Source organism: Dromiciops gliroides, chromosome 5, assembly GCF_019393635.1.
Source record: "Dromiciops gliroides isolate mDroGli1 chromosome 5, mDroGli1.pri, whole genome shotgun sequence".
Taxonomy (NCBI): Eukaryota; Metazoa; Chordata; class Mammalia; order Microbiotheria; family Microbiotheriidae; genus Dromiciops; species Dromiciops gliroides.
In genome coordinates, this window is record NC_057865.1 from 199,891,862 (window position 1) to 199,963,950 (window position 72,089).

Here is a 72,089-nt window from a genome sequence, read left to right on the forward strand (position 1 = left end):
GGAGTATTTATTGCTTGATTTAAATCCTTGTTATTTACTTCATGTCTTGGTTCAATTAAATATCATAAGCTTTATTATGATGTCACATATTTCATTTGTTTTGGTAGGTGGAAATGGTGGCTATGACTATCTCATGAATCCTGGGAACTTGGAAGTAGCCATCTGGGGCCATGGTAAGGGCCCAAGGTGCGCCACACAGTCAAGACAAAATGGGGGCATGCGCCCAGGCACCTACATAAGAACAACATGCCGGAAGACATGCACGTGCATGAATTCATGGTACCCAGACAGGTACCATGGTGTAGTGGAAAGAACACTAGCCTTGGAATCAGAAAGCCTGGATTGAAGTTCTGATCTTGCCACAGACTCTATGACCTTAGATAAATCACTTCTACTCTTTGGGTTTCATCTGTAAAATGAAGAGATTGGCACTACTAAGCCTGAACCCACAGGGGTCAGAGACAAAAAGAAAGGTCCCATAGAAACCAAATAATTAATAGCATTATTTTTTTTTTCTTGTAGGTAGGAAAAAAACTGGAAAAAAGGTGTGTGCCTATTAATTGGGGGATGGATGATCTTTGACATAAGAATGTAATAGAAGATTATTATGATGTAAGAAACAAAAATCTGTGAGAATTTTAAAGAAACACAGGAAAGCTTATAAGAACTGATATTGAAGTAAGCAAGCAAAACCAGAATAGACACAATGACTACAGTGATGTAATAAAAAACAACACCAAAATGCAGTTTAACTCAAATTAATTGACATAACCTAGAAAACAGAATACACACACTTCCCTCCTCTCAGTAGAAAGGTGGGGGGTCCAAAGGGAAAGAGTGTTGCATATGCACCTATCAGTCAGTTTTACTTAACTTTTTTTCTTTGTCAACAGAGGGTTCAGTGGGATTTGGAGGGGAGAGGTATTGGGAAATGACTGGTGTAAAAATCAGAAGGCATCAAGGGAACACTTTTTTTTAAATGATAGGATTTTACCAGATTTTACTAAGGTGTCTTTTGTCTCTATTATTTATAATTCTCTACCTATGGAAAGAAGTGGTCCTGAGGAAGCACTAATTCTGTACCATGGGTTTTAGGAATAAGGATTGAACATCAGAGGGTTCCTCTAGGGTTGGGACTGTGGTCAAGAAAACAAAAGAAGAACAAGACCTGTCACATGTATCTTTGCAGTAAGGCTTAAATCCAGCTCTGTCCAGAAGGATTCAAACCTTTTCCATAGACACATAAGCAATGTACCAAGTTTAACCATCCCCTCCTAGCGCTGGAACTCAAATAGGGTTTTAGCTGCAGCAGTGCCACCCCCTTGTGGTTATATCTGATGGTGACAACTGGTCATTGAAACATGGAAGTGGACCTGGGGAAGATAAAGACCACTGATGGCCGAGATTGGATACTGCTATTGGCTCCCAAGATGTTAAGATGGTTTTTAGGTGAGTTTTCCCCCCGCCATGTTTCTACCTGTAGCATCATTCTCACAGCCCTTCTTTCCTAAGGCAGAGAGAGATCACTTGGGAATGGGAGTGGGGAGGGAGGGAGAAGGTGCAAGAAAGATTGGGAACCTGAGGATGACAGTCGTAAACCTGCTCTGTAAAAATGTCACTTCCTGTGAGGTCTGAGGGAAACAGATTAGGAAAGGGTTTGGAGAGGGTAATGCCTGCAGATACAGCTGACTCTCAGTGGTCCGAGGACAGATGCTCCAGTGTGTGGATTATGGAGAATATGAGATTCTCTTGCCCTCTTCCTATTTCCTGTGGTACTTTCTCCCCCCTTTCAGGTCTCTACTCAACAGCCCTCCTAAAAAGCTTAGGAGGAATAGGGAAGAGAATAATTTTTAATCCCTGAGATCAGCTCCTGCTAACTGTTTAGTTGAATAGAGGATTTTAAAACCATTGATCAACAAAAGGTGTGTAGATTTCAATTCTACTCATCCACCAGCAACAAGTCATAACCAAAGATGAGCTGAATGGCAGAGGGTGACAAGAAAGAAGAAGAGGGAGGGGGTGAGACAGGAAATTATCTCTCTAACCCTACCTTTCATTACTATCATACCTATATCTGTTACTCCTTTGTCCTAAAATCTGACCTGGTCACAACTATCTTCATCTACTTAAAATGTCCCTCCTATACTCTCTTAATCTAATTCCTACCCCCATCCAAGGCCCAGGTCAAAAAAAAAAAAAAAACCTAAAGCGAGGGCAGCTAGGTGGCACAGTGGATAAAGCACCGGCCCTGAATTCAGGAGTACCTGAGTTCAAATCCGACCTCAGACGCTTGACACTTACTATCTGTGTGACCTTGGGCAAGTCACTTTTGCCTTGCAAAAAAAAAACAACCTAAAGAAGCTGCCCTCACAGAGTCTATATTCTACCAAATAGAGCATTAGGTATTACATATACATAGATAAGTATAACAAAAGGTAAAGAGTGAAAATGATGAAGGAGATATCAAGCAAAGAATATGCTTTAAAGAATGGTTGAAGAAAAGAACATCAAAGTCTCAAGGGTGGGGAATGGGGTTGCTCTTGGTAGCAGTCTTCAAGGGAAGGTTGGAGAACCACTTATTAGGAATGTTGTAGAGAGCTGGACCAGCTGTTTGCTGAGGTTTCATCTGATTCTGAGATTCTGCCTACATAGGACATAGGAGGCATTTGGTGAATGTTGGTGGCAAGTGTAATGAGATGCCAAAGAAAGCCAGCTGCCTTTCTTTTTTACTTTCCCTGTATAAGGATCAATCCTTCACTTCCCCAGTAATTCTTCTCCCAGTACCTCCCCTTTTATTTCAAAGGAATAAAGAGACTTAAGGAAAGAGCAGAGAGGAAAGGAAATAGTTTGCTCTGGTCCAAAAATAAGGTGATGGAATACTCCAACTTGTATCCTTCCTTCCATCTACCTAATCCAATCATGAGAACTGTGAAACCTCATAAACTCTGTATATCTCTCATAAAGGGTCCATGAAGGAAAACTGCAGGAGATGTGGATGAAAAGAGTTAGAGAAGGAAAAGTTGGAGTGACTGAGTCAGGAGTCTCCAGGGTGTTTGCCTCCTCTGCCATGCTGACTTCATGCTACAGTATCTATTATATATCCCCAAATAGATTAAAAATTCCTCAAGGATACAGTCCATATCTTCCATCTGGTCATTTTTGTGTCCCCAGAATTGTTTTAGTTCTTAAGAAAAAAAAAGGAGAATCAAACAAAGAGAAGGACTCTGAAATTTGGGGATAGATGCAACAATGTTAATGCATAAAGGAGAGATAACAGAACTACTCAACTCTTGTTTCATGGCATAGGTCATGGGGACTGTGAGACCTCATAAACCCTGCATAGCTCCCTCCTATTCCTACAAGTTCCATGAAGTGGGGGTGTGGAGGAGGGAACAAAGAGACAGCATCAAGAAGCAAGGAAATCAGGGAAACAGGATGGAGGGACAATGAAATAGAGACAAAGCTGAGCTTTTGCAGGAGGACCAGTGCAAAGAATGTGGATTTAATGGAATGAAGGGAGAGGAACCTTCTAAAAAATGGAAGAAAAAAAAAAGAAACCTCTCTGTCCACTCCACCCTACCCCCCCCCCCAAAAAAAATGTTCCCCTCCCTTAAGTAGTTGAAGTCTTAATTTGCACTCAGTTCTTTCCTCTCCCACCAGGCATGAGCTTGGGAGTAAGAGGCCTCCCGCCCAGAAGGAATAGTGCAGGACATCCCCAAGGTTTTTTCATCTGTGATTCTGGGGGGGAGGTGGGATTGGGTCTGATTAGAAATCTACTTCCTCCAAAAAGGGTACAGCAATTTGGCCTGCTCCCCTCTGCAGCCATATCTGGGACAAGGCAGGGAGCTGAATAGACAGGACTTTGGAAGATCAGCAGTGCATTCCAGGTGACAGTCTGAGTTGGTCTCTAGCAGTGGGACTCAAGTTCTGTGAGCCTAAGAAGTGCTGCCCGAGTAGTGGAGGGGGTGGGGGGGTGCCGTACTCAGCCGCTGGGGCAGGTCCTCTTCTGGGCATATGAGCTGACGGACTCTCTGGAAGACAAAAGGTAGAGGCTATGAGAGGGTGCAGAAGGAGGGGTGAGACACCCTGCCTCTTCCCTACATCAGGCTCAATCTTCTAATCTCACCAACTCTTCTCCCAGAGTCATCTCCAGGTCTAAGCACACCCTCTGGTTTCACCCCTTGCCATGCCCAACAAGTCTTCTGCCATGTTCCTTAAACCCATCCTCATAATCACAGCCTTAATTCTTAGCTTGTGCAATGCAGACTCCTTAGAGGTTTTGTTGAAAATTGAATCTTGGGAATTATCAGTGTGTCATGGCAGCCCCCAGTAAACAAATGTGAATTTATGTTGCATTTGGAAGGGGCATTGACATGCTGAAGCACACAAAGAGGAAGATGAGGGACAGAACTAGAAAATGAATCATGTGCATTATTTAGGAAGAAGAGACTAGGGAGGGCCACCGTGTGATGTATAATCACCATCTTCAAATTTCTATGTGACTCTTTTCCAGAGCAAGTAGATTTTTTTTTGCCTGTCCCCAGAACTAGAACTGATGGTTGGAAGTTATGGGAAGGTAGATTTCAGGTCAATATTAACCATTAGAGATATCCAAAACTGAAATAGGCTGCCTTAGGGGGCAATAACTTTCTCTTCACTGAAAGTAATCAAGAATGAGCTCTATAACCTGTCAAGGATGTTGAAGAAAAAAGATTCATATTTCTGATATGTATTGGACTTGACAGACTCTAATGTCCCTTCCCAATTATTAGTATATGATCCCTTAACACCAGCATCTACCAATCTCACTGGCTCTGTTGTCACATACTAACTTATGGCAGGCAAGCTATCGACTAAGACAGTCAACATGACTCTTTCCATCCTGCCTTCTTCCCTTCTACTCTACCCCCAACCTTTCATGCTTCCTCAAAGTCCTAATCTAAGCTCCTTAGAGTGCACTCTGCCCACCTCCCCCAGCCTTGCCCCTACCTACCTCCCTCAGGGAGCCTTTGAGAGTTGTCAGTTTGTAAGCACTCCAGGCAGGGATGCAGACCATGGAGGACAGTGCCAGGAGCCAGCCCAAAGCATCTCCCCACCACGGGTACGTGTACTTCTTGTTGTAGGTCAGTGGGGTGTACTTGGCCAGAGAGAAAAGGAAGGTGGCCTAAGTGTAAGGAATGGGAAAGGAAAGAAGTCAGTGGAGGCAGAGCCCCTGGACACTCAGACATCACACACAACACACACACACACACACACACACACACACACACATATACACACAAAACCATTCTATAAAGCTTGTATAGAGTGGAGGCTACTCCCCTTACCTGTCAATTCTTTCCCTGCTAATCATCATCTCTCCCCACCCCACCTCTTTCTAGACTCTTGTTTAAAAATTTACCTCCTCCTTGAAATATTTTCTGATTAATTCTTCCTTAACTCAAATTACACTATTATTCCATAGTCCACTTAACTCAAGGTATCCATTGTTTATGCTACATTTACTTGCACTCATTTAAGTACTAATGTTATATGAGTCATGAATCAGTTTATGAGTTTCTCAAGGTATTGTTGGTATCTCCTCTTTCTCTGTATCTTGCAACAGTTCAGGGGGGTGCTAAACATGTACTATTGGCAGATTGAAGCAATGTGGCCAAAAAAAAAAATTAAATTAACCTCCCAACCCTAGGTCCTTATTCTAGTTCTGTCACTAGACAATGTGGCCTCCAACAATCTTTGTGACTTTTCTTATCTTCGGCTCCTTCCTCTTACATATGACAAGAACTCTTCTCAGAGCCAAAATGGAGGGAGAATTAGGATCTAAGCTTTGAGATCATCAGAAAAGTTGTTATGGGGAAGGAATGATACTCCCTCCAGAAACTCTTTCTCCTTCTTGTGCTATCGCCCCTTCAGCATGACTAGCTTCCTCTGATGTTTTCTTACTGTGCATACAGCTGGTGTGAGGAATATCCAGCAATATTTAATAACAGGCCATGGCCGATAGCCAATCATGTCTTCAATGTTATCGTAGAATCTCTCAGCTCCTACAAGAAAGTGGGAGGGACAAGAGAGGAAAGAGGGAGAAATTGTTCACTTTATGCCTTTGCACTCAGAGGTATGAGGGGAGGAACTTTAGGACAGCAGGCTGGGAACCATGCACAGGCCCCCAAAATGGGAGATGCCTAAGTTATTATGGCAAAGAGTAATGGGTCCAATCCACGGCAGGACCAACATAATTTAGATTCATAGCATAACTTTTTGACTTCCAAGGCAGTTTAAATGGGGTAGTTGAGGGAGTCTAGTTAGTTTCCATTCCTCAGAGGATTTTGAGGACAGGACAGAGATCTGTATATTTAGGATAGTTTAGGTATAGTCCTCACTAGGGGCTGGAGGTAGGATGAAATGCTTTCTGGAATGGCTCTTCCGACCATGAGGAATCCAGAACATCAAAGACCTTGCTGGAAGGATCCTGGGCAAAGGTACTAATCAGCATATCTCTTGATGTCTGAGTTCCTCCTCTAATGGAGAACCCTGGGTACTGAAGGGGTCCTTGGGTCACTCACCATATACCCAGGCCACACAGAGTGTCTCAAAGATGGCTACAAATAACAGACACATGCCACTGGCCGCATAGTAGTCAAACAGCTGAAACACATACATTCCACCCTGGAAAAGAAAGAAAGAGAGGAGAGGGATTTCTAGGGGACCTGTCCACCTCCACACCCATGGGATATCCCCCAATTTAGGCATAAAAACAGAGACCCTCCTCCCTTTCAGTTGGACTCAGATTAGGAGAGGTCACTGCTACCATCATATAGCCATTTAGCCAGGGTCGGATTACAGCTGAAAGTGCCGGGATAGTCTAAGGGGCAGCTGGTTCTTTTCTTTCTGAGGGGCAGAAAGAAAGAGCATTATCAAAGGATCAGAGATTTAGAGCTGGAATGCACCTTAGAGGCTCTCAGATAAGGGGTGCCAATACTTCTCTATTTCCTACTTCCTTAAGCCATCACATAGAATCAAAGTCCCTCCTTCCCTTGAAGCTTGATTTGGGTAAAGAAGGTGTGACTTTGCTAATGGCCCCAGCTCTAGGTCCAGAAGCCATCTATCTCCAGGACCAGTGAGGTGAGCTCTCTCTAGCCAGATTTCTTGCCAGATCTGACATTCAACCCTCCTTCTTCCAGCATCACCCAAGCCATCCCCTTCCACCACATTTCTCAGACTACCATCATGGCCTGTAGTAGAGGTTTTACCTTGTGTTTCTCCAAGAGAAAGAAAAGGAAGAAATGGTGCTGTAAGCTCCCTGGAAAGACCTGATGCTTCAGGAATTTGCCCTGTCTGTTTAGGGAGAGTTGCCCTACCCTGGATCTGACCTAGTACATCCCACCTCCAGCTCCACTGGACTCTCACCTCGGTGAGCATGATCAGCCCGATGAGGTAGGAGAGGACAGAAATCACTAGGATAAGGGTTTCCCGTCGATTCTTCTTTCGAAGTTTGTTGGGGTACATGTCCACCAAGGCTGTGACCAGGCTCTCCACACACACAAACTAGATGGTAAAACAAAAAATTAGAAAGAAGGACCACTCCTAAGATGTTTCATCAGCTCACTCTCTCTCTCTCTCCAGGGTTAACCAACTCCTTTCCCTACTCCTCAAGCAAGACTCCCAGAGTCCTCTTCACATCAACTGACCTTGTGCCTCATTAAGTCCTGGCCTCATGTCCAAACATCCCAGTGCTACTAGGGAGAGAAACTGCACTCCTGTAATTGCTCCATTCTCCAATTAGAGTTTCTGCAGAAAATGCTCTCCTCCCATGCCTCTCCATTTTTCCCCTTTACTTCCCCCCACCCAAGCACCCATCCACCCACATGCATGTACACACATGTGCAAGCACCCATGTGCATGTACACACACACATACACACACACACACACACACACACACACACACAACCCCTGTCAGTCTTTAGGTGGGGGGTAATGAACTATACCTGGCTATCCAGCCCAAGTAGCACAACCATGAGGAAGAAACAACATGCCCAAAGAGGAGAGAAGGGTAGCATCACCACAGCCCTGGGGTACGCGATGAATGCCAATCCAGGGCCTACAGAAGAAACAAAACCAAAGAGTCTAGTCCCAGAAAGAGGGTCAGGAGGAGAGAAAGGACAGGAGTTGCTCAACTCCAAAAAATTTCCCACTTAAAATCAGCAGATCTAGATACAGGCCAAACCTGATCCCCACCAAATCTATACCATCCCAAAGAAGGAATCAGAGAAGGAGTCTGATTTGGAATCACAAGCTCTGGGTTTGAATTCTGTATGTTCCACAGGTGTGACCCTTGGCAATTCACAGCTTCTCTTGGCCTCAGCTTTCTCATCTGTCAAATGAAGAGACTGGACTTTATGGTCTCTGCAAAGCCCTCCAACTCTGATTCTGAGATGCTGAGATCCTAGTCCTCTGTCTTCCAAGGCACCACCTCCTGCATTCCCCAGCTTCTGCCCCTACAACTGAAGTACTAAATAGAGGATAGAGAATCATAGAGCTAAAAGGGGATTTTTAGTGATTATCTTTTTTTTTTTTTTTTGCGGGGCAATTGGGATTAAGTGACTTGCCCAGAGTCACACAGCTAGTAAGTGTTAAGTGTCTGAGGTCGGATTTGAACTCAGGTTCTCCTGAATCCAGGGCCGGTGCTCTACCCACTGCGCCACCTAGCTGCCCCGGTGATTATCTTTTTAATCTAACCCCTCTCATTTGACAGGTAAGGAAAACTGAGACCCAGAGAGATAAAGTAACTAGTTATGACAACACAATAGCTGTCAATGGCAGGACTAGAACCCAGCTCCTCTGACTCCCAGGGCACTGCTCTTTCCATCACACTACGTGGCCTTTTCTTAGAAGGCAGTCGGGGCAGCTAGGTGGCGAAGTGGATAGAACACCAGCCCTGGATTCAGGAGTACCTGAGTTCAAATCCGGCCTCAGACACTTAACCCTTACTAGCTGTGTGACCCTGGGCAAGTCACTTAACCCCAATTGCCTCACCAAAAAAAAAAAAGTAAAAAAAAGAAGGCAGTCCATGTGTATGTCAGATAGTACTGGCATCACTAACACCACAGGTAAGCCCCACCTACACATCATCTCTATGCGCATGGTTATCTATTGTCCAACCCTACACTCTCTCCTGACCACACATCTCCACCACTATTAGACATCCCAAACTGGATGTCTCATGGCAGATCCAAAACTGAACTCATCATCTTTTCTCCCAAATCCTCCCCGCTTTGGAACTATTACTGCCAAGGGCAACACCATCCTCCCAGTCACCCAGGCTTGCAGCTTAGTGATCCTTCTGGACTCTTCAATCTCACCTCCCATACCCATTCAATGGTCAAGTCCTATCATTTCTACCTTTGCAACCTTTCTTGTATATTCCTCCTTCTCTCCTCTGACACGGCCACCACCCTGGAACAGGCCCTCAGCATCTCATGCCTGGACTATTGCAATAGCCTGCTGGTCAGTCTCCCTCCCTCAAATCTCTATCCACTTCAGTTCACCCTCCTTTCCACTATCAAATTGAGCTTCCTAAAGCACAGGTCCAATCATATCATCCCCTCTTACTCCAAGGGCTCCCTATCACCTCCAGGATCAAATATAAAATCCTGTTCGACTATAAAAATGCTCCACCATAAGGTGGCCCCTTCCTACCTTTCTAGTGATATTCTATCTTGCACCCAACATTCCATATCTCAAATCCAGGCATTTTCACTGGCTTTCCCCCATGCCTGGAATTCTCTTCCTCCTTCTAGCTTCTCTGGCTTCAATCAAGCCTTCTGCCTTTCCCAGTCTTCCTTCATGTTAGTGCCTCTCCTCTGAGAAGATCTCCAATTTAGCCTTGCTATGTGCTGTTTGTCCATAGTTGTTTGTATTTTGTGCCCTCTATTAGTTTGGAACATCCTGGAGAGCATAGACTATTGTTTTGGGTTGTTTTTGTTTTTGCTTTTTTGGGGGTCTTTATTCCCAGCACTTAACATAGTCCCTGACACATAGTAGGCACTTAATAGAGGCTCTTTGACTGAACAACCTCAGAATAATATTCCTCAATTTCCCTCCACTTAAAGATGACTGGTTTCTCCAATCTGGCAGTGTCGGTGGCCCTTGTTGAGACTCCCACATCAAAGTCCCAGATGGCAAAAGTCTTCCTGATTAGAGACAAGTAAGCTGCTGGTGTCAGGGTGAACCTCACTTCAATGCTCAGGCATTCCCTCTGCCACAACCAGGACCGTGCCACTCACCTGACTCGGCCACCTCAGAGATGGGCACCCCCTGCTCCTGAGACATGAAGCCCAGAATGGAGAAGATAGCAAAACCGGCCACAAAGCTGGTGCCACTGTTCAGGAAGCAGAGGGAGATGCAGTCCCTGGGGGAAGGGAAGAGACAAGTAGTAACAAGCACAGCTGAAAAAGTCAATTGCATTCGAACATCAAGAGAACTGTAATCACACTGAAGACAGGAACTTGTCAACTGACTCGGTTTGTTTGGAGGAGGGGAAGCTATCTGCTGGGAGTCCTTTCAATACCCAAGTGCCACCTCCCCCAGGAAGCCTTCCCTGACCTTCATAGCTGGAAGCAATCTGTCTTTTGCAAAGCTTTGCTTAGATTACATTTTAAATCATAGTCATTTGAACACAGATTGTGCATTGCATGGCAAAAGAATTCATCACTTAGTGGCCAACTGGCTGTTGATGAGCTAGCACAGGAGTTCTGAACTTTTATTGTGTTCTAGAATTGGCAAAGCCTATGAATCCTTTCTCCAAATAATGTTTCTAGATGCATAAAATAAAATACATAGAATTACAAAGTGAACCAATTGTGTTGAAATATGGTTATCAAATCATTCTTTTCAAAAATGTTCACAGACTCCAAATTAAAAACATCACACTGGAAGATGAGACATCAGATAGAATGAAGTATAGGTGAGTTTCCATCTTCACTAGTTAAGAGTTTGTCCATAATCATGGTTTTTTAGATCCATCAAAATAAGAAAATAGATCATAGAGTTTAGACCCGGAAGGGACCTCAGAGGTCATCTAATCTGAACCCCTCATTTGACAGGTGAGAAAAATGGGTCTCAGAGAGGGGAAATGACTTCCTCAGGGTCATACAGGTGATAACAAGTGAGCCAGATTGGAAACTCGGCCTTTTGACTCAAAATCCAAGGCTCTTCCCATCATATCACTTTGTATCTATAGAATTTCCCCATTAGGTTGTAATTTCCTAGAGAGTAGGGGTCATATCTTTTATTGACCTCTGCATCCTCTGGTACCTAGCACAGCACCTTGCTCATATTTCATTTTTAATAAATGTTAGTTAAATTGAACTGGGACTTCAGAAAAAGGCCTAGTTCTAATCTACCCAGGGCCTCAGACATGGATGAACACACTAAGATACCTTCTAGATATTCCTTCTTCATTTCCCACCTCCCTGGGCTGTACTTACTGACCTAGTATCATCTGTGAGTTAGTCCAGTCCATGGGTACCTAGATCTCTTGCCTGATCACTGTGACCACCCCCAGGTCCCTTCCATGAACTCAATATTACATGTCCTACCTCCACATAAACACACAAGCCTTTTCTTGGACCCAGAATGAATTCCTTCTTAACTCTGCTTCTCAGAATCCTGTTTACCCTCAAGGCTGAATTTAGGTGTCACCTCTAAGAACCCTTCCCTCATCTGAAGCGTGGTCGGTGCTCTCTCTTTCCTCAGTTTTCCTTGGGTTCCACATAATCCCCTCAATAAAATACAAGCTCCCTGGTGGTGAGGACTGTTTTGTATCTTAAGGGACTGTTACGGTATCTTACATAAGCTCAACCACAGATTTAGAACTAGAAGGGATGTCAGAGGTCATCTGGTTCAGCAGTCTCATTTTAAGGATAAAGAAACCAGTGGATTAAGTGATTTGCCCAAAATTGCAAAATTATTAAAGATACAGATTTTTAATAGTAGGTACTTCATAAATATCTTAAATTTCAATTCTACCAGCTTTGTCTTTTGATCCCCAGTGCCTAGCATAGTGTCTAGTATAACAGATGCTTAATAAGTGCTTTTTAAATTGATTAGCTAAAAATTACAGTTATTCCCCCATACTAATGTTCCCTGCTAGCAAATGCACGTTGGATGATATATGACTTGCCCAAGGTCATGGAGGTAGTATAAGAAGAAGAATCAAGACCTGATCTTTTGGTCTTTTGACTCCAAATCCAGCAAGTTTTCCACCTCGTGGATTATCCAAAACAAAACCCACTTCAATTTAAGTTTAGAACAGATGATGTGATTTTTAGACAAAGCTTAATTTATTTTACTTCAACTAATATTAAAAACCTATTTGCATTAACAACTAGGTAATGTGGTACAAGATGGTGCAGAGGTATGAGTGTGCTAGTATTTAATAACTAGCTGTCCAAAAGTATACACACAAGGCACTTTAAATTTAATCTATATTACTAACATTTTTCTATTACTTTCTTTAAGTCTAGATAATCGATAAAACAATAAATCAAGCCCCAATTTGTAGCATTAGCCAACTTCAAAGGAATAAATGTTCACTCTGAAAATTTAATAATTAGCTTCATGAGCCATTAGAAGCCCACCCCTATAGTGAATACTGGGAGTGGACAGAGAACTGTCCCAGTATTAAATATCTTCTGTAGATGATCTAAAAAGCTGGTGACTTAGACTTGGTTGCCATTAGCAACTCTGTAGGGCAGCTAGGTGGCACCCATCCTGGAGTTAGGAAGACCTGAGGTCAAATGTGACCTCAGACACTTACTAGTTGTGTGATCCTGGGCAAGTCACTTAACCCTGTTTACCTCAGTTTCTTCATCATTAAAATGAGATGGAAAAGGAAATGGAAACCCACTCCAGTATCTCAACCAAGAACATCCCAAATGGGGTCATGAAGAGTTGGACATGACCAAAACAAGTGAACAACAGAAACAACTCTGCCTCTCAAACTTGCTGCCTACTTCAAGTCTTTGTTCAAGAGCCCCATGCCCCACTGACCCCTGTAAGCTAGGCTGCTCTTCTAGTGCTGTGGGTTTCCAGATCTCAACGCCTACTTCACCCTGAAGAGGCCTTACTTGACTTCACCACATAGCTAGAATAAGTAGAAAGAAGACTGGGGAAATGTTAGTAAGTTGGTAGAGTCTTCTAAATTTTCCTTAGCATAGCAATCCTGTCATATTCAAAAGCCACTTATTAAGTTCCTACTGTGTACAATGTAGTGGCTACAGAGTGGCTTCAGAATCAGAAAGACTTGATTACGATGTCTACTTCCGACATACACTGGCCATTTGACCCTAGACAAATCACTTAATCTCTCAATGCCCCAAGCAACCCTCAATTATAAACTGCTGAACAGCTGCTGATCTGTAGTAGGCAAAGGGATTTCCTCAACAAGGACTTTCCCTAAACCATGAAATCACAGGTCCAGAGCCAAAATGTGTCAGTACTAAAAATGTATAAAATATCAAATTGGCATAAACTGAAAACTGAATTCAGATTTTAGATAACCAGCTATCATTCAACTCGCTAGGTCTTTGACCTCTGCTCTAAAATCTTCTCATTCTTTTGCTACGTAGATGAATGAGTTCAGTAAAACTGTTTCAAAATAGCTCACTGAATTTTGGGATGACAGGCATAATTCATTTTGTCTGTGTTGACTAGGAGATCATCATGCAAAAATTAGAAGGGTCTGTTGGGTTTTTTTCTTTAAATTAACTTTCAAAAAAACAAAAAAAAAAGAAAAAAGAAATTATCTTTCATTATCAGTTATACTTAGGTAAATGGCACTGTGAAAGGCACAAAAATGAGCTATACCTATTCCCTACCCTCAGGAAGCTTACAATCTAATAGTGGAAATAAATCAACACTAACTCTAACACAAGTTAGACTATAATAAGAGGAGAAGTCAAATAGAAATGGTAAAGAGATGAAGGGAGAGAGGGAATCTCATTTCATTCATGGTAGGGGCATGAGGAGAAACAGGGGTAGTAGAAAGACAAAATATTTCTAGAGACTCACTTCCCAAGTTACCTGTAACAGTTGTTGTGGTATTTGTTGTAGCTGCCCAAGGCTGTCAGGCACCCCAGACAGATGGCATAAGAGAAGAAAATCTGGGTGCCAGCATCCATCCACACCTGTAATGAAAAAGGTCAGCAAAGCTAAGCAACACCTATTAGGTAAGAAATTTGACTCTAGAACTGCACACAGAGATATCGCTGAGTTTTAATGAATGTAAACAAAGTACTAGTAGAATGAGAAACTGGCAGGTGAGGAATGGAAAGCCCAATCTGCACATGATGGGTCCTCAACTCCTGTTTTCCAGAGACAATGTATTGGACAGTGCCCAAAGAAAGTGCAATTGGTAGGGGACAATGATCTGAATTCCCTGGAGGCTCAGGAAGGGGGAAAGTGAAGACTCAGGTATACTCTAAAATAAGGATTAATCTGTTCTAGAACAATTCCCAAGAATTAGGCCATAGTCCTGAGTGTTGCTGAGGGTTTCCTGATTTCTCCTAATCTAGGCTCTTATGGAAGGAATAAGGGGAAAGCTCCAGGCAGAAAGAGGTGTCATCATGTAATCCTAAGAGTTGGATGTGCCTCCCTCCTTTCTTTGCAGAGGGGACTATGCAGACCATAACTATGGAATACGGCATATACTGTCAGACTCAATTAATCTATTGTCTTTGCTGAACTTTTAAAAAAAAATCTTAGTGACAAAGAATGGCTTACTTGGTAGGGCAGAGGGGAGGACTGAGAGGCACATTTGGAAATAGAAGTAATATAAAAACAAAAATATCAACAGGTTTTTTTTTAATTTAAAGAATATTAGAACTGGAGGGAATTGAGATCATTGTACCAGTCCCTCCCAACTACTGGTTCCTGGGAAAACGTACCTTACCCCCATCCACATTTTGTTTGATCAGTACTACCTGGGGAGGGTTTGAGGCAGAAACTCTGGGGATATTGCTCCTAAAAATAACCTTACATTTATGTAGCATTTAAAGTTGATAATTATGTACTTTATCCACAACAAGTGTTTATACAAGTGTTATTAGCCCCTTCTTACAGATGAGGAAACCAAACATCATCAATTATCATCATTACCACAGACAGTTATATAGTGTTTTAAACTTTGTAATTTTTTTATACCTATTGCGTCATTTGAGCCTCACAACAACCCTGTGAGGTAGGTGCTATTATCCCCATTTCACAGATGAGAAAACAGGCTGGGGCAGCTAGGTGGCACAGTGGATAAAGCGCAGGCCCTGGATTCAGGAGGATCTGAGTTCAAATTCAACCTCAGACACTAGACACTAGCTGTGTGACCCTGGGCAAGTCACTTAACCCTCATTGTCCCGCAAAAAAAAAAAAAAGAAAGAAAAAAAGAAAAAGAAAAGAAAGAAAGGAAGGAAGGAAGGAAGAGAGGAGGAAGGAAGGAAGGGAGGAGGAAGGAAGGAAGGAAGGAAGGAAAGAAGGAAAGAAGGAAGGAAGGAAGGAAGGAAAGAAGGAAGGAAGGAAGGAAGGAAGGAAGGAAGGAAGGAAGGAAGGAAGGAAGGAAGGAAGGAAGGAAGGAAGGAAGGAAGGAAGGAAGGAAGGAAGGAAGGAAGGAAGGAAGGAAGGAAGGAAACTGGGGCTGAGAAAAGTTAAGATGATTTACCCAGTCACATCACTGGAAAGTGACAGAATCAGGGATTCAAGCCCAAATATCAGACTCTAAGTACCATGTTCTATCACACCACCCTTCCTCTGCAGCATCACCAATGTATTAATACCACCTGCCACCCACCCACCCTCCACTCCATATTCGCATCTGAAAATAAGGGGAAATAATCCTCAACACAGAGAGAGTCAAGGAAATGGACAAGACTTTGAATGTAAAGGGCTGCACTCTTTGAATGTAAAGGGGAGGGTGAGTGGGGGAAAGAGGCTGCTGGGGGGTACAAGGAAGGAGGACAGGAATAGCCCTCTAGATAAACATTGGGTATTATTGTTACTGTTATTATCTCAGCTGGCTGGCACAGCCTGTGCATGTTATGATTCAGCTTTAACAGCTAGAAAAACATCCCCAAGAGTGTGTAGGTCCTGAAAAACAGGACTAAGCAATCCTACAGCCTTGCAGGAGATTGAGGTCCTGTTGCTCCACGGACCCTCCCCTAGGCATTTCCTGACTTCAGAGGATTCCAGTTCTTAACCTGAATGTTTCCTTACACCATGATGGCCCAGGGCTATTACCCTATTACAAAAAAATACCCAAATTGTCAACTCAAATGACTGAAACAAACCATTTGACCATAGAACATATTCAACTCATCCCAGATCCTGCCCCATAACCCAATCTTGACATCCACCAGGCCCTGGATCACAGTAAAATTCCCCAAGTAGCTCTACTCCTTTCCATTCTCCAGTGATTAATTCCCACTCTTTCTCTCTTTTCCCACATCAAAGCTGCCCAGTCTTTGCTTTTTCCCATGTCTGTTCCACTATGTAATGATAACCAGCACCCACAGGTTTGCTACTCTCTTCTCTCCCCAACACCCAACAAAATGTCCCTTAACCCCTCCTGAGTTGACTTTTAAAAAAAACTTCTTCGGTTCTACCCAGCCTTTATGTTGGTACCATTGTAACACCTGATAGTAGGTACTCCTGGGTATCCTACTTTATTCTCATCCCTGTGGAAATGGGCCACAACAGAGCCAGAAAAGATGGTGAGATGATCATGGCTCTAGTCTATTGTGCCTTCTGCTCACCCTGAAGGTCCTTCATTGGTTCATGCGGGGTTCTCAGGGCCAGAAGTTGCTGCTAGGGAAGAGAAAGATCAAAGACTGGAGTTACAGACGGGCAAGGAGTCAGGACTGAAAAGGAGCTAGAACCAACATAGGTATGATTTCTGCATAGATAGGGGGTCGGAGGCCAAAGGAAGGAAAAGGAACACTGAATAAGGAACAGGAACTCAAGGAAAGATTTCAAAGTGGCATGGGGTAAGAAAAGGGATCATTGGATTGATTTTGAATGGCAAAGGAGAAAAAAGTGGGAATGAATGGAAAAGAAATATTGAAGCTCTCAAATAAACTTGAAACTCCCCCCAAACTGAGTCTGATGCTAAAGGCTTGAAAAGTAGAGCAGGGAAAGTTTAAGGATAAGTAGTAGCCTTAGATATGCCAGAGAATTTGAATGCTCCTTCATAATGCTCTGACATACTTTTCCAAAAATCTTTCCATCAGATCTAAGGGTTCTCCCCAGGAGGACCCTCTTGGCTCAGTAAAATAAGCCTGACCGTGGGTCTCTGGCATTGATATCACAACCTTAGGCAGAGCTTCCACTGACTCAAGACATTGCCATTCCCTCCCCAGGCCTGAACGTTCAGCATGAGGGTTTCCTTGGAGATACCAGGGAGATTCCTGATTACCTTCTGAAATTGTCTGAACATTGCCCATCTAGAAGCAGCCACCAGAAGAGAAAAGAACCAAGAAAAATCATGCTGTTTCATTTCTCCACATGTGTGAGGGGCTAAGATGAGACAAATTGTTAGGGAACAAGAGACCCAGGAGGAGAGCCAGAGAGAGTTCCGAGTTCAAGGCTCAGGTCCAACCCCTGTGACAAGGGGCCCCCTCACTGTGTCCTTGGCAAGCTGTCAGCTCTCTGCACAGCTGCCCAATGGCATGCCTGCTAGAACACAGAAGAACAGTGGTCAGAATGGGGGATTAGGAAACCATGGAGCAAACTGTACTGGCCTTCCCTCCCCACCCCCAAATACACACAGGCTCCCCACTTCTACCAGAGGATACTGGTTTCTGAAGCAAAACCTTGAGCAGAGGCAAAGATCATCCAGTGGAACTTTAAGGGACAGCCTTTGAGTGTAGGGGACAGAAGTGGGTAGGAATATCTAACAGTAACAACGGCATTATTAGTACTATTATTGCTGATATTTACAAGGTACTCTGTACATTATTTCATTTGAGCTTCACAGTGCCTCAGTGAAGTGGCTAGCATAAGTATTACTATCTACATTTTACAAATGATGAAACAGTCTCAGAAAACTTAAGGAACTTTAAAGTAGTTGAGCCAGGATTGCGATCCAGGTCCTCTGACTCCAATATGCAGTGATCTGTTAAATCAGAGGCAGAGAGATGGCTCAGTGGATAGAGCACTGGACTTGGAGTCAGAAAGGCCTGAGTTCAAATGTGGCCTCAGAGACTTACTAGCTGTGTGGCTCTGGGCAAGTCACTTAACCTCTTTTTACCTTAATCTACTGGAGAAGAAAATGGCAAACCACTCCAGTATCGTTGCCAAGAAAACCCCATGGACAGTATTGGTGTGCGGTAGCCTACAGGGTCACCAAGAATTGGACATGACTGAATGACTGAACCACAAAATTGGATTGAGGAAAAGTAGATTCTGGAAGGATAGAAATCCTTTCAGAGAGGCATGTGGTTCTAAGGTGAAGCAACCTGTAGTTTTGTGAGCAAGGAAATCCTGTTCCTTTTCCTTGATCAAGTCAATCTCATTCCCTAGACTATGTAGGACATAATTCGCAAATAGTACAAAAATTCACCTTTTTGTCAACAATAAGCTTTACTCTTTTTCCATCAAACCGGACACTAGAACTGCTTGCAAAGAGCGAAAAGGGTTGATCTGAAGAAACCAAGCGTTATGGGAAAGGTACTACGAAGGGAGTCTGGACATCTGGGTGACTTTGAGTAAGTCACTTTACTCTCCAAATGTTCTATTCCCTCATCTCTGAAATGAGGGGCCTGTACTAGGTCATCTCTAAGGTCCTTTCTAGCTCTCTGATTCTATATCATTCTAGGAGTTTCTGGGGGCAACTAGGTGGCGCAGTGGATAAAGCACCGGCCCTGGATTCAGGAGTTCCTGAGTTCAAATCCGGCCTCAGACACTTGACACTTACTAGCTGTATGACCCTGGGCAAGTCACTTAACCCCCATTGCCCCGCAAAAAAAAATAATAATAATAATAATTCTAGGAGTTTCTCCAACTCCATCCTTTTATATTTTGCCAAAAACAACAGTGGACTAAACAAGAAGACGATAGCAGGAGTGAGCTGGAGAAGTAGAACATTGAAATAATCAAGGCACCAAATAATTAACCCCAGAAAAAAAGAAAAATTTAGTTGTAGCTGGGACTCTAATGATAATTTATCTGCATAAAAAAAGCTGAGTGTAAATGTAATAATTTCCCCAACTCCCTAAGACAGAATGAGTTTAGGAAGACAGCTCAGACCCTAGAGTCAGGAATCGATTTAGCTTTGAATGCCATCAATGTAGCCAAGAACCAAGAGATGATGACATGTAGTCATGACCCCACACTTCACTTGGGCTAGTCATTTCCCTTCCGTTTTCCCCAAATATAAAAAGTGGGAGAAGGCTCTTTGAGATATTCATTTCAAAAGTATGTTATAAGGATAGCATGAGATAGTGGATGTACCCCAGGATCTGTGGGCCTTACCATTTGCCCTGCTGCTACACCCTTAGGACTCTTGGACTTTTCCACCTACCCTGCAGCTCAAGTTTCTTTTATGTTTTCTCCCCTAATTAAAATCTAAGCTCCTTGAGAACGGGCATTATCTAAGTTTTTCTGCTTGTATCCCTAGTACTTAACTACAGTACTTGGCACCTGATAAGTGCTTTTTTTCATTTATTCATTTGTTAGAAAGCAAAAATGCTAATAAAAGGCAAAGTAACACTACTATTCCTCCACTAATATGAAAATAGTAATAACTAACATTTATATGTTATATATAACATACATTATGTATTTCTCTATATAAATATATTTATATAAGTATATTTATACAACTTTTTAACAATTATGATTTTCAAAGAACTTTATGTATTTTATCTCGTTTAAGCTTCATCCAATGAGATAAGCATTAATATGCCCATTTTATGGGATGAGGAAACAGAGGCTTGAAGAGGCTAAGTGAATTGCCTATGGTCCCACAGCAAAAGGCAGGATTTGAACCCAGCTCTTCCTATCCCCAAGTCCAACACTCTATCACTATACCATGCCATCTCTGGTGCTTCAGCATGGGATGGATGCGACTTTGGGTGCTCTCTTGAAGTCTTGGCCATGTGGGTCTAGCTCTGGCCAATTTTACTAACTGCAAAGGGCAAGTCCAATGACACAATGACATCAGGGATATGCCTCCCATTTGCCTTCCTCTTTGCCCTCCCCAGACTGCAGTCTACCTCAACCCCATTTGGCCAGACAGGGGAGAAGAATGACATAATTATGCATTACTACTTGAGCTGGGAGTAACCAAACCCTACCAAATGCTCAGTCACGGCATTCTAAAACCCACTTGGTCCCATCACCTGCTCTGCTGGTATGTCCTCCGGATAACCAGGCACCATCGTCTGACCTATGTATATAGCTGAGGACCCTCAACTGCTGACCATTAGGACTTCTGGGCCTTTCTATCTGCCTTACAGATGAACTCTTCTCTATGTGTTATCTCCCTCAGTTAAAGAAGGAGCGCCTTTTAAAAAAAAGAACCATCTTTTAAAAAATATTTATATCCCCAGCATTTAGCACAGTGCTTGGCACATATTAACCATTTAAATGTTTTTTCATCCTTTCAAATTATAGAATCATAAGATTTGTAGCTGAAAGGGACTTGGACCTCATCTAGTCCATTCCCCTACTTTTAGAGATGAGGAAAATAAATCTTAGAATTGAAATCATTTGCTGAAATGATTTCAAGTCATACAGGGCAGAGCCAGGATTTGAACCTGGGTCTTCTGACTCCAAATGCAGAATATCACATACATTGCCAGAGGGATGGTCATGATGCAATAGATACTCGGGGCCATCACCAGGCATGAAAACCATCCATTAAGGCACAGAAGGTTTCTAATTTGCCTCAGTGGGGAAGATAGGCTGAGAAGATCACAGATGCTTGAAGCATTATCATTAGTATTCCCTCTGCTCTCCTCTGAGAAGAAAAGGGGACAGAGGAGATGTCATTCTTTCTGCCTATGTGGGTTACCTGATCTCAGCTCCCTGGTTGAATGTTTGAAAGTGAAGATAAGAGACTACAAGTGCCAAGCTGCCAGTTGGAAATGTCACACTCCCAGAGAGGTGCCAACTAGATTCAATTATGGCTCTGGTACAGGCACCCTACAAGGAGTTACTCTTTCTGCCTATTACAAAGACTTGGCTCTGAACTGGGGTCAAACAGCGAGCATGGATTCAGCACTGAGCGGGGCCACAGACTGGGTGCTAGACTGGGAAAGCTCACACGAAATCTCTTCGGAAGAGGTGGCCCCTATGTACTCATACCCTTGATCCCACCCCTCCCAAATCCCCTGAGAACTTACCCCTTTGATCTCTCTTTCTATCATCTGAAACTGTTCTCTCCAAGGCTATCAACATTCTCCTGCTCAATGCAGTGGCCTCTTTTCAGTCCTCATTGCTCTTCAGCTTTTGTCACTGTTGACTACTCCATCTCTCCTAAGCATCCCTCCCTGGATTTTCATGACATTGCTCTCTCCTGATTTTCTTTCTTCTCAATCTCCTTTCCTAGATCATCTTTATTACTCTTTGTGAGAGCTTACCCCAAAACTCTGTCCTAGGCCCTTTTCTTTTCTGCCTACACTCTTGAGGTGATCTCATCAGATCATCTGTCTCCAGACTTCTAATCCCACATCACCAACTGCTCACTGACCACCTGACTGTCCCATGGGCATCTCAAACTGAATGGATCTCATCATCAAACGGTATATATCATCTCACCAAAAACCACCGCTTTTCCTAACTTTCCTGTTTCTCTCAAGGACACCCCAGTCCTTCCAGTCAACCAAGTTTGAAACCTTCCAGTCGTCTTTGACTCTTCACTCTTCTTATTAAGATCTGGTGATTCTACTCCTCTAACATTTCTCATATTTACACCTTTCTCTACAGTCACAAAGCCAGAACCATAGCTAGCAAGTTAATGAGGAGGACGATGGGGAGAAGGGTGTTAGCATTATTGTAGCATTTTAAGGTTTGCAAAGCACTTTACAAAACATTTCATTTTATCCTCACACTAACTCTGGGCTATCTAGATAGTCTCAGTCTGGTGCTATTAGGCAAGCAGAGCTTAAGTAATTTGCCCAGGTTCACACAACTAATAAATGTCTGAGATAATATTTGAACTCAGGCCTTCTTGTCTCCAGGTTCATCTAGGTCTATCAACTACATCCCCTCACTGCATCTAATTCAGGTTCTCATCAACTCTCCCCTGGACTATCCCTCCTAATTGGTCTCCCTGACTCAAGTCTCTCCCCTTTCCAACCCATCCTCCACAATGGCCCATTGCTATTCCTATAGCACAGGTCTGACTAGATGACTTCCCTGTTCAAAATCTCTGTCTCTGGGATAAAACATCATCTCCTCGATCTGGCATTTAAAGACCCTTGCAATCTGACCCCAACCTATCTTTCTAGTCTTACACATTACTATCCTTCATGCATTGTACATTCTAGTCAAATCGGACTAATTGATGTTCTCCTGAACATGACATTCTATCTCCCACCTTTATGCCTTTGCATACGTGGTCTTCTCATGTCTAGAATGCTCTCCTTCCTCACGTCTGCCCAGAAGAATTCCTGGCTTCCTTCAAAGTAGCTCAAGTGCTACCTCCTGTAAGAGGCCTTTCCTGAATGCCCCCCAACTCTCCAGTTTTCTTATGCCCTCCACCACTACTTGTTTGACATCTCTGCCTCGATATCCCATCAGCATCTCTATCTCAACATTTCCAAATTGCAACTCATTTTAAGCTTTAAACTTGTCCCTCCTGCAATTTTTTCTGTTTCTGTTGAGGACACCACTTTCCTTCCAGTCACCTATGTTCGCAATGTTTGAGTCATCCTTGACCATTGGATCCAATCAGGTACCAAGAATGATCCATTCTACCACCCCAGCATTTCTTTTTTTTTTCTTTTTTTTCTTTTTTTTGCAGGGCAATGAGGGTTAAGTGACTTGCCCAGGATCACATAGCTAGTAAGTGTCAAGTGTCTGAGGCTGGATTTGAACTCAGGTCCTCCTGAATCCAGGGCCGGTGCTTTATCCACTGTGCCACCTAGCTGCCCCCACCCCAGCATTTCTTGTCCACTTCTCCCTACCCACATTACACCCCTCTAGTTCAAGCTCTTATGACTTCTCACTCACACTACAGTAATAGTCTATTAGTATCCCTACTATCATGATCTTTTACTCTCTAATCCATCTTCCACACAGTTGCCAAAGCAATCTTCCTAAAGCTCAGGTTTTGATAATGTCATTCTCTTGCTCAAAAATTTTCAGTGGCTCCCTATTGCTTTCAGAATGAAATACTGATTTCTTATGAGGATTTCCTGACACTTTAGGCTTCCACAATCTCCCTCCTACCTTTCTAGACTTATTGAATATTTCTCCCTTTCACCAAATGGGCCTGCTAGCCGTTCCCCAAATTGATCATTCCCTTTCCTGTTTTCCTACCTTTCCACAGGCTGTCTAGCATTCCAAGAAGGCATTCCTCTTCACTCTCATTTCTTTGAAACCTCCTCAGCTTCCTCCAGATCTCAGCTCAGGTGCCAAGTCCTCAATGAAGTCTCTTCAAATACTAATGTGCCCTCCCTACTCAAAGTAGAGTGTCAGCTCCCTGAAAACAGGCTCCAGTTTTGGTTTTGGTTTGGCTTTGGCTTTGTATGCCCAGTGCCTAGCACACAGTCAGACCTTCATAATTTTTTCCTGAATTGAACTGAAATGACTCCCCAAAGCCTTCTTTCTGACGTTCTCAAAATATTCAGATGAGTCATGTTCATTGCACAGCACACAGCTAGCTGGGAAGGTGAAGAGGTGTGGGTAGCAGGAAAGAAGGATAAAGGTGATTCCCTGCAACAATAAATTAATCCATAGTATTCGTTGAGCGACTACTCTGTGTGTGTGTGTGGCAGTGACGCTGTACTAGATACAATGGGTGTTACAAAATATAAGACATAGCCCCTGACTGTCGGGCACTTATCCAGTCAGCCTCAAAGTAGGAAATATTGAGGCCATAAATCAGGCTCAGGAGCCCTTTCTCTGCCTTCCTGATGAAACTGAGGAGGCAGGAAAAGGGAGAAAACAACCTGGACATAGCTAAGAGTCGGGGGTAGAGGATGGCATCTGACTTTTACCACTCCCCCTACAGCCCATCTGCTTTATTAACACTCTGTCACAGGGGCAGCAAGGCGGTGCAGCGGTTAGAGCACCAGCTCTGGATTCAGGAGGACTTGAGTTCAAATCTGACCTCAGACACTTGACACTTACTAGCTGTGTGACCTTGGGCCAGTCACTTAACCCCAATTGCCTCACCCAAAAGAAAAAGTTACCAAAAAAAAAAAAACACTCTGTCACATGAGAACAGCAAATAAATCTATACCAAAAGAAAGTTAATGAAAAGGCCACAGAGATCTGAACAGGACTCTTTCTCAGCCCCCTCCCGCCTGGACCCTTTAATCTCCTTTGGAGGTGCCTTTGTCCACTAAAGCTGCCTTCCCTCTGTCCCTCCCTGCACCCTGCAGGGAAAAAGACAGGCAAGAATAGTATTTATTACAGAGTAACATATCTTGTGCCAGAGAGAACTAAAAGTGGGCTCTAATTTTGGGGTCACAAGAACCTCAGGAATTGCCAGTCTAAGGGGAAAGTGGCTGAGAGTGGGGCTCAGCAGGAAGGGGGAAATGAGGAAAGCAAGGCCCCTGGGACGTAGGAATGGGCTAAATGGGCAGAAGGAAATAGCCCTGAGAAGGGGAAGTTGAAGAGAAAGGGAAAGGGGGAGAGATGTCAAATCAAAAGAGAAAAATGGCATAAGGGGAGGGGAAGAGGAAGCAGCTGTCAAAGAGCAAAGACGTGGTTTCCAAGGCATTTATAGAAACAATGTTAATCCAAGCCTCGAAGCTCCATGGCAGCTATGAATCAGAAAAGGGAAGATTCCAGACACCGCTTCCTAGGTAATTTAAGATTCAAGAAAGTAGTTGGCAAGTAAGCCCCAAGAAGAGAGAACCTTTGGATAGCCCAGAATGGGCATGGAGATTCCTGCACCAGAATGCCCTTAAACCACATGATTTCCCCTCCTTAGGGCTCCTTACCTGGGGATCCCAGAGACGGGTGAGATTTGGGTACAGGTAGAACTGGATCCCCTGGGCAGCACCAGGCAGAGTCACCCCTCGGATTAACAGGACCACCAACATGAGGTATGGAAATGTGGCCGTGAAGTATACTACCTGGAACAAGGGAAGGCATCAGTTTGGAGCAATTAAAATGACGAGGTTTTCAAACAAAGGCAGCCAGGAAGGTATTAAATGAAGGAGTGAGGAAAGAGAAGGTAGGACAGTTAGACACAAGGGGCAAGGAAATTTCCCCCATGGGAAAGGTCAAAGCAGTTCCCCCTTCAGCTGTTCCCTCCCCACATACCTCACAGCTGCTCAGATCAATCTCCCCTTCTCTCTCCTGCTACCTTCCCTCCACATATTACTCCCTTCCTAGAAAGGACACAGGCATCCACCAGCTATCCTCTATTACTCTCCTCTCCACCTCCCTTCATTTGTCCTTTTTCTCCTAAAATTCACTATATTTTGCTAGACAACATGGAATATACAAAGAGATAACACAAGATTGTAAGCAAGGCCACCTTCCAAATTCCTGCTAAATCTTGATGTCACTGGGACTAACATTACCCCCCTTCCTTTTCCGCAAGGATTTAGCACAGTCAAGCACCCTGACAGGGAAAAGACCTATCTGGGTGCCCTAAATGGAACACATTTAATACACTCAAAATACCTACTGATACCTCACTCAATCTGGAGTAGGAGATGGTTCCCCTCAATTTTCCAGTTGGTTGCCAGAAGGTCAGGGAGTTGTTTAGTGATCTCTACTGGGGATTTTACAAGAAAAATATTTCAGGTAGTAGAAAGCCTGCTAGACTTGGAGTGAGGAAGAGCTGGAGTAGGTCCCCAACCATGTGATCCTAGGTAAGCTCTGCAGTTTCTCTAAAGAAACCTCAGTTTCTTTATCCATAAGATGGGAATAATAACACCTCCTGTCTTAGAATTATTGTGAGAATCAACTGACTTAATGTATATAAAATGCTTTGTAAACCTGAAAGTTGACTATTATTATTAAGGAGAGGGGGATGTGTAAACTGGGTACAAATTGTACTTACACAGCCTATGTGGTATATTCTCAAGTGGTCTGCAAGTTAGAATTCCTTTGGAATCTATCCTTTTACTTTCGTATAATTCTCCTAATTATCAATGACCTTTTTTTCTTCCACTAAAAATATGTAGCACAGAGTAGAGAGTCACAGAATTCAGAGGAAGGGAGATTTTAAGTAGGGGCAGCTAGGTGGCACAGTGGATAGAGCACCGGTCCTGGATTCAGGAGGACCCGAGTTCAAATCCACCTTCAGACACTTATCACTTACTAGCTGTGTGACCCTAGGCAAGTCACTTAACCCCAATTGCCTTACAAAAAAAAAAAAAAAAACCAGAGGAAGGGAGATGGCAAAGATGAAGGTAGCTGGGCTATAGCCTTTGGCAGTCTGATGAAGACTATGGACTCCTCAGAATAACGTTTTTAAATAATTGAAGGAGGGGCAGCTAGGTGGTGCAGTGGATAAAGCACCGGCCCTGGATTCAGGAGTACCTGAGTTCAAATCTGACCTCAGACACTTGACACTTACTAGCTGTGTGACCCTGGGCAAGTCACTTAACCCCCATTGCCCCGCAAAAAAAATAAATAAATAAAAATAATTGAAGGAAATGCTAAATTTCCATTAGAAGTTGGTTAATTATATAGATTACATATTTATATGGTTTATATAAACTATAGTTTATATAGATTGTATAGTTAATTCTATAGATTATAATTATAGAGATGTTAGTTATGTAAAGATGCCATTTTTTCCCATCCAAATAATCAGATGCCCTGAAATCTATTTGTGGACCCCAGGTTAAGAATCTCTACTCCAAACTATTGTCTGATGAACATCTGGTGGCGACTCTAACACTCAGGGGAAGGCAGTGAATCCTAAAGCTAAGTGTATGGGAGCCCCTGAGACGCCTACTTTGCCTGTGGACTTGACTCCTTTCCAAATGCAGAAGTAGCAGATATCCAAGCGAGCAGGAGGCACAGAGCCAACTCCCAGCGCAGGCTCCCAGGTGCTGATCCCTTCGGCGATCTTCAGGACCCGCCTCCTGCGGAGAGAAAGTTGAACCTGGCTCCAGTTTTGGATGACCCATAAAGTTTTGCAGACCCCCATCCCCAGAACAACAGCTCAATTACATGAACTCTAGCTAACCCAAGGATTCATCACAGAGGTCACCAGCTGTGGTTCCCCCGGCATCACAGGGGTCTCCTTTGCCCAGAGGAATGAAAGGCAGGGAACTGGGAGGTCAAGAGGAACCAATGCAACCTTCACGATAGGCAAGGTCCAAGGAGGACTGGGAGAGGAAAGGAGTTGTTATTGGCGTAGGCTAGGAAGACGGGTCTAAAGCCCTATTCCCCAACCACTGCTAGGATGTTCTGAATTTCACCCCCTCCTCACCTCCACTCTTAGAACTTTCCTAGCTTCTTTCAAAGTTCCTGTGCCTTACAGGAAACCTTCCTGATGCCTCCGGCTGCTAGTCCTACTTTATTTTGATAGACTTATGTTCATCCTTGTCTCCAATACATACGCACACTCACTTACCACACAGCTATAGATGGAGAGCTAAGAGGGACCTCAGAAGCCAACTAGTCCAACCTCTTATTTTACAGATGAGGATACTGAGGGCCAAAGACATTAAAATAGCTCACCCCAAGGTCATACAAAAGTACATTTCAGAGATAGGAACTGAACACAAGTCCTCTGCCTCCCAAGCCAGTGCTTTTCCCACTGTCTCACCCTGGTGAAATGTAAGCTTCCGGGGCAGCTAGGTGGAACAGTGGGTAAAGCGCCGGCCTTGGATCAGGAGTACCCCGGGTTCAAATCCGGCCTCAGACACTTGACACTTACTAGCTGTGTGACCCTGGGCAAGTCACCTTAACCCCCATTGCCCCGCCAAAAAAAAAAAAAAGAAAAGTAAAGAAAAAGAAATGTAAGCTTCCTTCTTGAAGGCAAAACTGCTTCTTTTTTTTGTGCAACCCCAATGACTAGCACAATGTCCAGGCACATAGCAGGAGCTTAAGAAATGCCTGGTGAGAATCCAAACTGATTCTAACAAATGGTGAGCACAGAGCTGGAAGAAGACAGGTGAAATAGGCAGCTGCCTAGGGTCTAGATCGAGAGGGGAAGGGTTAATTACTTCTACTAAATTCACATATTTTTTACACCCAGAAAATCCTATTTCCTGTGATATCTCAGTATTTATTTTGTGATGTCAACTTGCATATATTACAAGTAGGACTGTGACTTTTTCAGATCTTGCCTAGGTACACACATACTTTGTCCTGGCTCTGGGTGAACATGACTTGGACACGTTCCATGTAGTAGGTGTTTTTCCACTCCTCTCCCCCCTTTACAAAGGGGAGATGGTAAGAGCCATAATGTAGAGAGAAAGAGAGTGTGTATACCCACTTTGTATGGGTTCACATCCATGGAGTCACAGGTTCCGTCTATGAAATGGGAGGGAACTTAGAAGTCTAATCTAGCCCCTCATTTATAGATGAGAGAATTGAGGCTAGAAGGGAAATGACTTACCCGAGGTTGCATTGTCATTAAGTGGAAGAACTGGGATTTGAACTAAAGCTCTCTGATTCCAAATCAATACTCCTTTTCCCTATACCAGGCAAGTGTGTATGTATTGGGGTGTGTGCAGTGTTGAGAGTGAGAATAAACAAAAAGGGGACGAGATGACGGGGTAGGCAAGGTGTCCCAGCAAATCATACGAAAGCCGAGAAAATACTGAGACTAAGGGGACATGGCCCCTGTGACCATGCCAACCATGATGGGAAAAACTAACAGAGAATTAAAGAGTAATTATTCTTTCACCTATTGACACCATGGGGCAGCTAGCTAGTGGAGCAGATAGAACACTGGGCTAGAGTTAGAAAGATTCATCTTCATGAGTTCAAATATGCTCCAGACTGTTAATAGCTGTGTGACCTTGGGCAAGTCACTTCACTGTGTTTGCCTCAGTTTCCTCATCTGTAAAATGAGATAGAGAAGGAAATGGTAAAATACTCTAGTACCTTTGCCAGGAAAACCCCAAATGGGTCATGAAAGAGTTATTCACAACTCAACAGCAGTTGACACCATCACTTTGTCTCCCCATATCCCTCTCTCCAACAAGGCCAAGGTTTCACTTACTCCCAAAACTCAATGACAGGAGAGGTGGCATTCTCAGCTGTTGTATTCAGGGAGCCATTGGTCCTCTGGAACTCCACACAGTGTTCTGCTCAAGAAACATGTAGGAAGGAAGAGGAAGCATTAGGCAGTGCTAGCAAAACCAGGATTGATGAGAAAATAGGAAGGCAAGAGGCAGTTAGGGGAAAACTGAGCTAATAAGTGCAGGAGTTATAAGCCCCACTTAGGCACTGCTCTCCCTAATGCAACCCACTTACCCTCCACAAACATGTTTCATGGCACCCATAGAGGTGGCAGCTGCTTCCCTGTGTTTGTGGACTTATCTTCTCACTTGAGGGTGTTCAGACAGAGTTAGAAGAAAGCATTTCCTTTTCTCAAAGTGCCCCCCCATCAGTCCAGAAGCACAACACATGTCCCATAAACCTTCCTAGTGAGAAACTCTATAGATAAACTCATCAATAAATCTATCAAATCAATAAGCACTTATTTAGTGCCTACTATGTGCCAGGCAGTGGGCTCATAGTGTAACTGCAACAAAGCAGTTACTGTCACCTCATGAAGTAGTTGTCATGGATGACTTCAATGCCTATATCGGATTAAAAAGTAGATGGAGGTCATTGGACTAAAACTAAAAAGAAATGGTTTGTCTTCTGGCTATAGGAAGTTAAGCATCACCTCCAAATCATAAATTCTATTTACTTCCTTCTTAATACAGCAGGGTTGGGAGTGGAAGGAGAATCACAGATATGACTGAGAATAAATTAACAGTCTCACTGATTTCATCATTGCTGAACAGCTGGAGCTAAGGGAGGTCTATATAATGGTATCAATTTCTATGCTAAGGATAGACCACAGTCTGATTATGCTTCAAAATACAGGATTCTGAGATGGGCTTAAATTCACTGGGACTGACTCTCCAGGCTTAAGGCAGCCAAGGTCAAAGGCCAAACTCCCTGAGGAAAGTCACATGCAGCCAAGGTGCTCAGAGACCAAGAGCTGAATAATATCCTATTTCTGCTTCCAACCACAAGTCAAAGGACGAAGGCAAGGTGGTATGTGAGGTCAAAGAGAACACCGAGTGAAGTGCTTGGTAACCATTTAGATGCTATTTATTTCTGTACTACTCGTTAGCTGCCTTGGATGAGCCAAGAACTTGGAAACTATATCTCTCAATCACATAATTTGAGAGCTAGAAGAGACTTCAGCAGTCATCTAGTCCTCTACCTGAAAGGAATTTCTATTATACCATGCCTAACAAGTGGTAATCCATCTTTGCTGGTTGTAAGAAGTCTAGGATAGCCTTTGCCAATATCATGCTTTGCTTGTTAGACTTACAAGGGTGCTGGAAAGAGGAAGAGAAAGACATGAGATCAGAGGACTTGAATTCAAACTAGTTCTACCATTTAATAGCTGTGGTACCTCAGGCAAGATCAAAGAATCACAGAATTTCAAGTTGCAAAAGACCAAAAAAGGATACCCCCCCACCCCAATCCAACATGGACTTAGAACTTTCCTCTCCAATGTCCCCAACAAGTGGCCAGCCAACCTTTGTTTGAATCCAGTTCCCCTTCAGGCAACCATTTTAAAAGAAAAAAATTCTAGGTGACATCATAAATAGAGGCCCTGGAGTCAGGAAGACCTGAGTTCAAATCTAGCCTCAGACACTTACTAGCTGTGTGACCTTGGCTAGTCACTTAACACCAATTGCTTCAAAAAACAAATTCTAGGGGGCAGCTAGGTGGTGCAGTGGCCCTGGATTCAGGAGGACCTTAGGTTGGATCCAGCCTCAGACACTTGACACTTACTGGCTGTGTGACCCTGGGCAAGTCACTTAACCCTCATTGCCCCGCAAAAAAAAAAAAATTATAATAGTAAAGAAGTTTTTCCTGCAATCCAACCAAAATCTGTCTCTTGCAACTTTCAGCCATTGTTCCCAGTTCTTCTCTCTGAGGTAAAATTTAACAAATCGAAGTTCCTTCTACATGGCCAGCCCCTCAAATACTTGAATACAGCTAAAACATGCTCCTTTTATTCTCATATAGGATGCTAGGAAGACCTACCTCACAAAGTTGTTGTACTATCAAAAAGATCATGTATGGAAAGTATTTTGCAAACTTTAAAGTGCTACATAAATGTCAGATATTATCATAATAATTATGAACATCAAACTCATCTTCATATGGTATGGTCTCCAATTCTCCTCTCACCCTCCTCTAAATACATTCCTAAAATTTGGCCACTAGAACCGAATACAGTATTTAGATGCAGTCTGACCAGTTCAATCAGAGGGCAGTGAGGCTGTTACCCCTTATAGTTGGGATTTTGTTCTTTCTTCAGTGAACCCTAAGATCTCATACATTTCAAGCCTTCTGTATCATGTTCTTTATTCTGTTTAGCTTAGGGGGAAGAACCAGGGGCAATGGGCAGAAGTTGCAGAGATTCCAATTTAGACTGATATGAGGAAAAACTTCCTGACAGCTAGAACTGTCCAAAAATGGTTCAAGATGCCTCAGCAGATAGTGGGTTTACTCTCCCTACAGTCTTCAGGCAAAAGCCAGATGGTCACATCTCAGAATGTTTGAAGAGAAGAGTACTTCCCGCGTTTTTTTCAAGGCCAGTATCCTTGCTCTGGAATATGCTTCAGTGAAAGCCATTTGGGGAGTTGAAGTGCTATGGCTTTTAGTCTTCCTAGCTTGCACTGAAAGAAGGAATGTCTATATGATGTGACTGACACTGGCTCAGTATCACAGTGAAGATGACCATGTTTGAAGATGGAGCAACCAAGAGGCCTGAAGACTGCACAGTAAGTAAAAGGAGCAACCGAACAACCAAAAGAGAAATCAAAATATTCCTTCCACAAACAAAACCAGTGCAGCCAAGATAGAAGCAAAGCAAGTAAACTTGGAAATAATTTTACAGCCAGTGTTTCTGATAGAGGCCTCATATCTAAAAATATGTAAAGAACTGAATCAAATATTATAAGAATACAAGTCAAAAAAAAGAATTACAAGTCATTCAGCAATTGAGAAATGGTCAGAGGATATAACAGGAAGTTTTCAGATGAAGAAATTAAAGCTATTTACAGCCAAATGAAAAATGTTCTCAACCACTACTGATTAGAGAAATGCAAATTAAAACTACTCTGAGGTAACACCTTACACTTATCCAATTGGCTGATATGACAAAAAAGGAAATGATAAATGCTGGAGAAGATGTGGGGAAAATTGGAACACTAATGCACTGTTGGTGGAGTTGTGAACTGAGTCAAACCATTCTGCAGAGATATTAGAATCATACCAAAAGGCTATAAAACTGTGCATACCTGGGGGCAGCTAGGTGGCACACTGGATAAAGCACTGTCCTGGATTCAGGAGACCTGAGTTCAAATGTGGCCTCAGACACTTGACACTTACTGCTATGTGACCCTGGGTAAGTCACTTAACCCCAATTGCCTCACCAAAAAAACAAAACAAAACAAAAAACTGTGCATACCCTTTAACCCAGCAATACTGCTGCTAGGTCTATATCCCAAAGATATCATAAAAAATGAAAAGGACCCACATGTACAAAAAATTTATAGTAACTCTTTTGTGTGGCAAGAATTGGAAATTATGGGGATACCCACCAACTGGGGAATGGCTAAACAAGGTGTGGTAATATGAAGGTACTGGAATACTATTGTTCTTTAAGAAATGATGAGCAGGCAGATTTCAGAAAAACCTGGAAAGACTTATATGAATTGATGCTGAGTGAACTGAGCAGGACCAAGAGAACATTGTAGACAGTATCAACAACATTGTGTGATGATCAACTGTGATAGACTAAGCTCTTCTCAGCAATACAACGATCCAAGACAATTCCAAAAGATCATGATGGAAAATGCTCTTCACATCCAGAGAAAGAACTATGGAGTCTGAATGCACATTGAAAGCAGTACTATTTCACTTATGTTGTGGTTTTTTTTAGTTGGTTTTTCCTTTTGTTCTGATTCTTCTCTCACAACATGACTTAATGTGGAAATATATTTAACATGAATGCAATGTATAACCTAAAAAAATGTTCTTGCCTTATCTCAAAATACTTCTCAGGTTTTCATTCATATCCTACTTACTCCTACTTAAAATACAATTCTAGCAAGCTTGACTATTTTGGTCTCCCATAATATGGAGGAATTGCTGCTAGAGACAGAAACACTAAAAAGCAACCGGAAGAGATGAAGGCAAGAAAAGTAAAAAAAAAAAATGTTAAAATCAGAAACAAGACCTTAAAATATATTTCAGTTTGTGTCCAATTCATATAGTGACAAACTCATCTCAATAGCCCCAAAGATATGCATGGTACAATAATTGATATTTGTAATTGAAGAGCCTATGTTATCAAGAAAATGTTGGGGGGAGTTAGGTGGTACAATGGATAAAGCACCAGCCTTGGATTCAGGAGGACCTGAGTTCAAATCTGACCTCAGACACTTGACAAGTCACACTAGCTGTGTGACCCTGGGCAAGTCATTTAACCCTGATTGCCCCACAAAAAAAGTGAAAGAAAATGTTAATAATAATTATACTTTTTAAGGAGGCAGAAAAAATATTTAATAGTTGAGGCAGGTAGGTGGCAAAATGGACAGAGTGCTGGAACTAAAGTCAGGAAGATCTGAGTTCAAATCCAGTCTTAGAGGCTTACTAGCTATGTGATCTTAGGTAAATCTGAATTTCCCCAACTGTAAAATGGGGATAATACACCCCCCACCTCGAGTTGTCGTGAGGATCAAATGAGATCATATTTGTAAAGCACTTAGCATAGCTCCTGACACATAGTAGGTGCTACATAAATATTATTATTATTATTATCTAAGTTTAAATCCAGCCTCAGACACTTACTAGCTTTACCACAGGCAGAGGATGGGGAAAGAAAGGTACAATAGAAGAAGACCTGGGTTCAATTCTCCCCTATATAACTTGGTCCATGTGTAACCTTGGGGGAGCTACTTCCTCTCTCAAACCTCAGTTATGAAACTAACTAAACAGAAACTGGTCTCACAATTAGGAAGAGTTAGTTTCATATTAATAGATGATCTTTAAAGTCCTTTATAGCTCTAGAGCTTGTGATCCTAAATGATATCTGAGATACTTGGAGACAAGGTCAGTTCAGTCAGGTCCAACTCTTTATGACCCCATTTGGCAAAGGTACTGGAGTGTTTTGCCATTTCCAGCCCATCTTACAGATGAGGAAACTGAGATAAACAGGGCTAAATGACTTGCTCAGGATCACACATCCAGCAAGTGTCTGAGGCCAGATTTGAACTCAGGTCTTCCTGACTCCAGGCCTTGTGTTCTATCCACTGTACCACCTAGCTGCTCTCCCATAATTTTAGGATGAAACCAAAAACCAAAACAAAGAAACAAACGCCCCCCCCAACAAATTGTATTTCCCATACAAACAAATAAATAAATGGACAAATATCCTAAAATTTGTCTACTCACTCACTTCTCAATGATTCACCATACAGATTTTCTGGAATTACTTGGGGAATTACTTCTCATTGAACAAAGTTAGACTATTACATTGGATAATAAATCCCCAGGAAGCACAAATAGCAATAACGATCGATTTATATATAGCACTTTACAATTTACAAAGGGCTCTTGCTTTAGTTAGCTCATTTAATCACCATGACAACCCTGTGAGGTAGACAGGGAAGGTATTATCCCTAGCTGTTGGTTGTTGTTGTTGTTGTTGTTGTTTTAGGGGGAGGGTTTATTTTTTGAGGAGGATGAGGTTTTTTTAGGAATGAAGAAACTGAAGCCCAAGGAAATTAAGGGACTCGCTTAAGGTTTTTGTATTGAGGTCATAGACTTAGAATTGGAAGGCACTTTAGAAGTCAGCTAATCCAACCTCCTCATTTTGGGGAAACCAAGGCCACATGGGTCATAAAGATCAGAGGTGGGATTTGAACCAAGTCCTCTCACTCTCCACTGTATCACACTGACTCCTTTAGGAAACAAAGGCTAGAATCTTGGCTCTCAAATTCTTGGATAAATGCTTTTTCCCACTGTACTCTCCTGTCTTCCTAAAACTATCTGCCCAGTACTAGGCACAGTATGGTATACTGCTGTTAAAAAATGCTTTTGTCTAACATGGATGGCTGCTCCCCTTTGGTAACAGAATCTTAGAACTGGACTGGACTTAACAGGCTATCTCATCCAGTCCATAGGAGACGCTGCCCTCCCAGGTCCCCACCCAATGGGGAATGACTAAACAAATTGTGATATATGACTGTCATGGAACATCACTGTGCCCATAAGAAATTACAAGAGGGACAGTTTCAAAGGAAACAAGGAAGACCTCCATGATACAGGGTGAAATGAGCAGAGGTTAGAACAATTTATACTTTAAAAAATCAATATATAGAAAAACAACTCTGGCAGATTTTAGAACTTTGATCAGGGTGAAGATAAACCATGAGAACAGAGGCCTGAAGATGCAACATACCATTCACCTCCTGTCAGAGATGTGACTGACTTAAAATGCTGAATGAGGCATAACTTTTTAGACATGGCCGATTTAAGAATTTGTTTCCTTGGACTGCATACTTATTATAAGGGTATTCTTTTTTTAATTGTTCAGTGGGGAAGGTAGTGAGAGGGAGAGATGATAAATGCATATGAAAAGAAATAAACATTTAAAAAACCTTCCCCCAACATTAATGACAAATGGTCATCCTTCCTTTGCTTAAACAGCTCTAGTGACAGAAAACTCATTACTTCCTGTGACAGCCCACTCCACTTAGTTACACTCTAATTGTTGAGAACTTTTTCCTTATTTTAAGCCAAAATCCTCCTCTCTGTAACTGCCAGGGTCAGACAAAACAAAGCTAATCCCTTTTCCACACAAAAGCCCTCCAAATGCTTGAACAGAGCTGGCTCCCACCAGTGCTAACCCTCCTTGCCCACCCCGCAGTCTTTTGTTCACCAAACTAAGCATCCCTAGTTCCATTACTCAATCATATGGCCCAGTACAGTCCCCATCCCAGGAGAATGTGAATGGAATTTTCTAGGGGCAGCCCTTAGGAAGAGAGAAAGGAGGATAAGACATAGATTATATACGAGAGACAGCATTACCTGTGTTCCACTCATGGTCACAACTGCCCCAGGGAAGGTCAATGGTGAAGGAGCTGAAGAGGTAGAAGAAAGCCCAGGCCAGAACAATGATGTAGTAGAAGTTGAGGAGGATGACAATCACCTGAGAGGCATAACCGATGCCTGGAGAGCAGAACATAGAGAGGATAGAGGAATCTGACCTGAAAGGAACTTAGAAATCATCCAATTCACCCCAACACCCAAGTGAATTGTCTAAAGCAGTAAGTGGCCAAGGAAGAAGTCAAATCTAGCTTTCCTGCCTGCATATTCAGAGGACTTTACACAGCACCTCAGAATGGGCACCATTTCTCTTCCCAGCCATACCTTAAAGAAAGTCTTATTTTCTAGTGCTAAGATAATATTATCATCTGAGTTACTGATCCCTTCCATTCCTGTCCCAACTTCTGGAAATCAGTCCCTCTTGTTCCTTTTGTTCATAAGCATTACTTGCTTCATTGTTTTCCCCTCATATCGCTCCAGTTGTTGTTGCCCACCCACAAAATAAATCTGTACACATCTGCACATAACTTTAACACTAAACAGAAAGTAAATAGCACATTTCCCCTATCCCTTCCTCCTTTATCTCTACTCCTTTGTTCCTAATGTCTACTTCCTTGCCCCCCTGTCAAGCAAAGTCAGCCCCATTTGCAAAATAAGCTGGCTAAGTTCCAGATGGAAATATTCACCCCTTCTTGGCCTTGACATTCTTCCTAATCAGCTCAACTTTCCCAGACCAATTTTACAACCACTAATGGTCATACTCTGGAGTTGGACTCTAGGTACTTACCCTCAAAGATGGGGCAGATCTTTCTCCAGGCTGTGACACCCCCCTGGCTGGTATACTGACCCAATGCTGTCTCCAGGAGGAAAACAGGAATGCCACAGGTGAAGAGGAAGATGAGGTAGGGTATGAAAAAGGCACCTATGGGGATGGGTTAGGGAAAACATATTTCTTATACTATGCACTATCTCCAATCTCTTCATTACCCTCCCCCATCTGCTCTGAACTCCCATTTGTGGCATGTGGATCTTGTAACCCATTTTCCATGGTAACCTTTCCTCCCACATCTCCCCCCCACCAACCACCTACCTTCAAATCAGGGCAGGTAGAACACAATCATCCCTCAGTGTGAATGGGAACTAGTTTGTACATAGCTCTAACACAGGGAACTGGCATTGTGGGAAAGAACAAGACAGCTACTCCCTTCTCAGTCCTGTGGCTTTTTTTTCACTATAAAAAGTCAGTCTATTCCTATCAAGGGTTGTTTTTTTTCGCAACTACTAACCTGTTACCTAAACTTAATGCATCAAATAATTGAAAGCCAGGGTAAATTTAGCATAACCTATAATTTGTAACCCCCTTCAAGGGCTGCTGCTGCCTTTAGTGGCTGGAATCCCAATCCCCTTTCACAATTTTTTTCATGAACATTGGATGTGACAAATATCCTGAGACCAGAAACATAGTTATTTTTCCACCTGCTGGCATGGAAGTGGGGGATGGGGTGATTTGGAAGCCGGTACTTTACCCTGGTAAAGTAAAAAAAAAGACTACTCCTAGTATCTGACCACTAGACAAAATCTTTCCTAATAAACCACTTCCCTTTAGTATTTCTGCCACTACCACACCAGGGAATGGAACTATAGAAGAAATGCAAGTCTCCAACCCTCATTAGAATCTAGTCCATATACTATTAAGAGGTAACTTGACACATTGACAAGAGAACTGGCCTCAAAATCAGAAAGACTTGGTTTGAAGCTACACCTCTGACAATACAGTGTGACCCTGGGCAAGTCATTTAACCTAGTGCTCCAGAGCCCTCCAAAACCTGACCCCTTCCTATCTTTCCAGTCTTTTAACGCCTTAAGCCCACACCACTACCACCACCACCATATATTCTTAGATCCATTGGCCTTCTGTTCATTGAACTAGCCACTCCATCTCCTGACTCCAAGCACATTGACTTACTGTCATCCATGCTTTGGATGCCCTCTCTTTTCATCTCTGCCTCCTGATTTCCCTGGTTTCCTGCAAATCTCAGTTAAAATCCCACCATCTGTAAGAAACTTTTCCTGATGTCCTTTAATGCTGGTGCCTTCCCTCTATTGGTTATCTCCAATGGATCATGATTCTATCTTGTTTGTATGTAGCTATTTGCATGTTGTCTCTCCCATTAGACTGTAAGTTCTTTGAAAACAGGAAGAGTCTTTCGCCTTTCTTTGCATTTCTTGCCCTGAGCATAGTGCCTGGCACAAAGTGCTATTGACCACTATAAAATATCTAGAAGTCTCTGACCTGCATAGGTCAAGAGAGTTTCCTCACTGGGCAGTTCCCTTTACCTATACTATGAAATCACAGGTTCAACCTTCTAGTAGGGAACGAGAGGAATTTAGCCAGAGTTCATGTGTTCTAGAAGACCAATAAGCACAAAGGGTCAAAGTCCCAAAAGACAAGGTTCTATCCTTTTTACTCTTTACCCTAAATCTCTAACTCCTACCATACATCCCTAATGCAGACTCCAGGAGGAAGAACTCCCAGCACTGTGGTCTTCCAGAGACCAAGAAACAAAAAGTACATTCAATTAATTGCAATATGTCCACAAATGAATCAAAGCTGGGTTGATGGGGCACAGAGGGGGTTAACAAGTGCCTGATAATGCCAGTTGGCCTAGCAGGGGTAAGGCTGACCACATTGTCTAGGATTCTCAAACAGTACAAGGTAGGGAGAGAATTACTAGTCTAGTCCCAGCCCTTCCCCCTCCCCATCTTTTCTACTCCAGATTCTTTCCCAAGAAGTCAAGACAATATTTAACCTCACAGTCCTGCTCTCCTCCCCTCCTCCTTAGACTCTTGAAAGAGCTGCCCAATAGTGTGCTGGAAAGGCCAAAGTCTAAACCTGCTAGGGATAGCAAGGCAAGGATAGGGGAAGGGATGACAAAGCTAGAATAGAGTCCACTAGGTGAGGGAGCACCTGTCCTCCTTTCTCTTGAGGTACCCTGCCTTTGAAATACTTCAGGTAAATGTCACCAAGAGAATTTCAAACAGGAAGTGAACTTGACTCAAGGATAGAAGTGGGACTCCCACAAACACCTCATCTCCAACACACACGTTTTACACTATGCCAAACACCCCTCCTCCTTACCCTAAAACTTCAGGCAGTCTTTCCTAGGTGGCAGGAAATACACACCATCACTACCACTGCTACTGTCATCACTCAAGAAAAGAGCCCCACCACTGCTTCTCTTTACTAAGGGAAGCCTCCCCTTGAAAGATAAGATTACCAGTGTCCCAGACAGTTCCTAAATCCTATAATTCTCTTAGGGGGGATACAAAAAGGATAAATGAGAGCAATACAACAGGGCTACACTTCAGGTTTGAGCTCTACAGCACAAGTTTGCATGACTTTCTCAGAACTCTCAAGTCCTCTGGAAATTCCAGTCCTATTGGAGAAACACATTTATATGCACACACACACACACACACACACACACACACATATACACACATTTATATTTATTTTATATATGTACATTACAGATGGGACAGGGAGGGTAGACTGATGGGATGGCAGGTCAACTGCAAAACCACTTCAACAAGTTTTTTAGGTCAGCTACCCCATTCCCCAGTCACTTGTCCCGCAGATTGTGAACTGGCTAGAGGTTATGACTCCTGGGGCTTTGCTCTGATCTCTGGAAATTTGTAAAGTAAGAGGGGTAAAAGCCCTCACCATCCCTGAAGTCCCAACCCCTTGAATGAAATTAGACCTGAGAAAATACTCTCAATAAGAACTCAATTCTGTCCAAGTCATTTTTCAGGGAGTGCAGAAAAAAAAAGCACTGGACTTAGAGTTTTGGGGCCAAGGTTTGAATACCATCCCTGACACTTAATTGTTGGGTGACCCCAGGCAAAACACAATACCAGTGTGTTTGAATTTCCTAATCTGTCAAATGGACATAAAAATATTTGCACTGTCTATACCTCACAGGGTTGTTGGAAAGAAAGCACAACTTGGTAAACTTTCTAAGCATAAGCTATTATTATTTCCAGTCTAATCAATCATTCCTCTTCAGCATTCTCTTTTCCCCTTAAAAGTAATAGTAAGGACCTAAGATCATTTGGGTCTCATTCTTTCACCTCCTTGGAGGTGAAGTTGGGGAGGAAAGGGGAAGATATACTACCAAGGGGAGAAAAGAAGGACAAAGAGAAATTTTGTCTCCTGTGAATGACCACCCTGTTTATTTCCAACTATGCACAGAAAACCCAAAGGCTAAACAGCTAATTTTTTTCTATGTGATCGATCAGGCAAGAAGCTTAGACAGCAATACTAGTCATCAGTAACCATTGCATCAGAATAGGGATCTGGGGAGGAAAATAGGAACAAAGAGAGGGACAGTGCCTTGAGTAAACTAAAAAATAAACAAGAAAACTGAAATGCTGATATAAAGCCCCATGGTAATATAATACAGAGAGTCTTAGGTTTTGGGGTTTTGTTTTAGTTTGTTTCAGTGTAGTTTTTGAATAGTGGTTCTTGGAGTTTTCCAATCCCCTGACAACTTCCCCACCCAAATATTTACCACTTTACTTCCAAGAAAAACTTTTTTTAAGTCTATAACTCATCTTTTTTCCTTAGCATAGCAGCAGATACTTTAAGTCTAGGAAAGCAGGAAAAGGGTATAGAAGTAGCTATAGTTTGTTAACAGATTTTCAGAACTCTACAATACCAGTTTCCCTGATTATCAAGAATTATTCTGCAGTGACCCTGGGAGACCCAAAAAGTCTTAGAGGAAACAAAATAGACAATCAAGAAAGTTCACTCACTCCATTGCCTCCTAATCATGTAACACAAAGTTTTCTTATACAAAGGCATCCCTCTTTCTAGGGGAAAGAAACCAGGGTGACCATAGAATGCAGAATGGTTCTGTATACTTCCTACAGTGAAATTCTGCTCTATCGGGGAAAGGTTTCCTGGGAGAGCTTGATATATTCAGAGGTGGGAAGGGAATTAGTTGGCCAAGAGATTAAAAAAACCAGGTAGGTTGGTCTAGGCTCTCTGAGATCAGCAATCCATGCTCCCACTGTCCTTGCTCACTTATGATCCCCACTGATCAAAGTATTTTAGTGTAAATCTTTACAACGGGTTCTATCTCTGATCAGCCCATTAGCCCAGACTTTTTAGCTTGGGACTAAGGGACTTCAACAAGGGACTTCTGAATATAAAGTCAAAGACCATTTCCCCAGAGGCCCAGGATAGCAGTAATATTCTCTACTCCCAAATCTTACTTTTCCAAAGGTTGTCCCTATGTTTCTACACAATGATGTACAGGAAATTCCAACTTGGGCCCAAACACTCCAAGGCAAATAGATTCATTCTTTACTTTCCCTTTCTTCACCCCTTTCCTGACAATTCCTAGGCCAAAGATCACCCAATTCCAAGGAGGCTTGAGGAAATCGGCTTCACCTCCTAATCCTCTTTCTGCCAATGTGAGGAACTAAGCGGGTTATTCAATCTCAAAGGTTCCTGAGCTCCAATTAAATCCTCCAGACTCCCAGTACAATTTCAGCAGCTGAGGTTCTTAAGCCAAGTTCCCCCGACAAGTCATAATGGTCCTCTAGGTACGGAGAGCAACATGGAAGAAGACCTTACAGGGGGGTGGGGAACTAGAAAAATACCCAAGATCCCAGACCCTAAGACCATTTTTCCAGGGCTGGGGCTTCTGTCTACCTCCATACCTCTTGCAAAAGTATCCATCAGTCTACAGGCCTTGAAACAAATGCCTAATTTCCACAAAGAGGCTGACTCCCTCCTGTACCTGCATTCATAATTACCCTCCTCTCCATATATATCATACCTACTCTACGCATCTTCCACACCCTCAAGCACTGTTTGTAGGTACACACCAGGTTAAATATACTAAGTCTAGCTATAGCCGACCTCTAAATTGCTAAGAAAGAGAAATATAACAGACTTCATTAGTTCAGCCTGGCAGCTCTGCCTATGGCAGGCTATAAGTACCCCCAGAGGATATTTGAGCCCTTGTGTTCTGTACAGTAACCCACTGAATTGCATCTATTATTTCTGCCTGTTCTATATCCATGCCCTCCCCAAATATTTCTAACCCAGTAAGGTTACACAAGCCTTGCTTTGAACCCTTCCCCACTCCACCTCTATATGGTGTCCTGTGAATTTACATTACCTATTAAGCCTGATAGTCAACCCAGGTATCCATGCATCTCCTTTAGGGTTCTCAATGCTAGAATACCACATAAAAGAAAGAAGCTGGAATTAAAATGAGCTGTGCTGAAACCACTTTTCATTAATCAGGACTTCCGTAAGAGTTGAGAAATAGAGCTGAAAGGGGGAGAATTTTTAACCAAACCATGGATAAAGGAGAGCATGAAAGACAAAACAATTTTGATTACATTAAATGTAAACATTATTGCACAAACTAAATCAATGAAGACTGAAAAAAAGTCAAATTGAATAAATATTTACAGCAAATATCATCGAGAAAAACCTGATACATACAGAACTGACACCAATGTATAACACCCAAAGCCTTTCCCTAGTAGATAAATGACCTAAACAGTTTTCTAAAGAAGGATTGCAAATTCTAAGTAACCATTTGAAAATGTAGGAGTATGTTTTGCTAATTACTAATAAAAAGAGAATAAATTACTACTAATAAGAGAAATGCAAATTGAAATAACTCTGAGGTTTCACATCATAGGGAATAGTCAATGTTGTCAGAACAATGGGAAGACAAGTACACTGGTGGAGTTGTGAGTTAGTCTAACTGCTCTGGTTATCAATTAAGAATGATGCAAGGAACATGAATAAACTGTCCATTACCCTTTGACCCAGAGATCCAACTGCTTGACCTATACCCCCAGGGAGGTCAAAGATAGAAAGAAAAGTACACACTAATATATTTATAGCATTACTTTTGGTAGTAGCAAAATCCTGGAAACAAAGTTGATGTTCATCGATTAGGGAAAAGCTAAATAAATGTGTTAACATGAATTTAATAAAATATTAACATATTATAAGAAACTGACTATGAAGAATGAAGGGAATATGAGAAGACATATGAACTGAAGTTAAGTGAGTCAGAATAAGGAAAATAATATATACAATGATTACAGTAATGGAAAGAAAAAAATGAAAATAATTTTAATAATCAAATTTGGTTCCAAATAGGAGAGGAAACAATGTGCCTCTCTCCCTTCTTTGTACAGGTAGGACACTATGAGTGTGGAATGTTTACATATACTGTCAAAGTCAATAAGTTTGTTGGTTAATATTACTTAACTATGGGGCAGCTAGGTGGCATAGTAGATAGAACACCGGCCCTGGAGTCGGGAGGACCTGAGTTCAAGTCCAGCCTCAGACACTTAACACTTACTAGCTGTGTGACCCTGGGCAAGTCACAACCCCAATTGCCCCACCAAAAAAAGTTAAAAAAAAACCAAACCAACACACAAATATTACTTAACTACTTCCTCCCCAACTTTGTTTTTATTCTTTGCCACAAATTATGGCCTAATGAGTAGAGGAGAGAGGAAGAGGAACATTAGGAAATAAAGATGATCTGAAAACAAAATATATAAAGTAACAATTTTCTTTAGATAAATGTATTGGATTAATTTTTAAACCTACCCTGAAAATCACTTCATACTTTGCATATTTGAAAAGATAATAAAAAAAAACTGGGAGCAGTCAATGTTGGTGGGGCTGTGGAAAGAGAGGCACACTAATGCACTGTTGGTAGAGCTGTGAATAGGTCAAACCATTCTGTATATCATTGTGGAATCATATAAGAAACATGAGCAAACTATACATACTTTTTAACCTTGTGGGAGTAAGAGACAAAAATGAAGGTCCAACATATATCAAAATGAATAAAAGGAAATGCTGCTATGCTATAAGAAACTGAGACTATGAAGATCACTGAGATACATAAGAAGACCTATATGAATGGATGTGAAGTATGTGAACTATATGAAGGATGTGAAGGAAACAAATATGCACAATGCCTACGACAATGTTATTGAGAGCAAGGCAAATTTTAGATGATAGATAGATAGATAGATAGATAGATAGATAGATAGATAGATAGATAGATAGCCAAACATAGAAAGAAAGTGGGTGCTCATTGATTCAAGAATAGCCAAAAAATGTGGTATGTTAATGTCACCAAATTGTATTATGCAATTAGAAATTATGAATATGAGAAGTATAGAGAAATAGGAAGGTTGTATGAATCAATGCAAAGAGAAACAAATTAACAAAATGGAAAAGCCCAACTACAATAATGTAAATGTAAAAATCACCTAAAGGAAGCCAAACTATAAGTAACTGAAAAACTAATGGGGCAGCTAGATGGCACAGTGGATAGAGCACCAGCCCTGGAGTCAGGAGTACCTGAGTTCAAATCCGGCCTCAGATACTTGACACTTACTAGCTGTGTAACCCTGGGCAAGTCGCTTAATCCCAATTGCCTCACTAAAAAAAAAAAAAAAAAAAAAAAAAAAACTAATGAAGATCCTGGAGAACAGACAATGAAATTTTTCTCCCCTCTCACAGCAAAGAAGTAGAGACTAGTGGGTCAGAATATTATATACAATGTCAAGTGCATCCACTGTATTGAGTATTTTTGCTTAACTGTTTTTCTTTGTTAAATGGTAGAGTGGAAAGGTTTTGCTTTTTCCTAGAAATAACTGCTATGTGATAACAAAAGGCACCAATAAAACACGGTTAAAAGTTGTGTTTTTAAGGGGGGAGAGCAGAACCATAATTTTTGTAAAATGTACACTCATTTAGGTGAAGAGAATGCCCCAAGACACCACAGATGTCCTAAAATGGCATGATTCCTTAGCCTCCTTTAATTACTTTTTGCTAAGCAGATAGATTGATATCCAAACCTAGAAAAAAAGGCAATATGCAATGGACAGAGCCAGTCTCAGGATTATGAAGACCTGAGTTCAAGTCCACCTCTGACCCATACTGACTGCATGAGCCTAGGCAAGCCACTGAACCTCTAAGTGCCCCGGAAGCTTCCTAAATTGCAGAGTCCTGACTTATTCTCACTAAGAGTTCCATATACCAATAAAATCACAAGTCTGTTACAGACAGAAAAAATGCTATAATTAGTTACTTTTATGCTTCTGAAGGGCTGAGAGTCCTTTTCTTCAGCCCCTCTAAATTTTGTCATCTAAGGACAAAACCTCAGTCACACCAATCTAGTTATAGCTCTGAAGGGGAGAAACACACAGCCAGCATTGATATCCTAGAGAACTAGAGGATGACATTCTCCACCCACTTATTTGCAGTGGTTATCTCTAGGAAGCAAGAACCCCCAGGTCCATTGGAGGGGCTTGGTAGCTCAGGGAAAGGTACAAGGAAAAGTATGAGGAATCTCAGGACTTTAGAACACCTGAGGAATCATTGTGTACTCAATATGGGAATAGTTTCCCCTCTTGGTGTGAGTCAGTGGTTGCTCACCTCCCCCATTCTTGTAGCAGAGATAGGGGAACCTCCAGACATTGCCCAGCCCAATGATTTCCCCGGCTACAGACAGCACATATTCCAACTTGTTGTTCCAGTGACCCCGTTCGAGTGTGCCCTCCTCTTCCTCCTCCTCTTTCTCCTTTTCCACAACTGAATAAGTTGGTATTGTCTTTCCATTGCTGGTTGCACCAGGGACCCTGCTATCCATCCCACCTGGAACAGAGATAGGAAGTCTTATTATTGGTAGGAAACCCCTAGAAATGAAACCCCAAGTGCAAATCCAAGTATGGAAGGAAGGAAGGAACGAACGAAGGAATGAAGGAACGAAGGAAGGAAAGAAGGGAAAAAAAGAAATTCTACCTCAGTAGTCACTTCTTTCATAGCATCTCCTGCTGAATAATATTTCAATGTTCCTGTTGCTGAGACCAACTCAGTCTACACACTCAGATTCTCTATACTGGTAAACCCTTCCTTCCTGCTAGAAGGCATTCATTATATCCGAAAGCCCAGACTGAGTTCCTCACAGATTCCCATAGATTATGATGGGCATGTGAAGGGGGGAAAGATCACATGACCACAGGAGATGTCTACGTTCTCCTTCAGTGAAGCAGTGAGACTGCTAGATCTTGAAAAATGGGGAGAGTTATGGTATCATTGATGACATTTTCCATTCTGGAAGTCACATTCTAGAAAGGCCATTGATAAGATAAATAGTATCCAGGATCAAGTGAACAGGACTATGAAGGCCCTAAAGATTATGCTATAAAAGAATTGTTTGAAAGCACTTGGGGTATTTAGCTTAGAGAAGAGAAGGCTTGGGCAGGGTAGCATGATAACATTCTTCAATGGAAGTGCTATAAAAATGCTTATTATTATTATAGTTATTAACATTTGTTTTGCTTGGCCCCAGAAAGCAGAGCTTCAGAACAATGGGTTCAAATTGTACAGGGAAAGATTGAAAATTAACATCAGGAAAAAACAACTTCATAACCACCAGAGCAGTTCAAAAGTATATTGGGCTGCCTCAGTAGTTTGTGGGTTGCCTTTCACTAAAGGTCTTCAAGCAAAGGATAGATGACTTTTTGTCAGGTATGTTGTAATGGGGATCCTTGTTCAGGGACAGATATTTCCTGAGGTCTCTTCCAATTCTGAGGTTCTGTTATTTCATGTTTTTATGCCTAGTCTAGAGAGGGTTTTGCCCTTATTAACCTGGAAGGCTCCAACTTTTGTCTTTTTCTAATCCTTGCCTAGTGACAAGAGAGAAACTAGAGGAGATCATGGCTCCTGAAAGTCATAAAGGTTATGTAAATAGGTATAGCAACTAGCCTCTTCATGTCTCTCGATTGCTAAGATCTAGTTCAATACTAAAAGTGGTATAAATGCCAGTCTTTCTTTTTTCCTCCATGGGATGGGGTAGGAAAAGGAGGTGAATGTGATAGGAAATAAAAAGTATTGCTGGGAAATAAGGGGAAGAATGAAAAGAATTTGAAATCCTCCACTTTAGATACATTCAAGGCATAGTTGATTCCTCATCCCTATACCTTAAGGCCATAGGGGCCTGTCAAAGTTTCTAGGGTGCAGAAAAAATGTGTATCATTCCCTTTCTCCAACACATCCTTGCCAAGGAGGGACCACTGTGTTCTCCAGATCATGTTTAAACAAGAAGGTATGAGATCTTCTAGATTATACTTAGAGCACCTAGATATGATCATTCTTCAAAATGTCCTTTTCTCCAGCCCCAAGCCTATTATGGGTATATATACATGAGGCTCCTAGAATAACTATCAACTGAGGGTTCTATTAATTCTGCCCAGCAGTACCTCTAAGGGAGAAAGAGCAGGAGGAAAGGACGCTATACATTTTTCTACACCCCAGAAGCCTTCCAATATCTCTGCTGGCCCAACAACATACTGACCTACTATTAGAACCAACGAGGCTAGCAGTGATTATCTGGACAGAGACAAGAGACATGCTTAGTAGTCAATACAGTTTAGGAATAAAAAGAAAGGGTTTGGGTGATTGTGGGAAGATTAGGAAGGAAGGAATCGCCCAACGAAGCATTCTGGTCCTCTTCACACACTGGTGTATGAAAGCTTTTCTGGCTGGTTCTTTCCTTTCCCTCTCTTCCTGAGGGACTTTTCTCAGGAACAGAAAAAAATACTGTGCTCACCACTTGTTAGTTTGATTCTGCCTAACTCTCCCCTTCTCTAGCTTCTCTCCAGTAAAACAATCCCTTCATAGGTCTCTAAAGATGACTTGCTGCAGAGATTTTCCAAAGCCCTCACTCCCACCTGGAGCCAGAGATTGCTCTATTTCTTTGCACAGACCAAGACCTTAGGGCCAAGAATCAGGCAACCCTTAGTCACTTAGTGAAAGAATTCAGGTGCCTTCACCTCACTTTGGTTTCCTATTCTACCAAATCACATTGTCCCCAAATCAAGCAGTCATAAAAAGATGTATGTATATACACATACAGATACATGTGTACATATATACACACAAACATACATATGGATATATATATATATAAATAAATAAAACTGAAGGAGAAACACATTTAGAGGAAGGAAGGAGACATATGTTTTCATATACATTCCCACAAATAATTTTTCTTTTTTATTGTTGAAGAAAAATAATAATGTGATTTTGGATGAACTCAAGAACCTTAAGACCAGAACCTGCCCTACAGAGACAGAGACAGAGAAACAAATAAGGAAATGTTACAGACCTTAAGGAAGGAGCTGCCAGGGGTCCAGCTAAGGGGGAGAAGAAGAATCCAAGGGGGAAGGTGCTGGCTATTTAAAGTATGGGTTGAGAACGCCTCTGCTGCACTGTAATTCTAAACTTTGCCCAACCCACATTCCGCCCTCCTGCCACCCCCCCTCCTCTCTACAGCCACCAACCAACCACCTCCACATGAGTGATTTCCCAGCACAGAGTGTGTGTCTGTGTCTGTGTCTGTATCTCTGTGTGTGTGCATATGTACACACTCTTGTAGATGATCCCAGGAGTCTATGTGCTTATGCTGAGGAAGAGGAGCTCTCCCTGATGGGTCAACATGTGTCTACAAAATACATCATCCTCTCTGTATTTCTCTTTCCTTACAGCCCATTATCTTTACCTACCCCTACCTGAATTTACATCACCAGAATCATTTGTTAAAGTGCCTCTTGGGATACTTTGTTGTAAAGATAGATGAGACATAGTGGCCTCTATAGTCTAGAATGAGCAGTTGGGTGGGACAGTGGATAGAGTGTCAGGCCTGGAGTCAGGAAGACTTATCTTTTTTATTTCAAATCTGGCCTCAGACACTTACTAGCTATGTGACCCTGGGTAAGTCACTTAACTTTATTTGCCTCAGTTTTCTCATCTGTAAAATGAGCTGGAGAAGGAAATGGTGAACCATTACCATTTCTTTGCCAAGAAAACGCCAAATGGAGTCGTGAAGAATTGGACACAACTGAAATAACTCAACAACAACAAAAATACATCAACAACAGAACAAGCACTGAACATGTAAGTTCTTTATTCAAAGAAAGTTTTAGCACAAATATTAGGTGAAGTAAAAAAATGTAATTATGGGTTGTATAGTTAAAGATCTTGAAGTTTATATGTTTATGCAAGGAAAGACCAAGGAATCACTAAGTTGTCTTTCAATTAAGCAAAGAACACTTCTTCAAGGTCAAAATTTGAGAACTCCTTGAATGAAAAAGGGGAACTTGGTGCAATGGGGAGAGAAAGAATCCAAATATATTGAGTACTTAATGTGTGCCAGGCACTTTTTTTTGGTGAGGTAATCGGGGTTAAGTGACTTGCCCAGGGTCACACAGGTAGTGTCAAGTGTCTGAAGCCAGAGTTGAACTCAGGTCCTCCTGACTTCAGGGCCAGTTCTTTTTCCACTGTGCCACCTAGCTGCCCCTTGCCAGGCACTTTTTTTTTAACAAATATTATCTCATTTGATCCTCACCATAAACCTGAGAGGTAGATACTAGGGTGATTCCCATTTTAAAACTGGGAAAATTCAGATAAGCAGAGGTTAAACGATTCACCCAAGGCCACATAGATAGTAGGTATATGAGGCTGGATTTGAACTCAGACCTCCCTGACTCCAGGCTGTGCCACTTAGGAAAGGATATAGGCTGGAAGAAGGTTTGGAAATGAGAGTGAGATGTTTGCATTAGTGAAGAATTGAGAATGAGCCTGAGAGAAGAGATGAAATCTGACCTCATCATTCAACTGAAACTGTCTTCTCTAAGTCATCAATGAACTCTTAACTGCCAGACATAGTGGCCTTTTCTCAATCTCATTCTTGACCTCTGTGAAGCCCCCCAACACTATTAGTGACCCTCTTCTCCCAGATGCACCCTCTTCTCTAGGCTTTCCTGACAACCGCTTTCTCCTGGTGCTCCTTCTTAGTCTCCTCTCAATCTTCATCCAGTCAATTAGTCAATAAGCATTCATTAAGTGCTTACTGCATCCCAGACACTGGTGCTAAATGCTGGGGAAACAAAGTCCCTACCCTCAAGGAACTTACATTCTAATGGGGGAAGACAACATATAAAATGGAGCTAAAAAGTAGGGGTGGGAGTTACCCAAACAGGGGTATGATGATGAAGTCCAGAGGATAAGAAGCAAAGCCTACAGAGACTCTGAATATCCCCCAAGCATCTGTCCTTGGCCCTCTTTTCTTTTCTCTATATATTCTCTTGCCTAGTGGAACTAATTATGATCTTTATTCAAATGATTCTGAGATCTCAGTCCTAACCTCCCCCAGAGGCAACAAGGTGGAGCAGTGGATAGAGTGACAGGCCTGGAGTCAGGAAGACTAATTCCAAATTTGACCTCAGACACTTACTAGCTGTGTGACCCTGGGCAAGTCACTTAACCCTGTTTCCCTCTGTTTTGTCCCCTGTAAAATGAGCTGGGGAGGAAATGGGAAGCCACGTCCAGTATCTTTGCCAAGAAAACCCTAAATGGGGTCACAAAGAGTAAGACACAACTGAAACGACTCAACAATAACAACAACCTTCCTCTACTCTCATATCACCAACTGCCTTTGGACCTCAAATTGCCTATCCTGTAGGCATATCAAACTCAACATATCCATAACAGAACATCATCTTTCCCCAAAAAACTTCCATTCTTCCAAACTTCCCAATTAGTGTTGAGGGCATCACTCTCTCCCAATTACCCAGGTTTACAGCCTTGTCATCTCTACCTTCACATCTCTGACATACATCCCCTTTTCTTCATTCATGGAGACCTTCATCACCTTTCATCATCTTGGATAGTCTACTAATTGCTTTCCCTGCCTCAAGTCTTTAATACATCCTCCCACTCAACTGCCAAAGTGATTTTTTTTTGGTGAGGCAATTAGGGTTGTGACTTGCCCAGGGTCACACAGCTAGTAAGTGTCAAGTGTCCGAGGACGGATTTGAACTCAGGTCCTCCTGAATCCAGGGCTGGTGCTCTATCCACTATGCCACCTAGCTGCCCCTTAGCCTAGCTGCATAGGGCAGATAAGTGGTGCAGTGGATAAAGCACCAGCCCTGGATTCAGGAGGACCTGAGTTCAAATCCGGCCTCGGACACTTGACACTTACTAGCTGTGTGACCCTGGGCAAGTCACTTAACCCTCATTGCCCCACCAATAAAATTAAATTAAATTTAAAAACAAAGTGATTTTACTAAGGCAGAGATCTGACTCTGTCACTCCTTTACTCAATAAACTTCGGTCTCTCCCTATTACTCTAGGACATATACGTGTACATGTATATATGCGTGTATACACACAAAGATGTATATGTGCATACACACATGTGTGTATGTCCTCTGGCCCTTCACAAGCAGTCCCCCTCCAACTTTTCCAGTTTTTTATGCTTTACACCCCTCTCTATAATCTAGTATACAGTGACACTGGCCTTGCTGTTCTTCATACATGATCTCCGGGCCCTTCCACTGACTGTCCTCAGTACCGGAATGCTTGCCCTCCTCACCCCTGGATCCTGGCTTCCCTGGTTTCATAGTGTGTAGCTCATAGTATGTGCTTAATAAGTGGTGACTAGCTGACCAGAAAGGATGATAGAAGAATGACTAGGGTCTTCTCCATTTCTCTGGCCCTATCTAAAGTCATTGGGAAGGTTCAAACTCACTCTTTGTCCCTCAACCTCCTTCTTTAAATCCATAAGATTTTACAAATTTGTAAAGGAGAGTGTTGATGGTAGCTGACAACTCTCTTACTCCTTCCAAGTCTGGCAAGAATCAAATAGGACTAGCCCAATAGCAATATTTTTCCATCATCCATTAGTCTCCTAAAGATAAGCACTTATTAAGTGCCTACTATGTGCAAGGCACTGGTGATACAAATATAAGTGAAGGGGATGCCTCCCTCTACTATCACCCAACTTGGTTGATGTAATCACTGATTGTAGTCACAAATGATAAGGCTTTAATGTTTCTACACCTTGTGATCCCTTGGTGAGGTTCACACTTCTTTGATTGGGTCAAGTAGAGAACAACAGAGATTGGCTGAGCAAACAAGCTAGCCACATGAGCAAATATGGGAAGTAAATAACTGTTTGTTTTTCTTTAAAGGTGTGTCTGAAAGACAGAATTTGGATTTCTAGGCCACAGTTAAAACAGAAGCATGACTGGCCACAGGGATTGAATACATTGAACAAGAGCTAATAAAAATGTATTTGCTTGGAGTCTTGCATATCTAATTAAAAGAGCTTTAAATAGGGGCAGCTAGGTGGCGCAGTGGATAGAGCACGGGCCCTGGATTCAGGAGGACCTGAGTTCAATTCCAGCCTCAGACACTTAACACTTACTAGCTGTGTGACCCTGGGCAAGTCACTTAACCCCAATTGCCTCACAAAAAAAAAAAAAGAAGAAGAAGAAAGAAAAGAAATCCTTTTTTTTTTTTAAAGAAAAAAGAGCTTTAAATTGAAAAGAAAAAGGGAAGGAGAAAACCCTACAAGCTACATATCTTTAAGAACCTACTAAGCACCAGGAATTGTGCTAGATGCTGGATTGTCTTATAAACATTTCACATGTTGGTCTTGCCAACAAATTGTAATAATAATAATTTGATGGCTCTTTTCTCAAACTACCACTGTGTAAGTATTATTATTCCTATATGGTGGGCATCCTTTACTTTACTCTGGTTCACAGGACTCCTGGGAATCAACACACAGTAAGTAATCAGTTCCAATTCCTCTCAATTAAACATTAATTAGATGCATACTCTGTGAAAGACACTCTACTAGTCTGGGGATATCTACTCAATTCCTCAAACAGATCTGTGATCTCGATGATTTTGAAATTCTTTACAACAATGTAAATTATATATTATCCGTATCCATGTGAAAGTCAACAAGGAATTATCAAGGGTTTACTAAGTACTGGCTTAGAAATAGAGTGGTGGATCAGTGGAATAAAATAGGGATGAATCACACTATAGCCAATGACCATAGTAATCTAATATAAACCCAAAGATCCAGGGATTTAAACCAAAAATTCATTATTTGATAAAAACTGCTTGGAAAACTGGAAAATCATATGGTAGAAACTTTGTATAGACCAACATCTCACACTGTATACTAAAATAAGGTCAAAATAGGTACATGATTTCCACATAAAGGGTGATACCATAAGCAAATTAAGAGAACATGAAATAGTTTATCTGTCAGATTTATGAACAGGGAAAGAATTTAGGACCAAAGAAGATAGAGAGAGCATTACAAAATGTAAAGTAGATCATTTTGATTATATAAAATTAAAAAGCTTTTGTACAAACAAAACCAATGTAACTAAAATTATAAGGAAAGCAGAAAACTGGGAAAGAATTTTTACAATAAGTAGCACTGATAAAGGTCTCATTTCTCAAATATATAGAGAACTGAGTCAAATTTATAAAAATACAAGTCATTCCCCAATTGATAAATGGTCAAATGATATGAACAGGCAGTTTTCAGACAATAATATAATCATATGAAAAAAAATTCTCCAAATCACTATTGATCAGAGAAATGCAAATTAAAACAATTCTGAGGTACCACCTCATACGTATCAGAGCGGCAAATACAACAAAAAAGGAAAATGTAGGATTTTGGAGGAGATATAGGAAAACTGGGATACTAACCACTGTTGGTGGAGTTATGAACTGATCCAACCATTCTGAAGAGCAATTTGAAACTATGCCAAAAGGGCATACCCTTTGATCCAGCAATACCACTGCTAGGTTTATATCCCAAAGACATCCCAAAAAAAGAGAAAAAGACCTATTTGTACAAAAATATTTATAGCAGCTCTTTTTGTGGTGGCTAAGAATTGGACATCAAAGGAATGCCCATCAATTGGGCATTCACTAAACAAGCCATGGTATATGATGGTGATGGAATATTATTGTGCTATAAGAAATAACAAGCAGGGTGATTTCAGAAAGGCCTGGAAAGATTTGTATGAACTGATGTATAGTGAAGTGAGCAGAACCAGGAGAATGTTGTGCACAATGACAGCAATATTGTTTGATGAACTGTGAATGACTTAACTATTCCCAGCAATACAATGATCCGAGACAATCCCAAAGCACTAAAGATGGAGCATACTATTTGTCTCCAAAGAAAGAATATTGATTAAACACAGACTAACACATGTTATTTTCCCTTTCTTTCATTTTTTCTTTTGTTTTCTTATACAAAATGACTAATATGGTAATGTTTTACATGTATAACCTGTATCTGATTGCTTACTGCCTCAGAGGGCAGGGAGGGAAGGAGGGATAAAATTTGGAAAATGTTTATTATTTTAAAAGAGTTTACTGTGTGTCAGCCACCTTGCTAAGTGCTGGGAATACAGACATAAGCAGAAAGAAAGACAGGCCCTGCTCTCAAGAAGTTTACATTCTCATGGGGGGAAGACATGTAAAGGCTGGAAAGGTTCCTTTCTAGGGAGGGGGCAGAAGTGGGTATGAAGGTACACTAGTAGGGAGGTACTACAGAGAAAGTCTTGGAGACGAGAGCCTGGAGAGTAACAAAGACATGAGTGCCCTGGGCATCCTACTTAAACGGGAAGTCCTGGAAGGAGCAAACCAATCATAGGAAGGAGTCACAGCTGTGGGTGATACTTTCAACATGAGAAGTTCAGGCTTGGAGTGAGCTTACAGGAGGAGAGGTTCCTGGAGTATTGTAAAGAAAGTCCAGGAGGAGAGTTAGGAGTGCAGCTTGGAGAGTAAATGCCCAGCCTGTGTGACTCCCATCCATGACCTCCCAAAAGTTCCCTACAGGGGATCCACTCAATGTGCTGGCAACCTTCTTTGCTTTCCCCTGCTACCTCAAGGGTACCTGCGGAATACTCTGATTCTCCATTCCACTTTCTCACCCCATTACCAACCCATCTTTTTTCTGTCATATAATCCTTTGATGACACCCTTTATTCTTGGTGCTAGGGAAGGGATATAAAAGGAACAAATGAAATAATCCCTGCTCTCATAGATTTTACATAATAATAATAATTATAACAATAACAATAATACTTTAATAATACTTATGCAACAAAGACATAAGGAGTCCCAGCTCAGTCTGGCACATAAAGAGAGGAGCCAGGTTCTTTCTTGTAGTTTCTGGCTCTTTACACCAAATCATTTAAATATTAAGTTTGCCTCAAGTCTGAAGTCTCACCAAAAGAAATCAAGAGTTTTTTTCTAGAATCAGTATAGAAAGAAGATCATGTATAGGGACAACTATTTATTTCCTCCACACAAAAGAAATTCTTAAAACACAAAAGACTCACAAGCTTACATTAACAAATCAATACAAAGTAATCAAGAAATCCTATTATATTCTTTCCAGAGGTTGATATTTAAAACATCAAAGCATGAGGCATTTGGGGGACTGAAAGAAACAGCATTGCACCTACAACTTAGCTCAGCATTCACTACTTGAGCAGCTTCCTCAAAGTTCATATTTTCTGGCAAGTCATGGCATGAATTGGGCTCATTCTCCTGGTGGGGGTCATCTTCTCTGAGTACTAAGATTCTGCAAGGCAGCTGACGGTGACTGTGGAACCCAGGAACTGTTGAAATAACCACAGGGCTCAAGAAGTCCATCTCTCAGGATTTCTGCTCTGTCACCTGTGTTCAAGAAAAGAAACACAATGCAGAAGAGACTGTCAGAGCCTTGAGATCCAGTCTCAAGCTCACCTAGATGAGCCCATGCTATTGTTCCATGTGAGAACAGCTACCACAGGTAGCAGAGAGGAGGGGAGAGCCCCACATTCACAGGAAGTGCAAGAAAAAGGCTTAAAGAGTCCCGAGCCACACATTCAGAAGAGAGAAGGAAAGTGAGGACAGTTCTCCATTCTGTCCTCTTGAATCTCTGGTTTTCTTGTCCTTATGCCTGCCAAGCCTGAGCCTTGGATCATTCCAACCACCCACTGCATTTGCTCTTCTACACATGCTGATGAATGAAGGTGGAGAAAAATCACACAAGTGCTCCCTCCAGAGTTGCCAATGATCTCTTAAATGCCAAAATCAATGTCCCTTTCTCAATTCTCATTCTCCTTGACCTCTCTGCAGCCTTTGACTATTGATCATTCTCTTCATCTTGATGAACTCTTCTTGTCTCTAGATTCTTAGGACACCACTCTCTTCTGGGGGACAGCTAGATGGTTCAATGGATAGAGCACTAGACCTGGAGTCGGGAAGACCTGAGTCCAAATCCAGCTTCAGACACACTTACTAGCTGTGTGACCCTGGCTGTCACTTAACACTGTTTTGCCTCAGTTTCCTCATCTGTAAAATGAGCTAGAGAAGGAAATGGCAAACCACTCCAGTATCTTTGCCAAGAAGACCCCAAATGGGGTCATGAAGAGTCTGACATGACTGAAACAACTAAACAACAAAAATTCTCTACTGGATCACTTTCTTTCAGCCTCCCTTGCAAGATTCTCATCCAGATCATGACCTCTAACCTTAGGTGTCCCACAGGATTTTATCCTGAGCCCTCTTCTCCCTTTGTACTACTTCATTAGGTAAGCTTGCCAGTTCCCATGGATTTAATTATCATCTTTATTCTAATGATCTTCAGATCTATCTCTCCTGATCCATTCTCTCTGCTGACCTCCAATCTAGCATCTCCAACTATTTTTTAGACATCTCGAACTGGATGTCTGGTAGACCTCTTAAACTCAATATATACAAAATAGAACTCATTATCTATTACCCTCTATAGCCCTCCCCCCAACTTCTTCATTACAGTAGCGGGAAACACCATCCTCCCAGTCTCTCAGGCTCACAGTCTAGGAGTCATCCTGGATTTCTCACCCCTCAAATCCAATCTGTTGCCAAGATCTGTCAATTTTCCCTCTGCAACATCACTCATACATTCCCCCTTCTCTGCTCCAATGGTGCCACTAGTGCAGGCCCTCATCACCTCATCCCTGGACTATTGCAATAACCTGCTGGTGGGTTTGCCTGACTCAGGTCTCTTCCCACTCCAATCCATTCTCCATTCATCCACCAAAGTTGTTTTCCAAAAGCACAGGTGAGATCATGTCACCCTCCTACTCAGTAAACACCAGTGGCTCCCTATTGCCTCCAAGATAAAAAACAAGACCCTCAGGTGTTCAAAGCCCTTAATTACTTAGCCCCCTCCTACCTTTTCAGTCTTGTTTCACCTCATTCCCTGACTGTATGTTTGATCCAGTGATCTTCCTGGCTGTTCCATGAACAAGACACTCCATCTCTCAGCTCCAGGCATTTTCTCTGGCTGTCCCCCATGCCTAGAAGTCTCTCTCTTTTCATCTCTGCCTCATCTAGCTTCTCTAGATCCTGGTAAGTCCCAGCTGAGATCCTATCTTTTACAGGAAGCCTTCCCAACCCCTCAATTCTGGTGCCTTCCCCCTCTTAAGTTTCTGCTTATACTGTATATAGCTTGTTTGAATATATCTGTTTGTTGTTGCTTCCCTCATTAAACTGTGACCTTCTTTCAGGGCAGGGATTGTCTCTTGCCTCTTTTTGTAACCTCAGCATTTAGCGGAGTGCCTGACACATAATAGATGCTTAATAAATGTTCATTGACTGACTGACAAATGGTTTCTCCCTTAAGTCTACTGAATAGACAGTGCTTCCTGGTTCAGTGGTCATTACTATTTGATGCAGCTCCCTCCACCTGATGCCATCACAAGCACCGAGACTGGACCAAATCTTTCAGCACAGATATATGACCTCAAAAGTAGCCAAGAGAGTCTATCCTAGCTCCAACCATGCTCTAATGGCATCACCTCTATTACACAGAGTGTACATTAAAAGGGATGCTAGGGGCGGCTAGGTGGCGCAGTGGATAAAGCACCGGAGTACCTGAGTTCAAATCCAGCCTCAGACACTTGACACTTACTAGCTGTGTGACCCTGGGCAAGTCACTTAACCCCCATTGGCCCGCAAAAAAAAAAAAAAAAAGGGGATGCTAGACTGTGCAAGAAGAGCCAGAGGTAACGAGGCCTGTACATCTAATTGCCCCTACAGGGACTGCCATGCTCTGAGGAACCAGCTCCCAGATGGAGACATCAAACAGCAACAGAGCCACAATAGGAAGGAACAAAACTAATACTTTGGCCCTTGTTACTACAAGAGTGATTAGCACTTCAGAGTGTGCACCAAGGAACAAGGCTGCACAAGAACACAATGGGGAGAAACAAACCTGAGGAGAGCCTATTTCTTCAAAAGAGATCCATGTATTAGGGAACTATGGGCACTCAGGAACAATTCAGACAGGGATTGAGACACGTGGATTGTAGAGGTCAAAAGGGGAAGTGGGATTTACTTATGTCCAAAGAGCAATCAAACTGTGCACACCCTTTGACCCAGCAATACCACTACTAGGTCTGTATTCCAAAGAGATCATAAAAAAGGGAAAATGACCCACATAAACAAAAATATCTATAGCTGCTCTTTTTGTGGTGGCAAAGAATTGGAAATTGAGGGGATGCCCATCAATTGGGGAATGGCTGAACAAGTTGTGGTATATGAATGTGATATAATACTATTGTGCTGCAAGAAATGATGGGCAGAAAAAAATTAAAATTTTTAAATTTTAAGATTTAAAAAAAATAAAAAAGAAATGACGGGCAGGCAAATTTCAGAAAAACCTGGAAAGACTTAAGTGGACTGAGGCTGAATGAAGTGAGCAGAAACAGGAAAATATTGTACACAGTAACAGCAACACTGTGCAATGATCAACTATGATAGACTTAGATCTTCTCAGAAATACAATAATCCAAGACAATTCCAAAAGACGCATCAGGAAAAATGCTCTCCACATCCAGAAAAAGAACTATGGAGTCTGAATGCAAATCAAAGCATACTATTTTCACTTTGTTTGGTTTGGGGTTTTTTTTCCTTTCTCGTGGTTTTTCCCTTTTGTTCTGATTCTTCTTTCACAATATGACTAATGTGGAAATATGTTTAACATAATTGTACTGTGTAACCTATATCAAATTGCTTGCTGTCTTGGGGAGGAGGGTAGGAAAGAGGACAAGAGAGAAAAATTTGGAACTCAAAATCTTACAGAAATGAATGTTGAAAACTATCTTTACATGTAAGTGAGGAAAAAATAAAATGCTATTAAGTGGGGAAAAAAAGAAAGTGGGAATTACCTAAGAAGAGGAGAGTAGAGCTGGACACCCTCCTGAAAGTAGGGGGCAGCTTTTCTGTGAGTTGAAGGTCTCAGTTATTAGCCCATTATGCATTTCTGTTGACTAAAATAAACCTGTTCTGCATGCTATGTTTTGTTAGCCTGACTGTTTTCCCTGGAGCTGCAGGTCCTGTGATGAAAGCAAAATGTCAGCTGCTGTTGTTCCTCGGGTTTTCCTGGTGCAGTTTAAGAGAGTATTCCTTGGCCATTGTGCCCTAGTACATGACAAGACCCAAATGACACATGAGCAACATTTATGATGTTTATCTAGGATCATTACTTTGAAGCAGTGGTGCTAAGACTATACCTTTACTAGCACCAAGGCAGGTGTGGACTGAACACTGCAAGTTAGGGAGACCTATGATGATCATTGCATTTGCCCAGTTATTAAAGAGTTGGAACACTGTTATGGGTATGGATCCTCAGGTAGGACCGTTGATTTGGGGAATGGCTATGCGCTGTGATGAGGGCACCCTTTAAAGGACTTTGCAAATATCTGTGGACTCTTTGGGGAGGTATAAAACACTGGAGATAATATCCAGGAAGGATATTAATGCAGTTTGTGTGAGCTGCCTGAACCTGTGGAAACTTCCCAGGTTCCCAAAAGTGCCTGAAGAAGGGGTTCCTTGGAGACTAGTTGCTAAATCTTTGACTTTTGGCACAGACTCACTAGGCAGAATGAAATTTCTTATAGATAAAAAAGATTAGTTGTGGAATATTGGGAGGACTTGAGTCGAATGCTTGAAGATACATGAGACCAATTTTTGTATCGTGTTGCTGTTTTCTCTATATGCCCTCTATGTTCCTGTTAAATAGGATCAGTATTGGGTAGCCAAGGGTCTGTTTGTTCTAGATGCTTAGCCAGGTAATCAGTTTGTCCCTGACTGTCCTCCTAGCTCTTATAGACAGTGAGCCTAGTGTCACTTCACATACATAGCCACTGCACCTTTAATCACAGGTCTTTGCAGTTGTCACTCGAGCCTTCACACAAAGCTGGAAAACTGACTGACTGGAAGATAAAGTTAGGAACTTAGCATAAATATTCTCTCTGTTCTCAGTGTCACCAAAGTGTATATCTTGAGGTGATCACAGGGGAATTCTATTTTTTAAATTGCATAGAATGTCAAAGGGAGGACCACTGAGGCTCTCTAGCAAATAAGGGTCCACCGGTTCTCTGCTAAAAGTACCTGCCATCTGTGTAGCCTCTTGATGGCGTGTCCCAATCGTGGTCTAAAAACTGACTCTCCAGGCAAGAACCATAATTGTATATAGAGGGTCTTCTCTATGACAGCTCTGGCCTGTGCCTCTGTTTTCATCAAGTTTCCAGCTAAAGAGGAGAGTGTTTTGGTCCTTATCAGTGTCCTCCCAATATTTCACAACCAATCTTTCTTATCCATAAGAAATTTCATTCAGCCTAGTGAGTCTGTGCCAAAAGTCAAGACAGTACACTACATTGTAAGGAAAATGGTATAGTATAGGCATGGCACTGACCCCAACTCTCTCTCTCTAGGCTGGACTATAGTACTCACCCCACCTACACACATATTGATAGGTTGGGATGGTTCCCCTTAGGAGATAGCTATGCAGCTACAACTCTCTCAGAGTCTTAGGGGGTAACCCTGGGTGTGGGAGGACTATAGGTTTACTGTTCACTACTTTACTTCCTGAGCCTCCGTTTGTGCTACCCAATTAAACAAATCAGGCAATATGGCACCAATAATTCTTAATCATGAAACATTTATTAAATACGAAGGCAAAACCAAAAATAATCATTATATAATGATCTACCCATAATTCATAATCTCCCATCAATGTACATAATATCCATGAGGGAGAATGGGCACAAATTTGCAGAAATCTAGCAGAGATGCATAAGTAGAGAAATTCATGTGTCTGGGTCAACTCACTGGATGTCAATCTTCATAAGAGCAATGAAGAGAAACCCCTAAAAGGTTTCTACCTTTCAAGATATTGGTGGTTGGGGGCAGCTAGGTAGCACAGTGGATAAAGCACCAGCCCTGGATTCAGGAGGACCTGAGTTCAAATCTGGCCTCAGACACTTGACACTTACTAGCTGTGGGACCCTGGGCAAGTCACTTAACCCTCACTGCCCTGCAAAAAAAATTTTTTTTAATTAAAAAAAAAAGATATTGGTGGTTGTAAAAGGAAATGAAACCTAGCCTTTCCCTTCCTCGGTCAGCTCTTCAAATGGCTAAGGATTTTTCTTTCCTCCAATCAGTCCAGCTACCTGCACTAGCTGCTTGCTAAGCCTGTTCTCCTCCATATCTGGTCTTGGCTGTGCTCAGATTAAAGGAGTTGTTCTTTTCTCCTGTTCTTCTAATTCTTCTTCACTCTATTTCAAGCCAATCTGCTTCTGTCTGTGGTCACGAACTCCAATTGCTCTCTGACCCCTGCCTCTAAGCAGGGTCTCCTTGTATAAAGTGACTCACCTCTACCTTAGGGCGAGAAACCAAAATTCACCCACAGACAAGACCCATTAGAGATCGACAATGCACAACTGCCCCATAGTTACCAAAAAAAAGTTCTAGTTGGACTTTAACAGCTATCACCTTTAAAATCCACAGAGCACTCGTATAAATGAGTTTCTCAGGGAAAAGACACCCCAGCTATCTTTGATTTCTGTAAGTACATTTTCTCTGAGGGGTTGCTTTCTTTCAGGCTATTTTTCTCAATGTCTCTCACACATGCATACTATTTTCCTATGCTTTCCAATAAATAAAAATGTTCAAATAAGAAAGAAACAACTTGCGATGGTACCTAATGTATTTTTCAGAAGCTGCACATTTTTAACCAGGAAGAAGGTATAACAGAAAAGCACACTCTCACCTTCAAGGCTGAGTAAAAACCTTTTGTATCAATCATAGGGGACTGCTGTAATCCTTCATGTGTATATAGCATCTATGTATAACCAGAATACATAAAATGATTAAAGAGAGACAGAAACCCCAATTTACACAAAGACCTGGAATACATTCTACACATCTACATCCATGTGACCACAATAGGGAATCCCATGCACTGGGGAGTGGCACCAATAAAACAGTAACAGGGGACTTATTGCAAAGATGGAAAAAAGAATTGGAGTAGAACAACCTTGATTTTTCACAATTATTCCAGTGAGGATGAAAAATGAGAATAAGACTGAATAGTGGTCAAGAAATCTAAGGAGAAACTATAGTAAATGCATCTTTCCAATCCAGGTCCACATGAAGAGATATCCAGAAACCTATGGGTTCTAGGAAAGGAATTCAACTAAAAAAACTGGACTAGAAGTGCAGAACATGCAAGTCTTCCAGAGTGTAGACCAAGAGCAAGCTAGGAAAACTGGAACCTGTGTCTATGTGCTCTGCCTCTGTGATTAGGGGTCAAGAGTCTGTAAAATTCAGTCAAAGAGGATAGCAATCAGACTGCACCCTACATCAGACTCTTTAGAGTATGAAAAATTTGTTTACTGGCCTGAGTGGCTCCTGAGGTCCTTGAAGAACATGGTATTCAGTACCCAGAGGAAGCAGTGACAGGACCCAATATAATACAGGTTAAGATATAAAAAGGTCCAATGTTCCTTCCAGAAGTATTCAGAGCATGGTTCAGACACAAAGCTCCAATTGAAGAAGTAAGGCCAAACAAATAAATAAACAGAAGAGCTTGATAATAAATATTATGAAATCTGGGACACCAAGACACAAACCCAGAAAAAAACAATAACTTCACAATATCAATTAGCAAATCCTCAAGCAAAAATACAGCTTTACCACAAAGTGTATTAAAATTCCTGAGAGAAATGAAGCATTAGGTTGTGCTTTGTTTTGTTTTTTTTTAATGATATTATAAACAAAAAGAGAGTTCTGGAGGAAATAATTAGAAGGACAATAAAAAAGCTAGCACAGGTGGTACAAAACTTTGCACAAGTAACAGACTCCCTGATAATTCAAATGGACCAAACAGAAATCCATACAACAAAAAGAAATACTAGAATAAAATTTTTTTAAACTGAAAAAATAGAAGAAAATGTAAGGAATTGGCATAGAAAACAACTGACTTGGAAAACAAGTCAAGGAGAGATAGTCAAAAATCATCAGAATATCTGAAAAACAGTAACTAGATAAGAAAAAGAGAAGAGAGAGCAGAAGAACCTATCAATTATAGAATACTATTATTAAAGACATTACTTGTTTCCCACTGTTAGGGGGGAAAATGGGGTGTGGAGTTGGGGTTCTTAGGAATTCCTCTTTAAAGAATTACATCTTCTTGCACACAAATGCAGTTATAATAAGGTGGTGGTTTATTTAGGGGCAAGGGGAGGGAGGGGGGGAAGGGGGAAACCATGAAAGAAATCCTTGGACTTCACATGGGGAGAGAGGTATGGAACAAAGTACAGGGCTCCGAGGTACCAATCTCCTCGAGCAGGAGACTGGCAGGTACTTTTATAGAGGACTGATGGGGGGGGACCATTTGACTGTGGAAAGTTCCTTTAGTGAGGGAGGACCATCCCCCACTGGTGGTGGCTAGAGGAATTGGGTGAGGGGTGGCTATGGATCTCTCAAGCCATCTCTCTTTTCAGGACACAAAGGCTGCAGCCACACCCAAACTTATCTCCCCAGGGGTAAGGGAGATCAGAATGAAGAGTGGAGGTCCTGAAGCTAGCTCAGTCTGATCTGGTTCCATTTATCTCTCTAGGCTGTCTTCTGTCCTCTGGTTTAGTTTCTCAAGGACAAGATTCCTTGATGTGCCCCAGAGAATTTCTGGGGTACTTTGGGCCCACAACATTTCCCCACTTCTCTATATATAAGGAAAGGGGACGAAGATTCTTCTGAAACTGCTTCATGCTGACTGGGGGTCGAAGAAATCATGGCACAAGGTAGGGGGAGGGGAGAGAAGTGGAGAAGGCCTGGTCCCAAGTGTGAGGAACTGTGAGGCCCAGAGGGTGTGCACATAGGCACAATGGGTATCTGCCATGAATCCTTGAGCCTATATGGAACAGACTTAAACAAAAAAATTAAAACTGACCAGAGCAAAAACGAAAAGGGACTTTATCAGATCAGGAGTAAAGTGTGACTGCTTTTTTTCCCAGTGAAAGCTGGAAAGGCTGAATGCAGGACAGGGAGTGGCCTGCCTTGTAAGAGTTAAGTAATCAGATCAAAGCCTAGTTCTGTGAGAGGCAGTGTCTGTCTACATTTTAGAGTCCTTTTACCCCATCCCCACTTTGTGCCATGACTGAATGCTACGACCTGAACCTGAGAGTAAAACAGAGGCCTCCCCAAAACCATTCCTAGGCTTGCCTTTTATGCCCAGCTTGGGCATGGACTTGACAAGGGGCTGGTCAGGAGACCAAGATACAGAGCACCGGATTTTTGCTAAGCCAATCTCTTGGGTGCTGCCCTGGGGACAAAGAGGTAGGAGAGCTGGCCTCACCTTCATGCAGCATCCCCCACTTCTGTGTCCCGGTTTACTGCAGCTGCCAGAATCTCGGCCACCCGGAGTTCTACTGGTAACAGATGTTGTGATGGCTGCTGCTATTATATGAGCTTGGTCTATGGAGCAGGCACGAGCCATCTTTTCTCTCTCTTTGGCTATGGCAAGGTCCCTGTTATTAAAAATCTTAAAAGCAATATCAAGGAGTTGTGAGGATGGGATCTGGGGGCCCCAGTCTAACTTCTGGAGTTCTCTCCTAATGTCAGGAGCAGACTGGCTGATAAAATGAATATTGAGGAGTTATTCCTACATCTCTTTGAGGGTCTAGGTTGGTATATTTCTTCAGAGAGTCTGCTAAGCGGCTCATGAAGACAGCAGGATTTTTATCAGACCCTTGTGTTATCTCCCTCACCTTTCCATAATTGACCTGTTTCTTAACCCCCCTTCTCATTCCCTCAACTAGGCAGGTGACCATGTGATTTCTACGAGCTCTGTCTTCCCTATTATCATAGTTCCATCTCAGTTCTACAACTGGGACAGCTTTAAATCCAGGGACCCCAACCCAATTTCCAACCTGCAAGTATTCATCCCAACTTGTACTGCAAGGTCCCAAATCTGTTTTTTCTCATCAGGGGTACAACAGCTGGCAAGAATAATTTGCAAATCGGTCCAGGAAAAGTCAAACTCCAGTGTCACAGACTTAAAGCCATCTATGAACTTTGTGGGGTTCTCTGAGCAACTCCCCAATTTCTCTTTAATCTGAGACAAACTGCTTATGGAAAAAGGAACATGCCTTAATGTTGTGCCCTTCCCAATGAGAAATTCCCTTAATGGAAGCAGGGAAGCAGTGGGAGATGCTAGTAAGGACCTGGGTAAAGCTGGTTGGGGAAATAGCTCAGGTGGAGGCTGAGACAGAGGATTGGGCAGAGGTTCCAATGGGGGAGGGGTAACAGTCTTTGGCTGTGGAGTAGGTGGGGGAGGGGTAGCCATCTTTGACTGTAGTGTAGGTGGAGATGTGGAAAAGGAGATGGGAATAGGCAACTGCAGATTAGGTAAAGCAGATAGGATCAGCTGCACAGGAAAATGGGGAACGTATTGGAGTTCCCCTAGATTGTGAATGGGGTATAGCAGGATAGGGAAAATAGAAGGATACTGACATCCACTCCCCGTGTGGCCAGAGCTCGGATGTGGAGGGCATAGGGAATTGGTTCTGAGATCAGCCGGCAGGCAAGGAGAGGTCTCAGTCATAGAGTGATATGACAGTGGTTGACCCATAGGTATGAAAGCAGGTGGGGAAAAAGGAGTGAAACGAGAAACAGGTAGGGAATGAGTTTGAGGAGCAGGAGTGGGTGGGGTCTCATAGGAGGTGCCCAAAGGGTTAGCTAATTGCTTGGACTTGCGGTGATTCTCAACCGGCAAGGGGACCTCATCCTTTCCTTTTGACTTCTGGCTTAAAGTCATAAAAGCCGATATGTATGGAATCTCTGTCCATCTCCCTTCACGTTTGCAAAACTTGTCCAATTGCAAATTGGAGTAAGAAATAATTACTAATAAGGGATATCTTGGGGGACCCAGTGATCTCCCCTTCTTTTGTCCTCTCTTCCCTCCACCCAAGGTCTAAATTTTGCTTGAAAGTAAGAGTCATCTGAGTCAAACTAGACCCAAGCTAAAAAAGGAGGCTTGGGTGGAGACTCATCCTTTTGTCTAGATAGCCCAAGGACTACTGCTAAGATTAAATCACACCTACATGAAATTATTTTACCCTGATCAGCTTGAGTTGGGGGGGGGGGGGTCTTACATTCCTTTCTCTGATGTCATCACTTGACTTCATTTTAATATAACACACTTCTAATCATGTCAACCAATTAGATTTGATTGTTGTGTGATGGACCTCCTATAGCTGGAAGGGTATAAGAACTGAAAGGAAAGAGTCTTTGGTCTGGGAGAGAAAGCCATAGACCACATTTTATTAATAACTCATCAGCCAGGGGAACTAGGTGATGCAGTGAATAAAGCATTGGCCTTGGATTCAGGAGGACCTGAGTTCAAATCCAGCCTGAGACACTTGACACTAGCTGTGTGACCCTGGGCAAGTCACTTAACCCTCATCGCCCCACAAAAACAAACAAACAAAAAAACACCAGTCATATTAATAAAATGATTAAATTACCCAGATACTATGTCTCTCATATTTTTAATCACCACAAAATTTATCCAAATATAGAATGAGAGCCAAAAAGACATATATGGTCAGAGGATATGAAAGGGCAGTTCTCAGGGGAAGAATTCCAAGTTATCTACAACCATATGAAAAAATGTTCCAAATCACTATTAGAGAAATGCAAATTAAAACTCTTAGGCTTTTCTGCATAACTATCAGATTGGCAAAAAATGCCCCAAAGGGAGAATTACAAAATTATATGGTGGGGGGGGCAGCTAGGTGGACCTGAGTTCAAATCTGGCTTCAGACACTTGACACTTACTAGCTGTGTGACCTTGGGCAAAAACAAAAACAAACAAACAAAAAATTATATGGTAGGAATGTAAGAAAATAGGCATACTAAAATAGAACAAAAAAGGAAAATATTGGATGTTGGAGCAGATGTGGGAAACCTGGGACATTAATCCACTGTTGGAGTTGTGAACTGATCCAACCATTCTGGAGAGCCATTTGGAACCAGGCCCAAAGGGCTATACAGCTCTGCATATTCTTTGATCCAGCAATACCACTACTAGGTTTATAGCCCAAAGACATCCCCAAAAAGAGAAAAATACCTATTTGTACAAAAATATTGATAGTACATCTTTTTGTGATGGCTAAGAATTGGAAATCAAAGGAATGCCCGTCAATTGGGGAATGGCTAAACAAACTGTGGTATATGATGGTGATGGAATATTATTGTGTTATAAGAAATGACAAGCAGGATGATTTCAGAAAGACCTGGTAAGACTTGTATGAACTGATATATAGTGAAATTAGTAGAACCAAGAGAACCTTGTGCACAGAGACAGCAATATTGTTTGATGAAGGACTGTGAATGACTTAACTATTCTCAGCAATCCCAAAGGACTAATGATGAAACACACTATCCATTTCCAAAGAAAGAACTGATATTGATTGAACACAGACTCAAGTATGCTATTTTTCACTTTCATTTTTTTCTTTTATTCAAGTTTTCTTATACAAAATGACTAATATGGTAACATTTTACATAATTGCACATGTATAACCCATACATGATTGCTTACCGCCTCAGGGAGGAGGGAGAGAAGGAGGGGTAAAATTTGGAACTCAAAACTATAAATAAAAATGTTTATTATTTTTTAATTAATTAATTAAAAATTTTTAAATAGGAACACTAACATCCTGTTGGTAGAAATGTGAATTGGTCCAGCCATAGTGAAAAAGCAATTTGGAACCATACCCCCCCAAAATGTGCATACCCTTTCAGTGATATTATGTCCCTAAAAGATAAGAAAAAGTGGAAAAGGATCTATGTGTACAAAAATATTATAGTAGCTCTTTTTGGCATAACAATAGACTGGAAACAATTCTTTCCTTGGAGAATGGATGAACAAATTATGCTTTGTGAATATATGGGATATTATTAATGGAATATTATGAAATGATTCAAGGTACAGCTTTAGATGAATCTGGGAAGAAGTGATGCAAAGTGAAATTAGCAGAACTAAGAGAACAAATTATAGAATGACTACAATAATGTAAAGAAAAACAATTCTGTAGGACTTAAAAAATCAAATCTATGTAAAGACCACAGCTCCAGAGGGCCAGTCTATTCAAATCTAGACAAAGATAAGATAGACTCAAGCTGCAGAAGGAGGCACACATTTTCAGACTGCAAATGTGTGGATTTGTTTGCTTGATTATACTTATTTGTTCCAAGAATTTTGTTCTTTTTTTTTTAATTGGGGGGGGTGGGATTTGGGGAGGGAGAGAGGGCTTAATAGTGTTTGAATCCATTTAAAGCATTGAAGCAATTAAAAGAAAATGCACAAAGGAGGGGGAAGTTCAAAAGGAGGCCTAATTAGCAGGACAGTTTTGAAAGTAACATTTTTTTTTCAGATATATAGAGATAAATAGATGAGAGAGATATACACACACATATATACATCATACACATATATATACACATCACACACATACATATATATCATATACATATATATACATCCTATACACATATATACATCATACACATTTATACACACCATGCACACATATATACCATGCAAACATATATACACATCGTACACACATACATATATATCATACACATATATACATCCTATACACATATATACATCATACACATTTATATACACCGTGCACACATATATACTATGCAAACATATATACACATCATACACACATACATGTACATCATAAGCACACACATCTATATGTACATGTATATACATAGGGAGCTATTTGTGATAGAGATTTGTGGTTTCATATGTAATCATCTTATCCTATTCTAGTTTCTATATGGAAATGGTCTTTTTTTGGTATTTGTTAAATGGTATTGTTAGTGGGGGAAAACAAGCCAGCAACAGAGCCACAGGACTTTGCTTTGCTAGGGTAGAGAGATCAAGGCATCAGGGAATTGCTTGTGCTGAGGAATTAGACCTGTCTCTTCATTGGTACCGAATCATGTAGACTGCATGGTCCCAAGAGGAGGTAGGACCAATAGGTTGGAAAAAGTTAAAAAGGACAGGATTTCTTGATCTACTCCCAAAAGTGAAGAACTTTCCTGAGGTCAGTGGACTCAGGTTTGAGCCCATTCTGCAGTTCTGTTAAGTTAAATGAAATCTGTCCTTTATTTGTTTCATTAGCCAGAGTGTTAATGGGGTAGTTGAGAGTGCTTTGGGATAAATCAGAATTAACCAGTTCCCTAGGTTTCCTTGGGTGAACACAAATCAAAGAGGTTTTGCAAAAGACTTCACCTACCTAATAAAAAAACACCCCCCAAATTATATCTGGGTCCTTTATGCCAGGGTCCTCTTGACACATGGATCATCTCTGCTTTACAACTGACTAAACTGAGATTTTGAGGTTAAATTAATTGACCAAGGTAACACAGCTAACTGAAAAATCCAGGACTCAAACCTAAGTTTTAAAAAGGTGGGACTTTGAGAGCAGGGACCATGTCTTATACTTCATCTTCTTCCCTCACAGCATCCCATACTGTGTTGAACACATAGTTAGAGCTCAATATTTATGAATTCATTTATTCAACAAATATTCATGGAGCATGCACTGTGTGCTGAGCACCATGTTAGGCAATGGGAAAGATACAAAGTTTAGATAAAACTTAGTTCATTCTCTCATGGAGCTCATAGCCACAGGAGGAAGATGACATAAACACAGAAACTGTGCAGTGTTACATGGTGAGGGGTGATTTAGAGAAGGACAAACAAAGTACTTTATGAGACTTAAGGGGAAATGTCATCACCCACTAAAAGATCAAGAAAGTCTTCTCAGAGGAGATGGTTTTTGAGTTATATTTTAAGCCAAAGGTGGAAATTTAACAGGCAAAGGGGGTGGACAGGGCAGAAAGATTAGCTCGAGCAAAGGTAATGGAAAGGATGAGGAATGTCTGGGAGGGCAAGTCATCTGATTTGGTTAGAGGCCTCAGTGTTGGAGCTGAGGAGTAAGAGATAAGGATTGATAAGTAGAGTGGCAAGAGATTGTGAAGAAAAAAAAGACAAAAGATCTCGAACTATACTTCATAAGCAATTAAGGAACCATTGAAGATTTTTGTGCAGGAGAAATTACCAGATGTATGCACAAGAAAAATCATTCAGGTAATAGTATGAAGAAGAAACTGGACACCAAAAGAGCCATTAGGAGGCAGGGGGCAATGGTAGTAGTCCAGAAAGTTGATGAGAACCTATATTAGGGTGGTGTTCTTGGGAATAGAGTGGGGTGGATAGATAAAAGAGATATTGCAGAGTTAGAATGAATTTGAGAGGCATTGTGGTAGCACAAAATGACCACGGCATTTGGAGCTAGATCTGGGCTCAAATGATAGCTTATTTGTTATAATATTATATTTTTGTTGTAGTTCAGTCACTTTTCAGTCATGTCTAATTCTTTATGACCCCTTGGGGTTTTCTTGGCAAGGACACTGGAAGGGTTTGCCATTCTGTTTTCCAGCTCATTTTACAAATGAGGAAAATGAAGCAAACAGGGTTAAGTGACTTGCCCTGGGTCACACGGCTAGTAAATGTCTGAGACCAGATTTGAACTCAGGAAGATGTCTTCCTGTTCAGGTCCAGCACTCTGTCCACTGTGATGGGATGGGACGGGATGGGACAGGATGGGACGGGATGGGATGTAATTAACATCATATAATAAATATAATATCGTTTCAACCTGTATGACCTCGAGTTTAATCTTTCTGGGTCTTATCTGTAAAATGAAGGAATTGAACCAGAAGGTTTCTAATGTCTCTTCCCCACCAGAAATCAATGGACTTGGAGAAGAATCAGACAAAGGTGGTAGTGAGAGGAGAACAGTTAAGTGGACATTTCTTTTTTTGGTAAAGCTATCTTACATGAACCACTAATTGGGAATATCCATTCTCTCTATCAAGGTTCATGCTATGAAAGTTCAGGACTTTTTCAGAAAATAAAAGCCAATGAGAGGAAAACTATAAAATGGACCAGACAATTAGTCCTGAACTCCTTGTGCCAGAAGGATATGTCTAACAAAATCTAAGCCTAATCCACGTTTCTGGTCCAAGGGTTCGAGGAAGAACAAGTGTTTCTCTTATTCTAAGAGCTCTTAGGAAGGAGATTCCCCAGCCTGCCTCAATCCCACAGCTTTGATGTGCTTATTTATATACAGAAAGGTCTTTTGCTTCACCCAAGCCCTCCTACTGCTACTGACTTGTTCCTTGTTCTACAAGTACAGCTGGTCATGTATTTGAAGGGCTTTTTTTTT

General features: G+C 41.8%; 1 protein-coding gene across 1 annotated transcript; it reads right to left on the reverse strand.

The window, feature by feature from the left end:
- Positions 1–742: 742 nt before the first annotated feature.
- Positions 743–48,776, reverse strand: SLC6A13 (solute carrier family 6 member 13). The gene is given in 18 exon segments (XM_043966148.1): positions 743–3,976; positions 3,978–4,031; positions 4,994–5,164; positions 5,944–6,044; positions 6,564–6,666; positions 7,408–7,545; positions 7,988–8,100; positions 10,286–10,410; positions 14,085–14,188; positions 25,163–25,297; positions 27,139–27,185; positions 27,188–27,231; positions 27,233–27,268; positions 29,362–29,446; positions 36,477–36,617; positions 37,282–37,416; positions 45,994–46,212; positions 48,728–48,776. Coding segments are annotated over 17 exon segments (1,815 nt in total). The 5' UTR covers positions 46,208–46,212; positions 48,728–48,776; the 3' UTR covers positions 743–3,907.
- Positions 48,777–72,089: the final 23,313 nt, after the last annotated feature.